The sequence below is a fragment of the Carettochelys insculpta genome, chromosome 14, assembly GCF_033958435.1.
Source record: "Carettochelys insculpta isolate YL-2023 chromosome 14, ASM3395843v1, whole genome shotgun sequence".
Taxonomy (NCBI): domain Eukaryota; kingdom Metazoa; phylum Chordata; order Testudines; family Carettochelyidae; genus Carettochelys; species Carettochelys insculpta.
The window spans coordinates 40282913-40355001 of NC_134150.1; the positions used below are offsets into that span (position 1 = coordinate 40282913).

Below are 72089 nucleotides of genomic sequence, written 5' to 3' on the forward strand. Positions count from 1 at the left end.
GGGAAATCATGCCTGGGTGTCTCATGCTTCCGGGCACCAGGAATGGGGCTCCTGCCCCCACCAGGGACCTCCCAGGCTACCCCACACCTCAGAGCACTGGCAGTGGGGCTGCCGCTCTACAGGAGAGCTCTGTGGCTGCAGGGGCTCCCTAGCTGCAGCGTTGGCTGCCCCACGGGTTGGGTGGGGGGGGGGCGGCTACAGGGGAGGCTGCCCTGTGACGGAGATTGGGCTACATCCCCGCAGTGGTCTCCCTGGCTGCAGGGGCAGCTGTGCTACAGAGGGGCTACCCACCTCTGCTGCAGCACCAGGTCCCCATTAGAAGAGGGGACAAAACACACTGCTCTGTCCCCCCACCCCAACATACCCCACCTCATCTCCATGGCAGGGCCCCTGGTGCCCTCTCCTGTTGCTGCCTGTACCCGTCATTCAGTATGTGCTGTCTGGTGGGTTCCTGGTTGATATTACTGGCAGCTGCAGCTGCACTGACTTGGGGAAAGGGCAGCTCAGCTCAGCAGGGGGAGTGAATATACAGGACAATTCACGTTCCTGCAAAAAAAATAAAAGGGGGGGGCACTTGCCAAAAATTCAGGACTTTCCTGGTGAAAATGGGACAACTAGTCACACTATGGGTGAAGTAGAACTTTCCATGACAACAGCACCAGATGCAAACATCCCCTCCACAGTGCCGTGTGGCATTTACCCCCTCGTCCAAAGCGGCAGGGACACAGACCCAGGGCAATGCCTCTCTCCACCTGTAGCCACCAGTACCAAGGCAACCCCTTTCCTTTGTAGCCGTCTCCCCTCAGAAGAGCAGCAGAGGTCTTACTGGAGCACCTGGTAACCATTCATTCCGACTGGCCTCTCAACTGGAGACATGACTGGCAGATGGTAGCCACTGGCAAATGCTTCTGTCTTAACCACTCAGCATGCTGAGGGGATCGTGGTTAGGCCCCAGCATTGAAACACTGGTTCTGTCAGCTTCCCACTGGCAGCGGGTTCAGCTGGATGAACACGCTCCCTTTCTGGGCGTAGCATTTACTCCCACCTCATGAGCGAGTTACCCAGGCTTATTGCAGTGTAGCACCATGCTTTGAAGCAGGTTGCTGTAAACTGAGTCCTGGTTCCCACCCAAGCTGGCTAAATCCAGCATTTGCCCTTCAGATCACCTCTAATGTGCAGCTCCTCAGAGATACCAGTGGCTGTCGCTCACCTCAAGCAGTGTAAGTTTGGAGCCTAAATACTTCGGAGGACCTGGCCCTCAGCTATGCACAGCTGCTGTGTTGAGCAAGCCAATGTGAGCCACTGAATTCCTGCAGCATGTTAGAAGCGGCAGAGGACTCCACACCTCTGGTCAGGCACCCAATCCTGCCTCAGGCATTCCTGTGAAGGGATCTGCAGGTTGGCCAGCTTGTGAGGACACATGCTACTCGTAGACATAAAGACTAGGAGGGACAATGAAGAGGATCTACCTTGACCAGCTGCATAACGCAGGCCATATAATCTCCACCCACATATAACTTTGCCTTCACACCCAGAATTAGACTCAGGATTGGATCCCCACCCAGGGGCCATCCCTAGGCATACATGAAATATGTGGCTGCATAGGGTAGTGATTTTCAACAAGGGGGACCATCTGTCCTGTATTAGGAAGGACGGTCCCGTATTTGGGATGCCAAAAAGGCATCCCAACTTATTTTTTAAAAGGGATGTATTTTCCCGTATTTGCTCCCCACCCCGCCGCCTCCCAGACCTTTTCCACCAGCAGCTGCATAGGAACAGCTGCTGGTGGAAGTCACTTCCCCGAGCCTCAGGGAAGCGGGGGTAGCATGGATAGCTACCACGTCCCCGGGCTTGCAGAGCAGGGCCGGAGCAGGGCCAGGGGCTGCGGCTTCCCTGGGTCTCTGGGGCAGGGCCAGCAGCTGCTGTTTCCCCAGGGCTCCCAGGGAACGGCCACCTCCTTCCCATCTCCCCAGGGCTTGACAGAGCTGAGAGGAGCCACCCCTCCCTGCATAGCTCCCTGTCCCGTATTTGGGACAGGGAGATAGGGTCGCCCAGTTTTCAGCATGTGCCATGACACACTGATGTGCTGTGAGAACTGTCCAAGCGTGCCGTGAAATGTTGCAAATTTCCCCCTCACCACAACTCTTTGCAGAGCTACAGCGGGGGCAGAAAACTGCTGCCTGAGTCGCAGCTACCATAGGGCTGGTCAAATGCCCCCCACAGAGGTTCTTCGCTGAGCCACCCTCTGAGGGGAAATGCTGACCACACAGGAGCTCGTTCACACTGGGAGGCAGCTAAAACGCTGCTTCCTGGCCAAAAAGGGCTGGCTGGGATCTTCCCCCCCGACGCTGTGGCACGAGTGAGGGAGGGCCGGTGCTGGCTGAAGCTGGCACGTGGTTTAAATAGTCGCATTAAGCAGATTTTGAAAATGCACATAGTCTATAATAGATTTAAAACATTAATGCATTTGATCCTTGTTTAGCTTGTCACATGCACTAGTATGTCGCAGACCTTTCTAGTAAGACCGTAACCATCGTAAGTGTAAATAAATGCGACGTTTATGAGCAATCGATTCAGCTGAAAAAAGGGGGTGGTGCTGTGGAATTGTCTCACTGAAGTGTGCTGTGTGACTGAAAAGGTCAGGAACCACTGCGATAGGTACCCATCAAGGAGCAGGTGAAGGATCTCACTTCAGAAAGCCTCCCAGGGATGTTGGACATTATTATGTTGATATTTCTGAATTAAAATAAAACCTTCCGAAATGGAAGCAAACACAGCAGCTGGAGAGACGTACTTAGGAATAAATGTATGCAAGAGAGGGGCCCTGGAAAATATGGCTCCCTGTTTTGTGCTGTTTTATTTATAATCTACTGTCCCTTGAGAGCCAAATATCTTCTGGAAATAGATTCTGAGAAAAAAAAATTAAACACAGCTAGGTGAGGCTGCAGCCCAGCAGGAAAATAGGCTGCACAATAAAGATAAACTGATCACAGCAGGACTCTGCAAAAATAATAGTCAGGCACAGGAAGAAAGGAAGTGCGGGGTGTGCCTTCCTGAGAGGATCCCACCAAGAAATTGTAGGCTCATAAAACTACCACTCCTGTCTTCAATCCACTTGGTCAGCTCTTACTGACACCAGGAGAACTGTCCACCCAGGACAGGAACTATTAGCACTTGCTTATCTTCTGCCAACAGTTCTGCCAGGAGAGGTTTTCCCAACATTTGGCCCTTCCAGTTGGGGCCAAATATTGGGAAAACCCCCTCTGCTGACACGTCTCTTCTTCCTTGTGGAATGAGGATGACTGGGATGTCAGCAGAAGGCTCCCGGAGTGCCAGACTTCTGCTGGGAGACCTCCGGGCTCCCGACAGAAGCCTGCAATCTAGACATCTGCTTAGTGGCTAAGCAGTCTGACCATCATTTCCCAGGAGGCTATCCACGTCAATTTGTTTGAGCATCTGTGGACAGCAAACCTGCACCAGGACAGAGATCCTCAGTTAAAACTGAAGGTGAGTGCATTTGCCAGGGTCCTAAATGGGACCGCTGTGAATGTGAGCCTTAAAAGGATCCACAGTCTATTTTGCCAGTAAGAAAAACGAACATCAGTGGCGTGATTAACGGGATTCTGGTGGATCTGAAGAAGTCTCCAGCTCCAAATTTCTTTTGCAAGTCAAGTGCAGAGAAATTAGAAATTAAAAGGGCTAATTAAGGGGGAAAAAACCAAAATGACTCAACCAAACAACTTTATTAGGAAAGAATTCAGAAAAAAATCATACCCCAGCCCCGATCAGATGAGGGATATCGGCAGGGCTAGGAACCACAAGTGATGTTCCAATTCTATTAAGCAGTCTGTCTTCACCCAACTTAAACAGCTGTCCACAAATTTACAATATGTATTCAAGTCTCAGCAGAACACGTTCCCGGCCAGCAGTCCTGTTTACTAAGGCCCGAGAATGGCAGAAATACACCATTAACAGATAGGCACGCCAAGCTTGGGCAGCCCACAACATTCTTGTGTAGCAGCCAGGAGCCCTTGAAACCTAGAGGACATACCAAGTAAGCAGTATATCAGGTTGAAATGGCTGCTTTAATTGGCCGTTGTCCCAGTAATGTGTCTGCACCCACAGACACGTAAACAGGCACATCTACACTGACCCGTCATAAAAAGTCTTTGCCATTGCGTGTGCTAATTTCACCACCTTCTTCTCCTTTGCCTCAGCACCCATATTGCGGCGGGCTAGTTTCATCCAGTATTGCTCTGTCCTCGGCAGATAGTCTGTGTATTTCTCATCCAGCTGAACAGATGGGTGCTGCTCCTCTTCTAGCACATGACAGGAGGGAAACGAAGAGGAAGAGAGAAGTCACAGTCAGCTGATAAAAGCAATCTGGTTGCCCATGTGCTGGCCAGTTGAGAGGACACTGCTGCTAACATATGTAAATGCAATGGCTTAACGACTATCGAAAGCCAGGGAAAATTATTTTTCTCCTCAGGACACAGGCAAATGTGGACAGAATGTATTATGGAAGTAAAAATATTTTTTTGAAAGCTCAAACTGCTGTTTTGCAGTGCTGGTTGGGCAGGCACACAGCATATCTATCCTGTGCATACATCTATCTCCAGTACCTCAGTCCAGATCTGAAACATGCCCTCTCCCCACTCCATATCCCCATTCTGTGCCTACATGTACCTCTACCCTGACCTGCACAATTCCCTGCATCTTCTGAGACAGAGATAGAATGTAGTGGTCTGAACACGGGACTGCAAAGAAGTGAGACTGATCCCTGACACACTTCCCTCTCCAAGGGTTTAGTGAAGACCGGCACTTGTAAAAATGCCCTGAAGGTGAAAAACTGCCATTGCCTGTTCCTAAACTCCCCGTAGCTTCTTATTGCTGGAAAATCCCAGTGAGCTCAGGGTGCTGTTAAAAGCTGGCTTCAATCGCTAATAAAGCACAGCCGTGTCAAGTTCTGAAGCATCAGAGGGGTCTCCGTGTTACTCTGTATCCTCAAAAACAATGAGAAGTCCTGTGGCACCTTATAGACTAACAGATTTATTGTAGCATCTGAAGACACATCATAAAATCAGGGGCAAGGCGGAAACCTCTAGAACGTTGCAAACTGGAACAACGGCTGCCAAAATTGCAGATGTGGGACAAAAACCACCCCAAACAACTACAAATCCACGCGCATTTCTCACTCCTTTTAGCGTAATTACCTTCCTCGTCTTCACTCTCTTCATCCGAGCTCTCCTCCTCCTCCTCACCGCCTTCTGCACCTTCCACATCATCCCCCTCTTCGTCCGACTCTGATTCTTCCAACCACTCTTGTGTTTCTTCAACAGCAAAACAAACATGCACAATGAATAAACCACACACAATAAACCTCTTGTTTCAGGGAGAACAAAAGAGGAAGACAGGTGTCCACCTTTCAGACCCTGGCAGTCATCACGCAGCTCTTCTGCAGCTCAGCCACCATGAGAGATCGAGTTCGGAACTGCCGATGAAGGTTTATAAGCATGCATGAAGCTGAGAAGGGAAATCCCAGTTTTACAAGAAACACACTCAGGAAACAATGCGGGACCATTAGGAAAGGACATAAATGTTCTTTATAATTGGGGAGCAAGGGAAGAATTTGTGATCCCACCATAAATAAGCCCGGCCAACTGGAGTTCATGAGGTGAGGGAAGGTTCTTGTATGGAGTCATCTAGTCCGTATTTAGTTCTGTTCTGCACAGAAGCAGCTCACTGCCAGCAGTCTGACGAATACAGCCCTGACTGAAATCTGCTCTGCCATGATTCACCTGTTGCCATGTTGCACTAAAGAGACCACTGCTGCAAAACTGTCAGCTTAGGTGAGATTTGTCCCCACTTAGCATTAGTACTGGAATAAGACTGTGATTGCCCGTAGCGTATCAGGTGCACTGCCAATGAATTCTAGGAACTTTAGGCTGAGAATGAAAGCAGGCAGGACATTGGCTGCAGAGACTCCCGTTGCGGCTCTGAGAACAGGATTTTATGTCAGAACTTCTCTAGTCTTCCCGCCTGAGGGAAAGAAAACAAACCTGCTCCGTTAATGATTATTGCACTGACTTGCTGCTGGAGCACAGGAGAGGCAGACAGACACCCCTGAGTTCTAAACCCCACCTCTGCCACAGACTGTCCCTGTGGACTTGGGCAAACCCCTTAACCTCAACTGGCTTAATTTCTTCATTTATGATGGGAGGGTGTGGTTTCTTCTCTCACTCCCCGTCTGGCAAAGATGCAGTTCCCTCCACAGACAGGAACGACAAAATCCCTAGTTTGGAGACAGCACATGAATACACAATGATGAGAGGAAAGATCATGTCCTTGGCTCCACCACAGACTTCCTGTGTGATCTTGGGCAAGTCACTTAGTCTCTGTGGGCACATTTCTGCTGCAATTAAAAGCCTTCCTGCTGTTTAACTGCAGCACAGATATTCAGGCACAGACAGGACTCTGGGCTCAAGCGCCCGCTGAGGTGGGACGATCCTAGGACATGAGCTGCCACCTCTACACCACAATCAAGCCAAGATCTGACCCCAGAGCCAGCTAGCATGGGCCACCTTTGGATGTGTAACTGCAGCACAGACGTGCCCTCAGGGTACATCTTCACAGACAAAATCTCCCACAGCAGTGATTCCATAGCTGGGACTACAGACTCAGGCTCACAAGCCCCAAGCCCTGGTGGATGTTCTGGCTCAGGCTGGACCAGGAGGCTCTGAAGAAAGTGGGGTGGGGTTTCAAATCGCAAGGGAGAACATCTAGTAGCAGTTTTTAGCACAGCGCTGCGAGTCCCGGAAGCCCAAACGCAGATTTGGGTTCTGAGACTCGTGGCCTTGGGGTTCTTAGCTGCGTAGGCATACCCTCTGTGCCCTGCTAACCCAGCGATACAATGGAGACGGGAGCCCGGCTCTGCCTCAGAGCTGCTCTGCAGATAAATACAGTAAAAGCCTGTGAGGCTCTCAGACACTACAGTCTTGGGAGCCTGGTGTGATAACTGGGCCAAAAAACTGACCCAGACCGTTGGCTCAGCAGTAAAACGTACGTGAAAATCCATCAGATGAAGTCACAACGACCTCTAATGACAGATATTGATGGGCAAAGGCATGACGAGGAGACAGAAGAACTGCCCGTGTCCAAACAAAAAGGCCACCAGGGCTGTGTTAAGATCATGCCTCGTCAACAAGGGACACGAGAGATTGGAAATTGGAGAACCAAAACTGGTATTTTGGAAATTAGGCATAATTAGCAGACAACATGACGAGGGGTGGACAACTTCACCCACCACTCCTTTTCGGGCCCCTGAAAGAGACTTTGGGAGGAAAACTGACTACTAGAGCGAGACTCACCATTAGGGCTGCTACCTCCACCAACCACTGGGTCTCCCATCTCCCTCATCCTAATCCTGAGAGAGGCCTTGCCCACTACAGGCCAGAGAGAGACACCCAGGTGACACTGTCAATTTTTCTAGCTCCAGCTGATCCCAAACACCACTTGGGACAAAACACGGCACTTTCACAGCAGCAGCAGCAAGCGCTCCCGCGCCACGTTATTAACTTTTCTTTCGCCCCACAGGACAATTACAGGTTGAACCTCTCTTGTCACCTGCTGGTGCCAGGTGAGAGAATCTGCCAGACCACCAGAGGGCAGTGTTGTCTAGCAGTATTGCTGACACTTCCACTGCTTACTGGGCTCTTAGAAGACATTCAGGGGTAAATTACAGCCAAACAACAGTACAGAACACTGAGAACCAGGACTGGCGGCTGGAAACAAAATTTATGGGACCACAGAAAACTTGGCCACACCCATGAAAAGTGGTTATCCGGCTAACTAAAATCATGCAGGATTACGAATTTTGCAGGAAAAGAGAGTCCCAGATTAGAGAGGTTCACCTTCCATTACTATCTTTGATCAGACAAGGGTCTTCTTTTAAAATTCTCTCCAACGCAAAGCAAAAGAAACAAGAGATGCTGTTAAAATGAATGTCTTAGTGAATACTTTACATTTTAAAGGATTTAACTATTTTTTTCCATCTTTTCTGTATCTTTAATAAGAGTTACAGGGATATTAATGATGTGTTTGCTGTGGTGCTAAGCAAGCTGAAGTCGCTGTATAGAAAACCCTGAATCTTGTGTAAGAAGGTTTAATATTGGGCAGTGATGATGTTATGTCAACACTTCAGGAATTTTTATTCTATCTACATTAATACAATAGGTTGTATAAGTACACCCTCCTCTGCGCGCACACACACCCCTTGGCAAAGAAACCCCTACACTACATATCACCATGCAGTCTGTTCGTATCACAATTATTTAACTGAACTACAGTGACGTCAAGAATCTGAGCACTTTTTTTTAACTGACATTATTTGTGGCCCTCCAAAGACCAGCTCCTTAACTCCAGGAGTCTAGCTGTCCATCCCACGAGGGGAGAGAAAAAACATGACACCAACCAGCTTAGAAAACTCTACAACATTATCTAAACCAGGATGAATTTGCACATGATAATGCTCTGATTTTAAGGTGTGATATCCTATTGTCCACCAGCATCGGGGAGATTATTCTCAGTTCCTTCTTTTTTCCTTCTGATGTTAAACCAGCCACTAGTCCAGGAATGAGTTTTGCCCATCCAGCACCTTCAAACACCTCATCTTAGCGAGGGAGACCGAAAAAAGAAATGTTCTGTGGTAAGTAGTTTTAAAAAATGACAGCTATCTGAAAACTGCTCAGAGGTTTATGACTTTCGACTACATCTTGGGCGAGATGAAGTAAGGCACAGACTGCGGGTGCAATTAAAGGAGCAAGGCAAATGCAGTTAGTCTCCTAGCTGTCACTCCACCTACCTTCTGGGGTATAAATACTGTAATTAACTGGCATGTGTGCACACTTATGCTTGTGTAAGCGATCCACTACCCTAGGCTGGATGGAACCAGAACTACGCCTCTGTGCACCACAGGACTTCTACTGCTCTCAGCTAAGAGAGATTCTCCTGCAGCTTAGGCCAGGTCTACACTAGGATGAAAAAGATACACAAGTCCAGCCACATGAATTGTGTGGAAATCAACTTGTTGTGTCGTCCCCACAGCAGGAGGTTGATGGGAGAAAGTCTCCCATTGACTTCCCTCACTCCTTGCGACAGAGAGGCATAGCGGGGTCGACGGTGGAGCCCTGATGGTTTGATTAGCATGGTCCCACTAGCTGCGCTAAATCGAATCCCTGCAGATCGACCACCAACGTGTTGATCTTCCGTTAAGTGTAGATGTACCCTTAAACTTCATGGGCGTGTGTTTTCAAAGCAGGAGAAACTGAGGTTTGTCCCTACAGTCACCAGGAAGTCCACTGTCTACTGCATGGTGATAACTGTGAAGCACCTTGGTGCCTGTGGATTTGTAATGACATTCATACATGCGCCACCTTCTCCAGCTACTGCTTCTCTGCAAAAGGCCAGTGTTCTAAGGGTTAATTTCAGCGATGGAGAAAACCGCGCCATTTTTCACGGCACTGCTGAAAACCCCACCTCCCTAAGAGCCCTTCTGGGAAGTGCAGGTGCCAGATTTGCTGGAGATGGTGCTTGCAGGGCTGGCATGAGCAGGCTGGATGGATGCCGGCACTGGGTATTCTAATTGCCCGAAATGCACAGGAAAGGGTTAACCCGCAGCCATAACTTACTTGGATCCATCTCCACCAGGACCTTCCATTCCTCCATCTTGTGGAGGTCGATGCTATAGAGGTCATTGAGGGTGAATTGGCGGTCCCTGACCTCAAACATCCCGCCGTAGACATAGAGAACCCCATGCTTCACAGCCAGCATAGCGTTTGAACGTGGGCACGGCTCCACCTGCTGGCCGGAGGCTTGATCCCCAGCCTCCTCTTCATCTTCGGATTCAGACCTCTCCGGCTCCACTTCAGGGGCAGAGACCACCTGCTTGATGGTCATGACAGTCCCATCCTCCGCCACCACCTCTTTCACGATCTCCACTGGGCCCTGACGGGGCTGGCTCTCCGCCTCTGGTTCCCCGTCACCCTCTCCCTCGGCTGTTTTGCCCCGCCTACGTTTCTTCTTCTCAGATTTAGGACCCTATTGACAGGAAAAGCACAGAATACTGAATGCAACCATGAATCTGAACAACGCTGACGTAGAGCGTGGCTAATGCTCTGCACAGGGCTGAAGACAATGCACTGAGATGCGATCTGGGGATTCAGTTAAGGTTTGTTAGTGCCACATCTCTCAGAAGATGGGCACACACTCCATCAAAGCCATGACAGCTCTACTAGCTGTGAAGGGAATAATAGGAAAATCTGTGGTGGGCACGTGTTGCTTCTTTAATACGGCCAAGTGTGCTGGGGATAGAGAAACCCAGTGCAGTCTCTCACTCACATGTACACAGAGATCTCACCAGTTTGCAGCTTGCGCAAAAAGACAACGACCCTCCATTTTGAGATGCTTAATGAGTTCTCAATTAGTAGGAAAAACTCTGGGCAGGACCATCCCTAGATGCCCCCCCCCCACACACACACAGTGCCCCAGATACAGGGCCCTTGACATGCCTCTTCATGCCCTTGCTCCGCCCCCTTAGCGTTTCCCCCAGCAATGCGAGCCAGCGGGGGCCTGGCCTGGCGTGGGAGCAGGAGTCACCCTGCCACTCTCTGCACTCACTATAGCAGTAGGAGCCTGCTTTGCTCTGTCTCACCACGCTCTAGCAGCCTGCTGCGCTTGGCTTCTCTGTGGAAGTGGGAAATGGGGCATCCTGAGGCCCAGACACTCTGTTTCTTGCTGCTGCGGAGAAGATGAGTGCAGCAGGCTGGGAGATGGTGGTGTCAGGGCAGAGCGGAGTCAGGTGCTGGGTTGCTCCAGTTCCTGTAATGGTGATGACTGGTGGGGGGCTGACTCCTGCATCTGCCCTGCACCAGATCCCTCCCCCCAGGTAGTTCCCTGGGACTCATCTGTAGGATAGTTAAGGCCACAACCACAGACCCTTCAAACCACACCTGGGGCAGCAGCCCTGAACCACCCTCAGGATGGGATGGCTCTGCCTCCAGGTCCACAGAGTGCTGTATGAAAGGGCTGCAAGGCAGTTTGCCCGGAAATCAGAAGCAAACTTGCTCATAAAGCTTTGCTTATTGTTACGTGGTGGATTTTCCCTCTTTGAGAACAGATTGAGGTTGGGAGGAAGGAAGTTGAGTCCAGTCACCTGCACCTCATTTACTCCTTGAAAACAAGAAGCAATGCCAAAAATCTGGGGCAACAGCTCTAAAGGTTTCACATTCTATTCCCCCCCGCCTCCATCCCCACTTACGGGCCAGGTTTTCACTTCAGAAAGAGGCATGTTTTTAGAACAGGTTAGCAATCTCACTGTACAATCTGTCGTGGTGCTTTTTACTTCAGCGCAACTAGTCCAGCTTAACTTCACCTCCCTATGTCCAGGGATTCACCTTGGCTAGCTACACTGAGGTAAAAGCTACAGTGCTTTGCTTTCACAATGATTTTGCAATGAGATAGCTACCTTAGTATAACAAATACACCTTTAATTTGCAAAAAAGTTGTGACTTGTAACTATACACGGAACAGAATTAGATCTAAAACCATAAGCAAGTCATATGCCAGGGAAGGTTCAGAATCCATGGCTAAGATAAACACGGAGAGTTTATTGTATATATTTTTCTAATACCTTTAGCTGTCCAGGAAACCAACGATTCTTTCCCATATCATAGAAATAAATATCGCTGAAGAAGTCTCCTTCGATGCTCTCTTCCTCTTCTTCATCATGCACCCCCCCGAAGAGAAGGGACCGATTATTGGGGGCTATTGCCACAGAGAAGCCAGACCTGGGAGTGGGTTTCACACCTGATGGGCTAAGCCGACTCCATACCCACTTGTCTGATAATGGGCAAAGAGAAGGAAAACAGGAAAGTCAATTAACACGGGGTGGATGAAACTTCCAGTCGCTTCAAAACTTCAAAAGCCCTTTAATTCTACAGCAATAGCAGCAGATATCTCACTGACCCATCTTGGTTGCCTTAGCTATTGTACAGTGTCTTCAGCAATTTCTTTAAATAATGTTAATCACAATGATTTGCATTTGCCAGTTTAATCACCCAGCTACTCGATATGTTTCACTGTCCATTCTTTATTCTCCGAAAGCAACTGCATATTCAATTAAAAATTGTACATCTGCTCTTGAATACACAAAACCGTCTTCAAGATAGGCTTTTCGGAATGGGGGTAGGGAAAAGGTGGAAATAATAAAAAGCATGCATGCATTTAAGGAAAGGAGGAGTCCATATTTCTGTTCAGAACATGGGTAATATGCTAGCAAGATAGGATATAATTCCTCTGTTTTTGCGCCTAGAATGCCATATTGCAATATAATGCCATATTGGCTGCAATGTGACCTTCAACTGCAGAGCACATGGCAAGTGGGTTATTGGCTCCGGAATACAAAAAAGTTGTGTCTTGAGGGGTGATTGGGAATCATGCTTCATACTCATATCTATCCAGGGCTCTTCTAGCAGCAGAAAACAGCCTGTGTTGCTAATGTCTACACAGCCTTTCAAGTGCTCTAAACTCCAGGAAAACATACCAGGTTGACTCAAGAGAGCCTTCACCCTTCAGGTCACACTTAAAACCAGGACCCAAGGGTGGAAAATAGCCTGTATTTCAAGCCCCCTTCCTCCAAACCTAACCCAAATTTTTAGCAGTTCCATTCCAGCATTGAAATGCTAGATACAAATATATAATAACCTATACAGAACTGAGTGGGCTTTAGCAGTAATGCAACACAGAATCCTCTAAGATCCCAGCAATTGGTCACTGAAGAGAAACATGCCTAACCTGTATGTTTCGGGAGAGGACTGAGTTTAGATTGGGACCATCCAGGTGAGAATTGCTGAAAGGTGCACAGAGAAAGGATTAAGCCTTTACTTGTGAATCTGACAACCCTATCCAGCTTACTCATTCAGTTATAAAGACAGTGATTAGTGCATAGTAAGCAGGAAAGATCATAATAGCAAGAGATGGAGAAACACCTACGAGATATATGAGTCGTTCATCCTGTAGGCACAGGATATAGATCTTGTACTGACAAAAAAGCAAGCAAGGGCCTGGTTTTCAGAGTGGTACATCCTGTTCTGGGGAACAGATAGCCCACATCTTTGTCAGGGGAAAAAAAAATCCAAAACAGCATTTTGTTTTCACTTTTACAAAACTTTTCCAAGGCTCTGAGTCACCCCAAGCCCCAGCAGCCTGTAAGGTAGGGAGCCTACTAACGCAGTTCTAACTTATAACACAGCCCTTCCTATCCCCTCAACTAGCTGGGCCCAGGCCTCCCCATGGACAGAGAATGTCAACTGAGAAAAACAGCATGGGGGGTTTAACTGCATGCGCAAATGAAGACTCAGATGATCAGTCACCACACCTAACAATACGAGGGCGAGAGCCAGCCTCTTACACTTTGGTCTCTAGGGCTTGAAAGTGAGGTTTAACCATGGCCAGCTTGACCCAGAGTAATGGACCGCCCCACCCCATTGTGATGAGGTGACACATGCAGAAACACACACTGCTACCTGGGGCTGAGTCAGGATAAAATCTGGGCACCACTAAACACTGGAGCACTTGGAATTCAGTCCTAAACTGTGCTCTGAGGTTGGTAACCCAAACTCAGCCCTACTCCTATCCCGCTGGACTTGCTAGCTTGCTCGCCCTACACACCTGTCATGGCTGGTACTAATGACAACTCCAAAACCTGCATCAGCACTTGGCGTGGGCTGTACACAAAGGCAGCGCAGCAAAGAGTAGCCATGACACACCCTACCGCATTCCCCTTCTCATCCCCTGGCATGTGGGGCAGCAGGCTAGGAGAAAGGCCGGCACGTGCTCAACCCCTTATGGAGAGGGGCTTCTGATGTTCTAAAATCTAGTGCAGCTCTGGAGCATGGTAACGGATGCTGTATAGCCATGGGTGCCTAGGGAGTCCTCCCCCATTGTCCTCTACAAAGCTGCCTGCGTGCAGGGATGAGGAAAGGTTTGTCCCTTAACACCCCATATATTGCTCAAGGGGGGAGCAATTTATCTCATCCTCCCCTCCAACTTGTCTTCTCCTTTTCTTTTTAAAACAAGAATCTGGGTAGAAAATCTCCATCTGCTCCCAGAAACAACAGACATTTGAATCAATCTGTCCGGGGGAAATGGTCCACTGGGTTTGCTTCGCACCCAAGCGGACTCAGCGATGTGGCGGTTTTCCTCATTCTCTTTTTAGGATGATAACGATTATATTACTATGCAGAGGGAAAGAAGGGGTTGGCATATCAAAGAGCACCAGCATCAACCACAAGACGCCCTGCTGTGTCTTCCAGCTGCTGGGTGGCAATCTACCTTCTCCCTTACCTAGGCCTTCAGCTTTCAGCAGGAACATGTCGGTGTGCAGGGTGCCTTTGTCAACATCTTTCTTAATTCTCTGCAAAGAAGTGAAGGATAAATAAACAAAATGAAACACACTGTAATGGCCCAACATGCCTGCTTCTCTGTGGCCTTGTACCGGGCAGGCAGAGCACTTTACATCCAGCTTGTACACTTGCAAATCACAACACCAAGGGCAAGGCAGTAGCCAGTCAGTGACCCCCAGCCTTTAACTAACTTGCGCAATGACTTCTTCTCCAAGGAGGCAGTGGCCATTCAAGATGGAGCTGACAAGAAGGAAGTAGCCAGAAGGGGTAGTGACAAATTTTATAAACAGAGAAGGAAAAGCATCACTGTGGCATCAAGAAACCTGAGATCTATTCCCCCCAATGCCACAAACTTCCCTTGAGACCTTCAGGCAAGCAACAAACACTGTGCCTCAGTTTCCGCATCTGCGAAATGGGGTGATGATACAGGGGAGTTATGGCCCTCAATTCACTAGCATTGGTAAAGGCCTTTGGGATTCCAAGTCAGAAGGCACAGCAGCAGCTGAGAGTGTCATCCCTTAGAGGTATCAGACAGGTGTCTGTGTATCTTCAAAAACAACAAGAAGTCCTGTGGCACCTTATAGACTAACAGATACTTTGGAGCATAAGCTTTCCTAGGCACTTCTGTGATTGTTCTCTCAAGTCATGTTCAATTACACTCGCCACAGTTCCCACATGATCACTCAGCTCCCTACATGGCCCTGGACAGCTATATCAGGCACCAGCGTGAGGGCAGCTTTCTGCACCCCACACCTTGACTATGTCCGTCACTGCAAATGTTCAGTCATTCCGAGAGCCTTCACCATCAACTTTCTCTGCTGAATCGCATAAATCCAGGGGCCCAACCCCATTATTATGGAACGCAGCAGCAAACTCCCACTGACTACAGTGGGAAAAGAACCGGATCTCAGCAAATGTAATTAGCCGCATGTTTTAAATGCCATTCTTCTCCTCCACTTTTGTTCCGTAGACTTTCAATTCCTGCAGTCCTGTGCTCATAGCAACGTGTATGATTTGAAGGCAGGAGTAAGCAATGCCACCCTGGGAGGTCTCTTAATAATGTCATTTGCCACCCATCCTTCAGTCTGAGCTCCTATTTCTCATCCCCCCCCCACCCCGAGTGGTGGCATTCAACACGCCGTGTGCTCCACATTCACTCTGCAAACAAGCCAGGGAGAGCAGTGGGAAGTGGGCCCAAGCCAGGGTGGTCTGGCTGAAAATTCAGTAGTCTTCAGATTCAGGAGACTGACTCAGGCCTATAGAATCACAGAACACTAGAACTGGAACTGGAAGGGACCTCAAGAAGTCACAAGTCCAGTCCCCCATTCTCTCAGCAGGTCCAAGCACCATCTAGACCATCCCTGATAGGTGTCTGTCTAACCTGCTCTTAAATATCTCCAGTAGTAACAGAGAGGTAGTGGTGTAAGTCTGTATTCGAACAAAACAAAACAGCAGTCACACAGCAGTTTAAAAACTACCAAAATAATTTATTAGGTGATGAGCTTTCCTGGGATAGACCCTCTTCTCCAAAACCTCGTGCAGAGCCTCAGGAAAGACTTGAGCCTCAGTTCCAGTTGCTAATTAGCAAATACTTTGTTTTCTACAACATCCCCTGTTCCTACAGAACATTGCGAGATCAAATAAATTTGTTTCTCTCAGAGGTTTAGTTCTTGCCCCAGAAATGTACTATGCTCTGGATTCAGCAGGCCTGAATAATCCCCCTACCTCGAATGTACAGAATCATAGAATCCTAAGGCTGGAAGAAACCTCAGGAGGTCGTTGAGTCCAGCCCACTGGCCAAAGCAGGACCAACCCTAACTAAATCACCCCAGTCAGGGCTTCGTCAAGCCAGGACTTAAAAACCTCTAGAGACAGAGATTCCACCACCTCTCTAGGTAACCCATCCCAGTGCTTCAGCACCCTCCTGGTGAAATAGATTTTCCTAATCTCCAACCTAGACCTCCTGCACTGTAACTGGAGACCACTGCTCCTTGTTCTGTAATCCGTCACTACTGAGAACAGCCTTCTTCCACTCTCTTTAGAGCCCCTCTCCAGGAAGTTGAAAGCTGCTATCAAATTGTCCCTCACTCTTCACTTCGGCAAACTAAATAAACCCAAATCCCTCAGTCTCTCCTCGTAGGTCATATACTTCAGCCCCCTCATCATTCTGGTTGCCCTCCACTGGATTATGTGTTCCAAGCGCTGTCTGCTCGGATGTCATAAGGCCTATGATAAAGTATTGCATTATTTCTCATCTGAAAACCGTGTGGCTCCCTGTAGTAAACACACTGTCTATGAAACATGGTAATGCTTCATGGACTGGAAAAGATCAGTGAGGTGGAGTGGGAGTTACTAGCTCTTGTTTTTCAAAGACATGCCCTTCCCTTTCAAATCACTCTTTCAACGACAATACCAAGCAAGCACTGTTATTCTACTGAAATCTATTCGAATAAGGGGACTTCGAAGTAGGTGGGGTCCTTTCGAAAAGGAGCCCCGTCGGGACGAGCCGCGCGGCGGCGAGGCGCGTCAATTTCGAAGTGCCGCGGCCGCCCGCATGCTAATGAAGCGCTGAATATGCACTTCAGCGCTTCATTAGTAAACTTCGAAATGGCCATTTGCGTGGCCATTTCGAAGTTTGGGGCTAGTGTAGACGTAGCCAGTATGTTACATCTCAACATTATGTTTGCATCCACAGCTCATACATAATATGAGATCTTTCCAGATCCCAAGCTTTTCGCAAACATTCACTAATGAATACTCACCTCCATCTTTGCAAGGGACAGTGTTCCGGATTTTCATCTCCCTTTGGCAGAAGGAGAAACTGAGGCACAGAGTAGTGAAGTGACTTGGTCACAGAGGGGAGCCAGCGTTTACAAATGGGATAAGAATTCACAACATCAGATGGCTAAGTCACTGAAACTCTTCTGTCTTCCCTGATTTGAACTGCAAAATCAGAGACCCTGGCTGAAAGTTTAACTCACAGGAGTCTAGGCCAGGATGTGGAGAGAACCTTTCGAAATTTGCCAGATTCTGTAACTGATGACAATCGCATTTCATACCTGTGAACCTTTCAATGAGAGCCCCATCTAACCTGCTTCTTATGGACATACGAAAACTACCCCTTAAAATGCACTACACTAAGGCGTACTCTGGTGCATTCAAAACAATCTCTCCCCCACAAGGTGCCCTAGTGTGGTTTCTAGCCGATATTCACTGGCGAGGTGTAGCAATATTAGCTTCCTGACGTCTCCCAGCTGCATTCAGAGTTCTAGTCAGACACACTAAGGTTGCCTAGCAATAGCACACACTCTCATTACTTTAAAACAGCCTGAGAAGCGGTAGCTGCAGTGCTCTTTCTCTGACACACAAAAAAAGAAAGCCAAAAAATATATATATATAATGGGGGGGGGGCAGGGGAATGACTTACAACTAAGATCAGTGGGTGAAGAATGAATATAAATTATCCAGCAGGATTTTTGTGTACTTAGAGACAACTGATAGGACCCCCATAAGTTACTTTTCAAGGCATGAAGATGACAGGGGCCAGAGAAGTATTCTCTGCAATTTTTAGTCTGCACGATAATGAAAGAGAACATTTGCCAGAATACACTTAAGTAGAGGGACGCTGCAATAGTTAGGGTTCCACCAAATTCATGGTCCATTTTGGTCAATGTCACAGACACGGGATGTTAAAAGATGGTACACTTCATGATTTCATGTCTTGAAATCTGACAATTCAGGGTATTGCTAATTGTAGAGGCCCTGCCCCAAAACAGATTTGCTGCAGGTTGGGGTCACAGTACTGTTACTCTGACGTCTGCATAGCTGCTGGTAGCTTCAGCGCTGGGTTCTGAGCACCAGCCACTCGCTGGCCACCAGCTCTGAAAGCAGCAGTGCAGAAGTAAAGGCAACGTGGGTGTGGTATTGCCACCCTTATTTCTGTATGGCTCCTGCGGGGTGCTGTTTTCAGAGCTGGGCACCCGGCCAACATTACAACCAGCGCTCTCCAGGTTCCTGGCTCTGGAGGCCGTGCAGAAGTATGGGTGGCAATGCCGTGACCCTGGTAAAATAACCTCATAATCCCCCTGCAACTCCCACGTGGACCTTGGGCCCCCCCAGGCTGAAAAATGCTCACCTCCCAACACTATTCACTTCCCAAATTCCTAAAGGAATAGTAACCCGGCAACATTGCAATGCAGCTCAGCATGGCACAGTAGCCGATGTTAACACAACAAAACACAAGCTTTCATTTCCCTGGGTTGCTCCACGCAACCCAACCCCAGCTGCCTTCAGGAGCCTGCAGGACCACATCTGGCAAGCAGGTTCTGCTGCTCCCCAGTCTTTGGAGCAATAGGGGAGGAAAAGAAGGAGCAGGACAAAGCCTGTGCAGGCAGAAAAATCCTCCTTTTTGCTACTACTACTAAAACAAATGTGCAGCCAAAAAGAGGCAGCCACGAGTGCGGGGCCAGGAGGAGGCACAAATGTTTCTAAATATAAAGCTGGAATATTTTTCCTCTGTTCTTCGCTCATTTATTCAGATCGGAAGAACAGTGAGTGCACCCTCCTCCCCCGATGCCGCACTGCTGGAAGAGATGCCTTTCTGCTGAGATGTAAAACCCAGCCCCTGCTGCTTCCGTCTGCATTATAAAGATTAAAAGCATTGGCAGAAGCCTTTTGCTCAATGCGACCAATGAAATATTTACTTCCTGCCGCCCAGCATGGAGACAGGGCCACTTGGTCAGTGAAGACATATGGCCCAAAGGACTGGCCCTGTATAAATTACCTTGATTAACGAGACAAGAAGCAGGTGCAAAGCAAGACTGGGGCCAATCAAAGGTCTCCTTTTGGCTGATTGAGTTTGCAAACTAGCCGTGCTCCATGCCATCAGCATTATGCACATCCCAGGGACTACAGCCTGATGGCCACGACGGCCACAATGTAGCTGTCTTAGTGGCAATGGGGCTGAGCAGAAACATCTTCCTAGCTGGCTTCAGAAGCATGAGACAGGCGTGGGCACAGTCTGGGCATTTGTGTTGTACTGACATGGCATGACATGGCCAGAGGGTATTAGCAAGGAAGGATATCCTGTGACCCACAAGCTGAACAATAATGGGAAATACTGATACTGGCTGAACCCCTCTGATAGGTTAAACTCCATAATCCAGCAGGGTTTTACTTAGCTGGACGACCACTTACTGGGCGTGTGGCCATTTCCCGTGGTCCCATAAAGTTTGTTTGCAGTCACCAGTCCTGGCTCGCAGTGTTCTGTGCTGTTACTTGGCTGTAATTTACCCCTAAATGTCTTCTGAGAGCCCCGTAAGCAGCGGGAGTGCTGGTAATGCTGCTAGACAATACTGACCTCCCGTGGTCTGGAAAATTCTCTCACCTGGCACCGTTCAGGTGCGATGGTGCCAAACAAGAGAGGCTCATCCTTTACTGATGCCTCTTAAGTTTCAGGCCACAGGGCAGCTCAAAGTCCTCCCAACTCCAGTTTTGGCAGCTGTGGTCTCTAGCCTGGGTATCAAATAGCTTGAGCCCTAACCGCTTCAAGGCCATGACCTCCCAGATGCTGCTTGTTCCTGGCCGCACACTGCACCCGGAAGCAGTGGCTACACTCTCTGCAGCCTTGGGAAAGGCAGCTGAGACATTGCCCCCGTCCCCAGCACACTCCATACAGCTCCCCTGCCCCTCCTCGCCCCCAGAGGACACACACAGAGTGTGCCAGCATCCAGTCAGCTTGCATTTCCAGGAGCAGCAGCTTGTCTGAGCCCTGCTGTGCATCCCCCAGCCACAGCCTACACGCCTACCCCTGTGCCAGCACTGAGCCAGCACCCAAACTCCCTTCCAGGGCAGATACTCCTCACCCCCTCCTGCACCCAACATCCTGTCCCAGTCTGGACCACCACTGCACCCACACTCCTTCTCACAGCCTGCACCTCTCACCCACTCCTGCCCCTCACCCCCCTCTGCCCCAGCCTGGACCCCCCTCCTGGACCCAAACTCCCTCCCACAACCTGCAGCGCTCAACCCCTCCTGCACCCCCACACGTTACTCCAGCCAAAGGAAAGAGAGTGAGGATGGGGGTGAGTGAGTGAGGAGGGGTGGAGTGGATGGAGGCTGGGGGAAGGAGAGTGATAGATCTCCGGATGCCCTTAAATTCAGTAAGTCATTTTGGGTGTGAAAAGGTTGGAGACCGCTCCTATCCAGACAGGGAACTCTCACACACAGAGTCTAATTAGCTGAAGGCTACAGAGGCAGATCAAAGAATGAACTCAGGCCTTCCAAGTTCTAGGCTAGGGGTCCATAACAAGGGGGCTATCCTCCTTCTGACTGCCCCAGGTCACCAAGAGGGGCCTCTTACCTGTTTGGAGTAGCCACCATAGATAATTATATTGCCCTCTGGAGTGGTAGCCATTTGGCAGCCAGACCTTGGAGTGGGGCCAGTCCCTGATGGAGACAGCTTGGTCCACGTGAAAGTGTCCAGGTTGAAGGAATAAACATCATTGTAATAGACATAATCTCTGGGGAAAGCACACAAAGACAGCCATTTAGCACGGGGTAGATGTTACCTCAGGGACGCAAGATGGATGCACTGAAGAGGGAGGACAAGAAATTTAACCCCTCGTGTGTCACACCTTTCAAAACCAGATCCATTTCCTCTAGCGCAGTGAAAGAATGGCACGATGTACAGGACCAAATTTAAATTTGCTAGAACAAAAATTATACTGCTGCTGACAAAGCTAAGTTAACAAGAGGGGAAAAAAACCCTCTTCCAGATTCTCTGCTCCGTATTTAACCATTACTTCCAAAGTAGTCACAGTGACTCCACGCCAAGAGTAGAATCCCAGTGATTTAAACCAGAAACAGGGTGAGCAACAACAACAAAATTAGCACACACTAAGATTAACTACTGTTTGAGATCATCAGAAACAACGAGAGAGAGAGAGAGAGAGAGAGATACCCTTCAAACTCCCTATCCTTCATATAATTTATCTTGCCAATCAAAAGGGGAGATTGCTCATCTGCTATATACACCAAACTCTTCCATATCCAGCATTCTGTCATCCATAACTCTCAAACAACCAGCACCGGAACCGTAAGTAAATTTTAGTTACATTTTCCACAAGTACAGTACAGTGAAATATAAATAAATACAGCAAATACAGTATAAGTTTACAGAGTAAAATACTCCTGTTGTTGATAAATAAAGTACTCGGCACACATTTTGTTTGTTTCTTCATAGCTAATCTTGTTTTTCTTTAGTGTTCTGCATTGCGAGGTATACCTCTCTGTTATCCAGAATATTTGAATATCTGTCAACCTCCAGGTTCCGGGACTGCCGGATATGATATGTATTTGAGAGTTTGCTTGTCTGTGAGATCATCTGTTCAAGACCTAATAATAAGAGTCAGGACCACCAAATTTGGCAGGCAACTTCCTCTTACCATAACTTAGAGCAAGGTCAGTGTTTGGTTGTGCCAGGACAATGGGATGTGCCTGGAATTGGACTGATTCTCATAAAACCATACCGAAAAGAGACAGAAACACCAGGCATGCGAAAGGGGCTGGCTGGGAGCAGACCTTTCTGCTCCAGCCTAGGACTGCCTCCCTCACCCTAAGTACTGTCTGATTGTTCCCTTTCGTCACAGAGTGAGGGGAAGTGCACATTTTACTGCCTTCCTCACTCCGGCTGAGGGGCGCAAGGGACAAATGAACCTGGACCTGCCCCAGCTGGGGGCCACGCACCCTCCCTCACACACACACCCTCCTCCCTGCTGTGCCTGCTAAAGCTGCAGTGGCCCTGGAGAGGTGCGTCTCATCTGGTCCCAAGCCACTGCAGTGAGAGAGGGCTGAGACGGCCCTCTCCCACCAGCGTAACCTGTGTACTGAACCTCTCGTCCCTGCCCTCACGCCAGAGCAATGATTTCAATGAAGCACAGACATTTTCATTTTCCAAAAAACAAACACGAATTGAGTTAAGGACCCGAGCAACGCTGGGGAAATCCCCTAGTAGTCTATGCATGCCTGCTTAACGAGAAGATATCTCATAGTAAAGGGCTCTTTAACCAAGCAGGCAAAGGCATAACAAGATCCAGTGGCTGAAAGGTGAATCTTGGCACATGGAAACATGGTCTTAATCTTTAACAGTGATGGCAGTTAACCATTGAAAACTTTCTGCAGAATGCGGTGTACACTTGAGACCTTTAAAACTGGACAGGGTAACTAAAGATAAGTTCTAGCTCAACTATAAACTACCGAGGTCGATACAGGAATGAACAGGTGAAATTCTCTGGCCTCAGTTCTGATGGAGAACAGCCTATGGGACTGTCATGCTGCTTTCAGATATAAAATAAAAATCTGTAAATTCTGCAGCAACCAACCTTGCGCTTTCGTGGAATCCACCAAAGACAATTAACTGTCTCTTGCAGGTTACCATTCGATGTCCACTCCTTCCCGACGGCCCGCCTGTGACCCTGAAATGTAAGCGTTGCACTGATCAGTTCCTTTAACTGCTTTCAGAGTTCATTTTTATTGAAAGACATTGGCAGCAGTTGGCTGAGGGCGCTCAGCTCCTCTTCCAACAGCAAGGAGAGCCAGGAAAATTTCGCTACCTTAATAAAATACAAGTTTTCTTGCAAATATGTGTGTTTTTGCACTATTCAGTGTTTGCATAATAGGTGGTTTGCAGTAATCGTTTCATTCCTCATGATTAAGTCATCTAGCTTCTGTGCTACCCAAGATCTAGAAGCCTTCTGAGTTATGACTCAGGAAGCTAATTTTCCGGGAGAGTTTAATGAATAGCAGGTAACTCCCACGACTGAGAAAAAGATGGAGAAGACAGCATGGTTGAAGAGTCTCAGGGCAGGGCTAGAAACCAGGAACTCCTGAATTCTAATCCCGGCTCTGACACTGGCTCCTCACTGGGGCCTTGGTCAAGTCATGTATCCTCTCTGCCACAGTTTATCAACCTGTACTAAGGGTGTAATAATTAACAGGAAAAATCGAGATGCTTTCATAGTGTTTTCGTAAATCACTTTCAATTTCTAAGATTGAAGACACCTAGAAGTGCAAAGAGTTCATAACAGTTTTAGACATTAAATAAACAGATTGATAAAGATGTTCTGTTCTTTTCAAGCCTTCATGACCTTCCTACAGCTTCTGCTTCCTGGATCCCCAAGTCCCCATCTGTCAGCCCCAAAAGCTACAGGAAGAATCCAGCCACAGGAAAGCAACATTTTCTGAAAAGCAATGTTACCCTGTAAGATAAGGGCTTGGTCAGCCACCCAAGAGAGATTCAGGTGCTGCCCAGATGATTGGCAGAGTGCTCACAGCCACCAGCATGTGTTTCTATGGGTGGTTCATATCTGTGCATGCCTCAGTGCACATAACAAAATGTATTCCACACATGGATGGAAAAAATTAGAGCAGTAAAAATATCCTACATTAACAAAAGCGAGCCCTTCCTTGACAGGCTAGTCACATTAGAAATAAGCGCAAACCAACACCCCCAAACTCTAGGAACTCTAGACACACCTCTGTGCTTCAGGCCCAGCACTATTTCTTACCGAAACTTCTGGTTTTGTTTCTTGTTTGTTCTTTGCCTCCATAGAGAAAACCTATGCATATTAAACCCTGCTAAGGCATGAGACCTGCAAACATGCCTGTGAAGAGCACTACTGAATGCACTAGGACTCCTTAAATAAAGTTCACTTAACGAGCCTCTTTGTAGGATTGGAGCCTAAAGGAATACAGAACTGCAAGCCACTTGCTTTTCAAGGGTCCGTTGCGATCCTTTAATTGGTATTATATAGCTATAAACAGCCAAGGTAGATTTCCGCAGATAACAGCGAATAAGAAAACCCAATCAGGGGAGTAGCAGGTGGGTAAAAGTGAATTAAAATTGCTCTCATGTATATTTTATTCTAGCAGTAGGAGGTGCAGTTTTCTCAGCTTTTGTTGTTAAAGGCATTCTCCATTTGAGCAGGCATTAAAATCGCTATATCCCTTCTCTCTGATAAAGAAATTGCCAATAGATTTTCCCAGAGCAAGGTGCCTTTTTCTTTTATTAACGGGGAGTTTAAAAATCAATGTTTACAATAAGCTAAAACCCTGCTTTCCAGGCAATTCTAGTCCTTTAGATCATCTCTGTTTCTAAAGTCAGTGTCCTTGCTGCAGCCAATTGCCATGTCTGAATGGTAAAAAACTCATTTATTGATTTTTATGACTGTTCTTAATAAATAAGCACACACAACTGTGCAAACAACTCCATGGTTTCCAAACAATTAATATTTTTGATTCCTGGGGCCTGAGCCAAAACCCAGTGAAGTCAACTGTAAGTCCCAGTGACTTCACTGCACTTCAAGAGATTTTAGTTCTTCCCTAAAAGCTGCCCTTTAGATTGCAAAACAGATGCTAAAAAGAAGTTACTGGAATTAACAGGCACCTCATTGGAACGAGCCTTAAATGACTGTCGACAACATTTGATTTAAAACTGAAATCCTCCCAAGACACAAGAATTGTTTTTTAAAATACTTTCATACACATACTTCATGTTGGATTCCAACCCCACCTTCTCCACCTCAAAACATGGCACTGGAGAAAGTGAAGGATGAAATAAAAACCTCATAAAACCCAAACCAACCATTCCCTTCCATTTATAGTGCAAAGTAAATCTGCAAAATCAGACACAGATTCCCCCGAGAGATACTGAGAACAGCACTGCAGAGAGATTTTTCAACTAAATTGGTCCCCAAATGGATTTCTGCATTTAGGAGCCAAGATCTCTCTGAGCTGAAAATCTCATCCATACTCAGCAAGAGACAATATGATTTAACAAAAACTGCAGGATTTAACCCCCTTGCAGCAGAATGTGTTGGTTTAAATTGAAAATTTCACCCACCTTTTATATTTTGTAAGTGTTTATTAACACTTTCTGCTCATTCAAACACCTCTCTAAACCAAAGACCAGTAAAATTTATATCAAGCTCAATAACGTTCTATAAACATCAAAGAAACAGGATCTCTCTATGATTTCTTTTTTTTTTAAACTTCAGTTTCCCACCATGGCTAACACCAGTGCAACTCCAACTTGGAGTATGGGTGTAGACAAGCCAACCCTGCTCAGAACAGATCTATACAGGGAAATGTTTAAAAACCATGAGTGGCTATAGATGTCTTGGCTACACTAGTGCTACCATCGTTGGTAGCAGTATTTTTTTTTCTTTTAAACTAGAAGATCTTAATGCAGCATGGTACGAAAACTCCTCTTGCCTGAAGAGCTTATAATCTAAATAAGGCCATATGCAACTAAAGATGTAAAAACTATTTGCCAACATCAGAATCCCATTCAGCTCTTTGAGCATCATCTACTTTCACTTTTTAACCCCTTTTGAGCATTATTTTCCAATAAAGCCATGAAGAGATTAAAAACAAAAAGCTTCAAATGCCTAAAGGTGCAACTGTTCATAGAGACAGAAGGTTTAACAGTACCCACATCACCAAGCAGAAACCCACACGATCTGTCCCAGTAGCACTGGCAAAAGCATAAGAGGCCTATGCTATTTACTCTCTGTTTCAGAATGTGCATGGTGTAAATCCTAAATCACATATTCCCAGTGCCTGCCTATGCCGTACCTGATTTGTGGTCCAGAAACACATTTCAGAGACAGGATGAGCAGATCTATGATTAATGCTTTGCTTCCTGTGGATTGATATCACAAAGCAGCCAGGTGGGAGAGAGCTGTAAATTCTCAATACCTTTATCAGAGCAAGACCTAACCTAGACACGGAGAGTAGGATTTTAATTGAATTACACTAGAGCAAATTCATTATAACATCATTGAGGTCTGTGGAGTTACTTGTGTTTACGCAGATGTAACTGAGATCAGAATTCAGTCCCTGGGCTCAACAATCCATTAACCACTTGGCTAATTCTACTTCTCCCCTCAGAAAGGGAAATCTTGCACCATGTTTCCATTATATTAATGACGATGACCTCTAGGGATGTCTAAACTCCTGCCATCCGGAGGATCTCAAAGAAATTTCACATACTAATGAACCTAGTTTCACAACTACCCTATGAAGCAAAGATATTTACCTTAATTTGCAGAAGAGGAAACTGAGGCACAGCTATTCAGGGCTCAGTTTATGAAGGACTACAGTGAAAATTCATGTATAAAAGGCTTGCTAATTTGCACAAAAATACCATAAGTGTATTCATATTCATAGCTACTGAGTGCACAGGTAATCTGTTGTGCATCCAATTTATAATTTGCACATGCAATTGCCACACTGATGTACAAAATCACATTTGAATGCTCAAATTAGGTATATATTTGTCTGCTTAATTTATTGAAAATCAGCCCTTCAAATGATGTGCTCATGCTCATTAAAGATAACTGTACCCATGCAGAGACAGCCTGGCTTCCTGTCTATGCCATTAAAACACAAGACCGCCCTTCCACCTCTCCTTACATCAGCTGAGCCTTCTGGCTGCAACACTGACAAGTGGTGCTTGAGCGGGGAAGGCTGTCATGCAGAGAACGCCATGCTGAAACATACCCGGAACTCCAACGACTGCTTCACAGATCACAAGGCCAGAAGAGACCCTCTTGATCATCTCATCAGTCCTCTTGCACATCACAGGGCAGAGAACTTCCCCAAAACAATTTGCAGAGCAGAGCATTTAGGGAAAAGCAAAAACCAAAAAAACCTTCCATATCTTGATTTTTAAACAGTCTGTGCTAGAGAATCCAAAGCAACCCTGGGTAAATTGTCCCGGCAGTTAATTACTTTCATCGTTAAAAATTTACACCTTATTTCCCGCCCGAATGTGTCTAGCTTCATTGGCTCATGCTAGACATTTCTCCCTGTAAGTTTCTCTTTGTTAAGCTAAAAAGGTGGAGCGCTTTGAGTCTACCACTGTGGCTGGGTCTACATGAGCCCCTTCCTTTCGAAAGGGGCATGTTAATGAGCGGGTTCAAAAGATGCTAATGAGGTGCTGCAATGAATATGCAGCGCCTCATTACCATAATGGCAGCCACGGCAATTCGAAAGTGCAGCTTTTCGAATCGCGCGCCACCCGTGGAGACAGGACTTTCCAAAAGGACATCCCCCAGTTTTCGAAAGCCCTTCTTCCTATCCGGTGTTAGGAAGAATGGGCTTTCAAAAACTGGTGGGGGGGGCGGTCCTTTCAAAAGGTCCCGCCTCCACGGGCAGCACGCGATTCGAAAAGCCACACTTTCGAATTGCCACGGCCGCCATTATGCTAATGAGACGCTGCACATTCATTGCAGCACCTCATTAGCATCTTTCGAACCCGCTCATTAACGTGTCCCTTTCGAAAGGAAGGGGCTTGTGTAGATACAGCCTCTAAGGTATTTCTCTAATCCTTCCAACATCCTTATGGCTTTTCTCCATCCCCTCTTCAATGTACAGTAAATTCTTTCATATCCAGCAGCCCTGGGACCAGGAGGTTACCAGATAGTGAAATATTCCGGATAAGAGAGAGGTATACCTAGCAATGCATACCACTAAAGAAAAAACAAGATCAGATATTAAGAAACAGACACAAATGTATGCAAATCACTTACCAGTAACAGCAGTATTGTACACTGTAAGACTATGTCCACACTTGCACTCCTCTTTCGAAATTGTATGTGACAATGAGGGAAATTGAATATGCAAATGAAATGCTGATTTACATATCTCGCTTCATTTGCGTAATCTCTTTCTGCAAGAGATTCTTTCTAACGACAGAAAGCAGCGTAGATGGGTCTCTTTCAGAAATAAACCCCCTCTTCGAAAGAACCCTGCTTCCTATTTTGTTTCAGAAGGAAAGGGTTCTTTCGAAGACAGGATTTATGTTCCAAAGAGCCCCATCTACATTTGCATTTTCGATTTCCTTCATTTGCATGCCTCTTCTGAAAGAGGAATGCAGCTGTACAGACGTAGCCTAAATGTGCTGTATTGGCTGTATTTATTTGTCTTTACTTTTACTATATTGTATTTATGGAGAACATAACTAAAATTTACCTCTGGTTCAAATGCCAGTTATCTGAGCGTCCCGGATGATAGAATGCCAGATATGAAAGAGTTTACTGTATCAACATGTGTGGATTGCAGAGCCCAGAATTAAACCCCACATGACAGCAACCCTGCATCACTAGAGACCGCTCCAGCTTGCTTTAGTAAACCATGCTAAGCAATCGCTCCTAAAATGTGGTCCTGAAATATTTATAGCATCACCATCCCAGATGGAACACGGTGTTTGTTAGCGCTCAGATACTCCAGTGGGTAGGTTAGGCAGACATCTATATAGAGAAGTATCAACCCAGCTTTTGGGAGTTCTGCCTAGAATGGAATGTTCTCTCCAGGAAGAAGAAAGAAGTGTAAATTGGTTAAAACTGTGTTCTGCCGCAGAGTGGGCAAGGAAGAAGTCTAGTTTGTGATCTATGGTCCCTGCCATCACACAAATAAGGTGATTTTAGCATAGCTATTGGAATTGTAAAATCTAAATGCAAAATGCAAACCAAAGCGGTTGCAATAATTACACTTTGTCAGACAGCTGTAGGGCTCCAGTAGTGACTGTCACTGCTTAGATCTGCACAAGCACATAGACACGCTAATGGCCTTAGGACCATGGGATGCACTTACCCCTCAGCCTTTGCAAAGTAGTGAGGCTCTGTGTCTTATGTTAAAACTATTAGTGTTAATTAGACAGCACGTGTCAAACTTCCTATGACATGGCTAAAGGCCCAGTAGCATGAAGGCTTTAAATCACTAAGCCATCCTTTCCGGCCAAAGTACCAGGATGGAAATAAATAGATTTCCTAGAAGTAGATGTTCAAATCTCAGGAGGATCATCTCAACTCTTCACCCTACTCAGGTTCACACATTCAAAATCTTATAGTTCTTTCAATGGGTCCTTAAAGACTAATAACTTGTCTGCTTTGCCTCTATGTTAGATTCCCAAATATGTCTTATAATATCTCATTCTTATCTAGAACTTTTCATCCATAGAACGCAAAGTGTATTATAAAGAAGAGCAGTTTATCATTATTCCCATTTTGCTGATGGGGAAACAGAGGCACAGAAGAGCTGATAATGGTGTTACCTTACGACCTAGGCTAAAATTTCATCTCCCTCACCACTGATGCCTTATTTACCAGGCATCAGTCTCCACCCTAGAGGTAGCTTCATTTCTATAGTCCTGCATGTATATTGTGGTGTGCTGAAGGAACTGGGATTAAAGGTTGAACATCTCTAATCAGATAGTCTCTCATCCAGCAACATCTGTAGTCTGGCATGATGTTAGCTATCCAGAGGACCATTTAGCATGGGTGTGGCCAAGTTTCCCATGGATCTTTAAAGTTTGTTTACAGCCACTACTCCTGGCTCTCAGTGTTCTGTGCTATCATTTAGCTGTAATTTACCCCTAAAAGTATTCTAAGAGCCCAGTAAGCAGTGGAAGTGTTTGTAATGCTGCTAGACAATACTGGCCTCCCATGGCTTGGCAAATTCTCTGGTTTGGCGCTGGTCAGGTTCTGAGGGTGCTGGACTAGAGAGGATCAACCTGTATTCATGATTTATATTTCAGTAGCACCTAGAACACTAGATTAGAGAACGGGGCCCCACTGTGCAATGGAGATAGAGTCTCTGCCTCAGAAAGTTTGTAACCCAAACAGACAACACAGACAAAGAGTGGGAGACAGGCAGTATTATCCACATTTTCCATGTGAGAAACTGAAACACACATTGAGACTTACCCCAAGTCACCAACGGCATCTGTAAATACTTCAGTTTGGCATTTCAAAGATACTTTGAAATAATAAACATCCATAAGAAATTCGTAGGACTCTAAACACAAATCCCACACAAGCTCTTACTATTATTGCATGACCATTGCTATTAGAGACCTGCAGCATATTCAAGGCCTCATTGTGCCAGGCACAGTCCCTGTCCCAAAGACAGGAAGAAAACACTGCTGCCTCATTTCACAGCTGGGGAACTGAAATACAAAGAGACTGAGTGACAGGCCCATGGTCGGGTAGGAATGTGGGGTGTAGCCAGGAATGGAACTGAGGACACTTGAGCCCCTTATACACAAGACCATCACTGGGGAGGATGGAAGGGGTGGAAACTGGTTGCTCTAGGAAGCAAGACAAACACTGAGTGCACCTCACCGATGATAGCCTGAACTGTTAGTGTGAACTTGGGTCATGTAAAACCGCTCAAAGCCATCTCAATAAATCAATTTTTCTCACAATTTGGAATGCCTCTTCCATTTTTCCAGCCATCTCTGCTTTTCGCTTTAAGATGACTACATGGAAAGAGTGGAGAAACAGCTGTTTACAACAGGGGCTGTCTGTTGCTCAACCCTTTCACACAGCAGTCCTCCTGCAATCCCAGCTGCTATTCCAGTGCCATTAGTTAATCAAATCAAAAATGTCAAGGTTCTGGCAGAAGGCAAATTTGTCATCTCCTGTTTCCCTGGACAAAGTTGCCCCCTGCATTTATTCATCTCCATGCATTCACTCATGGTTATACAGTGTGTGTGCGTGTCTTAAACGGATGTTGCACCTGCTAACTAAAGCATCCTAACATGGAAGAAGATAATGCAACAGGATTCCAATGTTACAGCACTGGTCCAGCAACTCCCCAATCTTAATTGGAGATACACATCTCCTAGAACTGGAAGGGACCTTGGTAAGTCATCAAGTCCAGTCCCCTGCCCTCTTGGCAGGACCAAACACCATCCCTGACATCTATTTGCCCCAATCCCTAAATGGCCTCCTCAAGGATTGAACTCACAACCCTGGGTTTAGCAGGCCAATACTCAAATCACTCAACACACTCATTCATGTTCTTGAGATGCAACTCCAGCAGGTATTCTGGTATTCTGCAAATACACAGAGATTCCAACAGGTACTGGCTTTTAGTAACAATGGATTGATTATGCCTGGTATCACCCATCCCCACAGGAGCAATAATCCTAACAAGTTAATGGATAGCCAGCATCTAGACTCCATCTGGCATCCTCTTTCGCAGGCGTGTAACTACTCATACCAGCATTCTCATTGGAAACACTCTCTAGAATAAAGCTACTCCCATGCAGGATTGGGGACCTAAAGAGCAGATAAAAGAACTGTACTAAAGAAAGCAAGTGAAACCATGTTTCACGCCTCTGACAAAAACCTAACACAGTAAATTTGATCAGTCTGGTCTGCCCTTCCCCTGCAGACGGTAATCAAGTTGCCACAACACAAAGACAGCAGAAGCTTGATTTTCACAGCCAGGTTACCATTAAAACAAAAATGTCTCCTCTCTTCTCCCTAGCCTTCTTTGCTAAGCCTCTCATTAACACAGATCTTAGACCTTTTCCCAAAGAGGAGGCAGAGACGCACTTTGTTTTTATTTTAACATTGGGAACCTAGCACATGGGCCAGCATGAAATGCAGACCAGACTGAAAGATTGGCTTCCAGCAAACAAGTCATCTGCAAAAGAAGGGGACAAATAGATACAGAGTTATGTTGCCAGAGCCACATGGTTTACAAGATCCCAGGGAGAAGGTATTGTGAATGGTAAAGTTGTCATGGCTTGTTAAATGTTAATAAGATGCAATGATTATCCACTTGCATAGAAACAGGAACAACACTGATTTAATTATGAAATATTTACATCTCTAATTAGAATCATATATTTGAGGGCAAAGAAAATGTCATCACAACCAAGTGAATCACAGCAAGGCATCACCACAAGCAACAGGCAAGAGAAGTACTTTTTTCACACAACGCACATCTAATCTGTGGAACTCATCACCGCAGGATAGTGTGATGGCCCAAAGTACAAGTAGGTTCAAAAGAGAACTGGATAAGTTCATGGAGGACAGGTCCATCAATGGCCATTAGCCATGATGGTCAGAGCTGCCAGCCCATACTTGAAGTGGCCTTAACCTTCTGACTAACAGAAGCTCTCAGTGGAAGACGGGGTGGATCACTCCAAATCAACCTGATCTGTATAATCCCCCAGAAGCCCTCGTATCAGTTGAACTTCTTTAGTCTGGCACCCTCTGGACCTGACCAGTGCCAGAAGAGGGAATTGCCAGACTACAGGAGGTCAATATTATCAAGCAGCATTACTAACACTTCCACTGCTTAGTGGGCTCTTAAAAGACATTTAGGAGTAAATTATAGCTCGTTAACAGCACAGAACACAGAGCCAGGAATAGTAGCTTGAAACAAACTTTATGGGCCCACGGGAAACTTGGCCACACCCATGATAAGTGGTCATCCAGCTAACTAAAATCATGCCACATTACAGAGGTTGCCAGATGAGACAGTGCCGGATTAGAAAGGTTCAACTTGTATAGGCCACAGAAGCTGGAAACATGGTTTCAAATTTCCAGGGCATTAGTTCTAGTCAATATATAATGGCAGAGTTGGGGATGTATTTTTTGCATGATAATAAATATACTTCCCTTCAAGTCAATGAGTACTAGGTACCTGTTCTTCGTGGGCAAAACAGTGTCACACAGGAAAAGAACAGCTGGTCAGACCATGGTCTGTATTGCCCAGTTCTCTTTCTGTCCTACAATGCACATGGGTTTGTCACTGCAGTGCTGCAATTTCTAACAAACCCCATGGCACCTCAAGAGCTAAGCATCAAAGGTCACGTGTCAAGGTCAAATAACTAACGGAGGCTATGACCTTGCAAGGTGCTAAGCAGCTCCTGATCTCAATGAGAACTGAGGGCGTATTCTGTCTGGCAGGTCTGGGTCCCTAATGAAATGCTAACTTTAATTTCATTTTAGCAGTGTGCAAAGCTCATGCTAGGTGCTTCTTCTTGCAGAGTCAGGTACACTTAGAGGATACAGCAGGCTTGCCCCAGGGCCGCCCACAGAAGTTACCTAAGACCCTCAGGCTCCTGCCATTTATTGCATTTTATTAGGATAATAACTCACAGAAGCACCTATTTTGTGGGGCAAGGGGAGAAGGCTGAGCGGGGGAGTTACCTGAGGAGCAATGCACAGGCATGGATTTTCCAAATTCACCTGAGTGGACAGATCAGTTTGCAGAGACCCCAGTGGCCATGACAACTGGCTTTTTAGGCTTTCCCCGGAGGAGCCAGCATCATTTTTGAGGATTTAGCTCAATGACTCCAGCGACTTAAGGAAGTAATTCACTGGAGTAAACTGCTCTTTTCCTTCACATGATAAACTCTGTTTGTTATTAGACTAACACCTCCAGGTCAACAGCTAATTAGAGCGAGGCTGGCATTCAGGTGCCAGAAGTCTGAAAGATAAATAACTCCCTCTGAGACTCCTAGGGGCTGCTGAAAATGAGACTCGTTCGGACGTTGACTGAGTGGTCAAATGTTTCAAGCCCCTGCCAGGAAGCATCCCCACAAAGGTTTCTTTGTGTTGTCAGCAGCAGCCTCTGCATGCTACATACCTTCCATGCCTGGGTTTCTAAGAGCTGCATTGCTACTATAGATTGAACCTCTTTAGTCCGGCATTCTCTCGTCTGGCAAAATCCATAATCTGGCATGCTTTTAGTTAGCTGGATGACCACTTATTGTTGTGGCCAAGTTCCCCGAGGGCCCATAAAGTCTGTTTACTGCCACCAGTCCTGGCTCTCAGTGTTCTGTGCTGTTATTTATCTGTATTTTACCCCTAAATGTCTTCTGAGAGCCCAGTAAGCAATGAAAGTGTTAGTAATGTGCTAGACAATATTGATGTCCTGTGGTTTGGCAAAGTCTTGCATTTGGCACTAGTCAGGTCCAAAGGGCACTGGATCAAGAGGTTCAACCTGTAGCAGCCTAGGCCTCCAACATCCTCTTGGGGAGCAGGGAATAATTATTACTCCCATTTTACAGAAGGAAAAATCATGGATGGTCACCCACCAAGTCAGCAGCAAAAGTGCAGTGGCTTAACCCCTCGACTGCTGTCTTCCCCTACATGGAAGGATACAGTAAAAGACTTGCTTTAAGAATCTCACACTCCAAGTAGTCAGACAGTATGGATGATATTCCCCATGTTGCAGATGTGAACTGACACACAAAGTAATTAAGTGACTTGCCAAGGGCCACAGAGAGGGTCACTAGGGCTACGTCTACATGTGAAGCCAACATCGAAATAGGCTATTTCGATGAATAACGTCTACACGTCCTCCAGGGCTGGCAACGTCGACGTTCAACATCGACATTGCACGGCACCACATTGAAATAGGTGTTGCGAGGGAACGTCTACACACCAAAGTAGCACACATCGAAATAAGGGTGCCAGGCACAGCTGCAGACAGGGTCACAGGGCGGACTCAACAGCAAGCCACTCCCTTAAAGGGCCCCTCCCAGACACAGTTGCACTAAACAACATGAGATCCACAGAGCCGACAACTGGTTGCAGACCCTGTGCCTGCAGCATGGATCCCCAGCTGCAGCAGCAGCAGCCAGAAGCCCTGGGCTAAGGGCTGCTGCCCACGGTGATCATAGAGCCCCACAGGGGCTGGAGAGAGAGCGTCTCTCAACCCCTAAGCTGATGGCTGCCATGGCGGACCCCACTATTTCGAAGTTGCAGGACGCGCAACGACTACACGGTCCCTACTTCGACGTTGAACGTCGAAGTAGGGCGCTATTCCTATCCCCTCATGGGGTTAGCGACTTCAACGTCTCGCCGCCTAACGTCGAAGTTAACTTCGAAATAGCGCCTGGCGCGTGTAGCCGTGACGGGCGCTATTTCGAAGTTAGTGCCGCTACTTCGAAGTAGCGTGCACGTGTAGACACGGCTTAGTAGAGCCAAGAATTGAACCGGGGCTGCTGTATCTCAGGCCCAGGCTTTATCCACCAGACTACTCTCAGTCTCTCTTGTGAAAGCATAAAAGCTGACACAAAAGCTAGCCGCTGAAGTGTAGGGAGGGGCTGGTATGCAAAATACCTCAGCCATTCTACCAGTGGGGGCAGTGATGACTAACTGTGCAGAAGAGCTCCGCTCTGCAGCCAGAATCTTTAAACTTTTGTAAACTCAGACTAAAGTGATACACAGGAGACCCTTCATTCCTCTCTGGCTTAGTCACATGGCTAAGCAAGGATGCCAGCTCCTCCCAGGACTGCAACATTTCTCCTTGGGTTACAGCTTCATTACAAGCAAACTCAAAACAAAGGCAAAGCCTCTCCAAGACTCTAGGCAGATGGAGCAATGAAAGGAAATTGCATTAAAATCTGATGGCTATTGCTGTCCTGGATGGCAGGGGAGAATAAACCATGGGACACAGAGTTAGTGATGGAGCAAAACAACAATGCACCAAACCAGCTCTGCTGCAGAACTTGTTTGATTAAAAAACAGGACTACAGTTTTGCCCACAGAATACGTCTCTTATTTTCTGTTTATTCCTGGACACATGGTCCCTGGGAATCACAGAGCATCTCCACCTTTTCTAGCACACACACCATGAGAAACAACCAGAGCCCACAGAGACAGACCCAAAGACTGCTGAGAAATCATGCACCCACACAAAGGACCAAACTAGGCCTGAGCAAATACAGCTCCCACTAAAGTCAATGGGGTTAATTTCAGAACATCTCACTTACTTGATTTGCTCCCATGCCTTGGTGGCCAAATGCAGGACCCAGAGATCCTTGTAGTGATAAAACTGTTCTCCATCAGGAGAAGCAAATTCTCCACCAAATATCCATAGCTGCCCGCCGCCCTGGGACACCACCGCTGCCTGCCGAGAGAGAGAAAGGACATGGGCATACAGCCTTTAAAAACAAAGGTATTGATAATTTGGTCAGTCCCACATGCAGCTGCTTCTGGAATATGACACAGCAGACAAGAAGCAGCAATTGTGGTGCATTGCTTGGCTAAAGTAGCTCTGAAGGGCTGGAAAGAAAGCTGGTGTTTAAATTCAAGGTTGCTCAGTCGATGGTGCATTTCTGGTGTAGCCTTTGCTTCAGTGCTGCACCCCACATCTGTTGATCTGGCTCACAGTGGGAAAAGTCATTGAGATTTCTCCTTCAAAAGAAAGGTTTAAAATCTCTCCCACCCTGAAGAGGGGAAACTCCCCAGAATATCATGCCAAAGACTGGTGTTTGGCAGTAACTCTGCAATCGTTCAAGCCTCAGCCAGGCAATCCATGGGCAAGACACTGAGCATCTAGACAAAACAGCTGCCTTCTTAGCAGTACATAACATACCACAAAAGGGCAGGCAAGCTCATGAGAGGCACAACGCTGCCAGGAAAGATGGTTCAGTTGCCTGAGACATAGCCTAAGACTTAGGGGAGCCAGGTTCAATACCTTGGCCTACGACAGATTGCTCATGTGACCTTGGGCACTTTACTTATCGTCTTTGAGCCTCGGTTCCCCAGCTGTAAAATGGATATGGTAGAAATGCCCTACCTTTACAGGGGTGTGTGATAAATACATTATAGACTATGAGGTGGCTCAGATACCATTGTGATGAAGCCCAGACAAGACGACAGACTGAACTTACTATTAATCTGACCCTTATACAGAACCTTTTTAAGCAATCACCAACAGGTTATAATCTGTTTTCATTACCGACAAATTGGGGCCCAGCCCAAAAACCCAAACCTGAACCTTCCCCAAATCCGCTGGCTTAAGAAATAAAACTTTCATTCTAGCACGTACAGAAGGAATGGACAGCACTTGCTCTCAGCACGAATTTCAATGGCTGGCAGTATGAAACAAGAGATGGCACAAGAGGATTTAGGGGGTTAAGAAAAAAATCAGGAGGCGCTCACAATACAGGAATGGGGCGTGAAGAGACGGACTCCCTAGGGCTCAGTGACTGAAGGAGGAGGGCAGGGAGACAGACAGACAGAAAAAGAAACACAAAGTATGGAATGAAACCTGACTGACTGTGTACCTTAAACCATCCCCTAAGATGGCTGGGATCCCCAGAAACAGACATATTAAAAACAAACACCTCTGTGCATTTCTAGCACTTTGATCCCTGTATCCAGACAAGATACAAAAGTAGGAAAATGACATCTCTCCCCAATACCCATCTTTGCCGCTTCCCACAAAAAGCCCAGTTACCATCTTAGGAACAGATTTTTAAACGTCAGGTCCGTGTGATCGTGCACCTCCACTTTCATGAGCCTAATTTATAAATCAGGGAGATAATGCATGGGAAAATCATGAATTTGCAGGCAAATACGTTCTAACATATAGAAACCTAACTGGCTACATGCTTGTTTAAAACACATTATTTCCACAGGGGTCTGTGGAGTTAGGGGCATACAAAAGCATGCATAGCACTATGTGTGCCACTTTGATGATAGGCTACAGATCAATTACAAACCCCAAACTGCAGCTTCCTAAATACCAGCTAGCACTTGTTTGTGGCCACTCTCACCCAAGGTCTACTGGCTGTAAGGGGGAAACAGCAGGCTGCCATGCCAAGGGGAGAATTTGTGTCAGAGGCTACACCTGATCAAGGAAGCCGCAGATGTGCACTTCTGTTTAACTCCTAGCTCATGAGGGACGTGCTTTACAAAGTTGCAGGGAAGGCATCCAACTAGTCAGCTAACAGGACTGAGTTTTCTCCCCTGTAACAGTAATTAAAGATCAAACCTACAATATAGCACAAAGTTCTGCAGGTAAAATTAAAACCAAAAAATTGACAAACGCAGTTGTTTATTGCAATTCCCCTGTTGGTAGTAAGATTTAACTGAGACAGTGCCACCTGCTGGAAAAGATCTTTCCCCACAGAATTAGCAGTGCTTGTGGCAGGAAGGATCCCCCTTTTTCACAAAAGACATCTCTAACTTCTGGCAGTTTAATGCATTTGTTCTAGGGCCTCATCTTCTGTGTCTATTTAAAAACATTTTTAAAGTTACTTTCCTAAATTTATCTCCTGGCTTATCAAAAACACAGCAACTAGTAAGGATGATAAATGTTAAACACATGAATGAGGCATTAATTTAGCTCCAAGCCCCTTAGGAAACATAAATGCTTTCCCTACCTGTGTCTGATTAACAATCTTGTGTACTCATTAGTTAATACTTGTCACTGCTACCATCTGGAATATACAACCTTAAACATTCCAATATTTTACCTATAGGTTTCACTCAACGATATCTATTTTAATGTTTTCTTAGGAGACTTTGAAGTTGTTGTAAACATAATTTGCCACTTATTTCTGCTTGATGTTAAGATTTTGGGAAAATAAAAATGCTCAATCCTGCAAGTACTTACTCCCGGGTGTGAGTGAATTTAATGGGACAACTTACCAGAGTAAGTTCTAATGTTAGGAGTGAGTATTTGCAACTGGGACTCTTAGTTGTGAAAGGAAACTTCCATGAAACATAAAGGTTTTACTATGAATCTTCCTTTTAGGGTCACACAACCTTGATAATTCTGCCTACAGAAGATGTTGTGGTACTCACCATAGTGCTAAATGGGAAATGAATCAGTGTTGCAGAAGCCTGTTTCTCTGCAACTCTTTCACCTGGGGTTGTAATTTCATCCCAAACTCTTGAGAAAAGGCACAAGTCTACCTTTATAATAGTATTGAATCCAGCACAAAGGGATCTAATTCTCATTGGCGCATTTGGGCAATACAGTAAAGTAATTAATAAGAATTCTGCAAACTATGCAAAGCTTGACTCTGTGAAGACCTGAATAAGGAACCCATGTGCTGCGAGAAAAGGAGGTGCCAATTCAGCAGCTCGTACTGTGCCTTCAGAATCAGTAGCTGAGTCTGCTGTAAATCCTACCAAAAATGTGACAATAGCTTAGGCTGCAGGCACACTGAGATGACGGCCTGGCATGCTGACCCATATTGCCTCCTAGTTTCCTTGTACTATCCCCTAGGTCAGTCTGTCACCATCTGCGGTCTGTCACCTATGCTCAGATTCTAAGCGCTTTGGGCCAGGAGCTAACTTTGTGTTCTTTGTTTGCACAGTGCCTAGCATCAAAAACGCTGGTCCATGACTCCTAGATGCTCCAGTCACACAAACAATACCTGATCCCTCATGCCAGCATGATGCCAGTGGCACTCTGCTGCTGTCTCTGAGATAAGACACAAAGCCCAGGTCCTGCCCTCTAGAGGCAATCAGAGATCCTTGTTTAACAAGTATCAGAGAGGTAGCCGAGTTAGTCTGTATCTTCAAAAACAAGAAGTCCTGTGGCACCTTATAGACTAACAGATATTTTGGAGCATAAGCTTCTGTGGGCAAAGACCCTCATTGTCAGATGCACGAGTGTGGGCATTCCACAGGAGGGTTTAAAGAGGGAGTCTCAGTCAAGGGGAGGGCCAGAGTTGACAAGGTCACCCTCCATGACTGAACAGACCTTGTCAACTCTGGCCCTCCCGTTGACTGAGACCCTCTCCTTAAATCCTCCTCTGAAGCCCACCCCCCACCCACTCATGCATCTGATGAAGCTGGTCTTTTCCCTCAAAAGCTTATGCTCCTATCAGTGTACAAGGTGTCACAGGACTTCTTCTTGTTTGTTTGAGTTTATTTTGGTAAATTAGGTTTTCACTCTGGTCCACATTTCACACAGAGCAGTAATACTGCTCCTGGCTCTTTTACATTGCTTTCTACCTCCTGTCCAAACTGCTCTGGGCCTGCAAAAGCTGTGTTCCCCGCACCCCAACAGCAGTGGGTGCTTTTCTGTGACATTGCAGACCCTTTACATTGTTTGTAAAACACTGAGATCCAAATGATGGGTGCTACGGCACTTTATGAAGCAGTTTTGGTGACTTCAAACTAACCAAGTAGTATTCATTTAAAAAGGACCTCCCTTAAAACCACTTCTGCTGTATCGGAGTGTAAGGGTGATTTTGTTTTTACCAACAGGAGAAGAACATCAGGAGAGAGAACAGATTTCCTTCTCTATCACGATAAAAAAAAATCCAACCCAGGTTCATGGTCCCACACCTACACCCCCAGTCCTGCACTGTGAAGCACTCCTGTGGACTCCATTAGTGGGACTCTGTGAAGGTTACTCAGGCAGCAGAGGGAGAGGATTGGGGCTTTAGTCAGCATTGCCATGTTTAACTGGCAGAATGTAAAGTACCAGAGAAGAGAGGTGCACAATGTGGATCAAGTCTGGCATTTAGGTTTGCTGTCACAAGGGTAAATGAATGGTGGCTCCCTACCCCGCAGCACACACTTCACTGGACAGCCATCTCTGTATGTTGCTGCAGCATGAGGAAACAACGTTTTGATCCTGTGTGACCGGATGACCGCAAGGCAACTTTCTGAAGGTACTGAGCCAGATTACCACCTGCACCAAGATCCACTCTCTGCAGAAGACAGACACTACAGATGGCCTGTGTGAAAAGAATTAGGAGAGGCCCCAACCTGTTATGCACAGGTGTTTGCACAATGAAAATTGCCTCCAATTGGCTGGCTCTATCAGGCAATCATATTGGCAAATGCACCAAAGGAGAGAGATTGAATTGCTCCTTCACCTCACTTAAACTGTACACTCAGGGATAAAAGGGCTGCACAGCCTCAAAAGAACAACAGAAGCCTGCTGAGCGGAGTATCACGGAAATTACAGACTAATGTCCTCTGCATCGGCATGGTTTGTCTCTGAGGAATATAGGGAAATTGCTGGTGACAGACAAGGCAGCTTCCTGACGTACCGAGGTAAGATGTTAATGAATGAAATATCTCGGGGATCCACTGTAGTCCTTGCACAGTTTATGCATGACTGTCCCCTACTCCACTGGGGAGAGCTGCCACAGCTCCTCTAGGAACCAAAACAGTGGGGTGTGCTGGAGGCAAATCATGCAGATTGTAACACCCGCTGAGAGGTACCACCTTCGGGGAAGGTTTACATGTACTCGTTGCAACTGGACTCCCCACAGACCCAGAGACAAAGACAGGTTTTTGGTTTGAACAGCCTGAGCTAAAACTGACTCTGGTGCTTCTTCCAGATCCAGCAAACGCACAGGACTCTCATTTGGTTTCTTAGTCATGGTCAAATTTTTCTGGTTGTCTTACCCCTTTTTTGTTGGTTTGTTTGTTTTTCACCTGGAATATACACATAACGCGAGTCTCTGTTACGTTGTTTTTAAGCAGTTTCCATGCAGTTTGCATGCATTTCTCTCTTGTGACTGTTCCTTTTTAAATTTCTGCTTAACTAGCGTCCTCAGGGCTTGTCTGCACTACCCACAGAACTGATGGGCTGCGATCATTTCGGAGGAAGTTGATGTACTGTGTTTAGTATAGACACGATAAACCAACTGCCAAGCGCTCTCCTGTCGATTCCAGTAGTCCACTGCAATGAGAAGTGCAGGCAGAGTCAGCAGGAGAGCATCAGCGTTGACTTAACGCAGTGAAGTAAGTAGACCTAAGGCTGTTGACTTCAGCTACATTATTCACACAGCTGAAGTTACGTAACTTAAATCGATGGCCCCCTACTGGTACTATAGACCAAGCCACGTTTTTGTGTCACTTTTCCCTACATTTCATTCTGAGGTGACATACACGCAATCAATAAGGGATAGGTGAAATCCCCCATTATTATTGGGTTTTTGGAGCCTCTTTCATCACCCTGAGCACATCACAGTCTTTATCACCATGCTGGTCAGGAGATCTGCAATACAGTTCTACTTCTATACTCTTAACATTGGAGCATGGAATTGTTATCTACAGTTTCAGTCATTTAAGTCACAATGAAGGATCAACTCTCTTAATTTCTCAGCACAACAGGTCACAGCTCCATCACAATGTTGGCCTCTCATGGTGACATGAGAAGCCATAACCCCTTGGAAACTGTCATGAATGAATGCTTGTCAAGGGTTAAGCCCAGAAAGAGTGGGGTTTTCTATTGGCAAACAGCCAGGTAAGCCAACAGAAAGAGAGAGGCATCTTTTGAACTGAAGCAGTTACCTGCTGAAGGGGCTTTTCTTCTGCCTGGCCAGAGAAGAGAGACACAAAGCTGTTTAAACCTGAGCAGGGCTTAATGAATTCATGAAATATCAGGGCCAGAAGGAGACCTGGGCATACAAATATGAAAGTAAAAAGGAAATGTTTAATAAGACATGATCATGTTATTGTTCATTTTGGGTTTGGTGCAGGACTTCTCAGGCTGCCTGATGTACTCCCCTGTACACGGTAACTTTTAAACTGAATCTCAGGTAAGTAATTCTCTGTGCTCTGTAACACCTAGCAACCAAGTATGTTTATCATGTAATTCTTTTGTTAATAAATCACCTCTTTTGTTTAAAGGCAATGATTTGACTCCTGTGTCCTCGAGAAGAGTCTGTGTATATGCAAGCCTAAAAATAAAGCTCAGCTACCAAACTGCAGCTTAATTTCTTCCTTTTTGTTTTCATCCTGTCACCTGAAGGTTAAGAGCCTGCAGTTACCCCGCTGGGAGACATCCCAAGTGTGTCTTCCTGGGCTTTAAAAAGGAGTTCTCTCACTTGGGTACTGGCAGCTCCCTCCCAGCGTCAGGGAATCTGTGACCTTGGGAAGTTTTTAAAGCAGAAGCCTATAGAAGAAGCAAGGTATTTTTAAGGTCTTTTGCAAGCCCTCACCTTCTGCACTCACAGAGCCAGAGTGGGGAACAGCCTTGACAGAAACACAGATGTCCACAATAGTACCATAGCATCTTGAAATACAACCATTAGAATAATTCTGAGTGCTGCCCTGTTGCCTGGGAGGCCAAATACTTCACCTGATGTGCACAGCGCCTGGGAGGAGGATTTGGGATGTCCACTTTACTCCAGCTGCTCTTCCGGATGTGGTAAATGCACAACTCATTATACAGGAATGTCTGTGGGAGGGAAAAGGAGAATCGGTATCACCAGAGCCCACCATTTAATTTTACTCCACAGTAGTGCATCAAATTCTTAACTAGCACAGGCCACTTCAGGGAGATCGTTATCTAGCTGTTAAACAGAGAGGGAAAAGTATACACAAAGGGAAGGCTGACCTGCCTCCACTAGACGCTGTAAAAATTCAACAGTCCTCTTCTGCTAAGCATGAACAAGACGAGGCCAGCCTGCTCAGTCCATGGCGTTACTCTGCTCTCATTTTTTTGCAGAATTTTGGTACTGGTAGTGCACCAGCTCTGGGCCCCCAACAGGCGGGATCTCAGGCAGAAGGGGTGGGGCCAGGGACTATAAAGAGAGACAGAGGGTGTACGAAAGAGAAACACTGTGTGAGAGAGATAGACCTTGTGACACAGACCGAGTGTGTGTTGCAGTATATGCGAAAGTGACCATAAGGCTGTGTCTATACTGGCACAAATCTTTGAAATAGCCACGCTACTGGCCATTTCGAAGATTACTAACGAGCCTCATTAGCATTAGGATGCTTCCAGGTGTGGCGCTTCGAAAGTGCTGCTTTCAAACGCATGTGGCTCAGCGCAGCTACACGGGAGCCTTTTCGAAATATGCGGGGTCCTTTAGAAAAGGACCCCCGCGTAGCCGTGCCGAGCTGCACACGTTCGAAAGTGGTGCTTTCGAAGCGCTGCGGCCGGAAGCGTCCTAATGCTAATGCTCAATTCAGCGCCTCATCAGTAATCTTTGAAATGGCCATTAGCATGGCTATTTTGAAGATTTGTACCAGTGTAGACAGGGCCTGTGTGTGGCACAGACTGGATATGAGTGACAGTGACAGCTGGCTGCAGCTGGGTAAGTTTCTGAGAGAAGCCACCTCTGTCTGTTTAATGGAAATCTGCCCTGTTCTGTTGTCTCCCCTGCTCTGCACTCTTGAGTCACTTACCATCCATGCTTCAGACTGGAGCAGCGCCACAATGTGTCTCAACGCTCCACTATCCCTGCTCTGCAGAGATGGTGTACAGGGGAACACCCTGATTTCAGCACTACCCTCTCTCCTTCACCTCCTCCCCCTTTGCACAGCTAGCAGGAGAATCCCAGGAACAGCCCAGCAGCAGATGGAGCAAGGTGGGGGGAGGGCAGCTAAACGCACACTGCTGGCTGTAAGTATGCACGCAATGTTAATCAGCTTCAGGGGACAGAGAGAAATGCTTGGCAGGTTGGATTTGGCCTCCAAGGCTGATTTGCCCACCCCTGTGCTAGGGGATCAGAATGCCACAGGCAGGATCGGGTTGTGGGGCCCTATGCAAAATAACACACATATTAAACAATCCTATTCCCACCCCATTTATGAGATGGTTCACTGCCATCTCCCTGCCTGCAATCACCTGAGGTGCCAATGAGCCTCCACTAGCTGTCTGAGGCTCTGTCATCTCGGTTGGCTTACATGGGCCAAGAAGCCAGGGGGCGCGGATGAGGAACAGCTTCTAAATCAAGGATACTGATTTGGAAAGTCAGCGGGCAGGGCAACCCCTGGTGCCTGAATCACATGGTACCAATCAGGGACAGCTCTCTGGCTGATGGACTTGCTCTATGTTTGAGATGTGATGCTCCTGAAAGAGGCGACCAACACTGCTTAAGTCTGCCCATGATAAGAGCATCAACAAACACGGGATTTTCAGAAGCCTTTGACAAGGTGCCTCACCAAAGGCTCCTATGGAAAGTAAGCAGTCCTGGGATAAAAGAGAAATCTTTTTATGGATCAGTAACCAGTAAAAGGAGGAATACATGGTCAGTTTTCAGAATGCAGAGAGGGTAGTAGTGGTACCCCGCAGAGGCCTGTACTGGGACCAGCGCTGTTCAACTTATTCATAAATGATCTGGAAAATGGGATAAATAGTGAGATGGCATAATTTGGAGATGATACAGAATTAGTCAAGATAGTTAAGGCCAAAGCAGACTGTGAAGAGTTACAAAGGGATCTCACATTACTGGGTGACCAGGCAACAAAATGGCAGATGAAATTTAATGTAGATAAATGCAAGGTAATGCTTTCTGGAAAACATAATCCCAGCTATGTGCACAAAAAGATGGCATCTAAATTAGCTGTTACTGCTCACAAAAAGAGATCTTGGAGTCATCGTGGACAGTTCTCTGAAAACACCCATTCAGTGTGTAGTGGCAGTCGAAAAAAAGCAAACCAAATGTGAAGAACCATTAGAAAAGGGATAACGAGTAAGAAAAAAACCATCCTAATGCCTCTGTATAAATCCTCAGTATGCCTGCATCTTGAATGCCGTGTGGAGACTTGGACGCTCTATCTCAAAAAAGACATATTAGAAAAGGTACAGAGAAGGGCAACAAAAATTATTAGAGATACAGAACAGCTTGCATGTGAGGAGAGATTTACAAAACTGTGAATTTTCAGTTTGGGAAAGAGAGATGACTAAGAGAAGATATGACAGAGGTCTACAAAACATTAACTAGTCCAGAGAAAACAAACAGGGGAATGTTGTTTACTTCTTCCCAGAACACAAGCACTAGGGGTCACCAATTAAATTATGAGGCAGATATAAAATAAAGATAAGGAAGTACTTCTTCACACAACAGTCAACCTGTGGAACTCCCTGTCAGAGGAAGCTAAGAAGGCCGAGACCAACAGGGTTCAAAAAAGAACTAGGTAAATTCCAAGAGGCAATTAGCCAGGATGGGCGGGGATGGAACACCATGATTTGGGTGTCCCTGGGGCTCTATATGCCAGAAGCTGGGAGTGGATGACAAGGGATGGATCACTCAGGTCTTGCCTGTTCTGTTCACTCCCCGTGAAGCACCTGGCACTGGCCACTGTTGGAAGACCAGATACTCTGCTGGAGGGACCACTGGTCTCACACAAGACAGTTGTTCTTATGAGTACTACACAGGTGGTACTTAGCTATGAAAGACTGAAAGCAAGGGGAAATGACTAAAGGGAATGGAGTTTGTTAACAGGCAGTGCAGGCTAGGGTAGTGTTGAATCAAAGCCAAAGACCACACATTAACAGGAGTGCGGTGAGCAAGACACGAGAAGTGATTCTTCCGCCCTACTCTGCGCTCATTAGCCCTCAATTGGAGTACTGTGTCCACTTTGGGGCACCACATTTCAAGAAAGACGTGGAGAAATGGGAGAAGGTCCAGAGAAGAGCAACAAGAAGGATTAAAGAGAACATGAGCCATGAGCGAAAACTGAAAGAATGGGGCTTGTTTAGTTTAGAAAAGAGAAGACTGAGAGGGGACACGATAGCAGTTTTCACGTACTTCAAAGAGGGTTACAAGGAGGAAGGAGAAAAATTGTTCTCCTTGGCTTCTGAGGATAGCACAAGAAGCAATGGGCTTAAACTGCAACAAGAAAGGTTTAGGTTGAACATTAGGAAAAACTTCCTAACTGCCAGGGTGGTCAAACACTGGAATAAATTGTCTAGGGAGGTTGTGGAATCTGCACCACTGGGGATACTTAAGAGCAGTTTAGATAAACATCCATCAGGGATGGTCTAGAGATTCTGAATGGTGCTTGGTCCTGCTGTGAGGGCAGGGAGCTGGACCTGATGACCTCTTGAAGTCCCTTCCAGTTGTAGTGTTCAATGAGTCTATGCAGACTTGCATTTCCAGGCCCAAGCACACAAAGCCAGTGCCAGCCTGGAAGGACAAGGAGCTTCCTGCCTCCAGAAATACAGTAAATAATTGCTATGTGCAGGATTTGCAGGCAGAAGCTCTTGAGCAGTTGCAAGTACTCACCCCACCTGAGCTGAAAGAATCATTTCATTTTCAGAGTGGGGCAAATGGGGCAAACACATAGTATAACAGAAATCAAAGATGCTGGGCTAATGTGGTCCATGTCAATTCTAGAGAAACTATGACATCCTGCAAAGTTAATTCTTCTGCAACCACTATGACTCCTTAATGGACACCAATGCACGTCAATCCGGAACAACACTCAGCTCAGGCATGAAACAGTATTAGGCTGGAATTAAAGATTATTTTGCATATTTTTACCACCTCATCTTAACATTTTTGCTGCAAATGAAACTCTCACAAATTACACTCAAGGCAACGGGGGAGGGAGGGGAAGGAGAGATAAAAGGAAGAATACTTTACTTTTTGGCCATTGAAATATTCACCTCCAAAAAGGATCAATTCGTCTCTCTCAGGATGAGCAGACAAGGAGGCATTCAGCCTGCATCAGACAGATTGAGAGAGAGAGAGAGAGAGAGAGATGGGCAGACATCAGCATGTAACAGAATCATTTGTCATTCATCTCAGAGGCTATGCACGGCAGTCTGAGATATATAATTCAACAAGTGCTAGCACTTCTGCCCTCCGGACCAAAGTTCCTGTCCATTACTTACGCCACTAAGAGTTTGATTTTTTTTTTTTTAAATCTCCAAGCCAAAAACTTCCCAAAAGAAATTAACTTTGTAGACACTTCCAGAAAGGCTCATCTGAAGTCTTCCCCTATTTTAGGCACACATTACATTGTCATTTACCACAGCTTCTGACAAGATTTTAATTTTAATGCTGATGGATAAGGAGCAAAAATTAGCTTCATGATGGCAGATGGCTAGGTCTCTAATTGGTCTGTCTCATTTTAAGGTTCTCTGCATCCTTCTTCCATCAATACTGCTGTTCGCTTAGGCCCCCAATATCTCCATACGTAACTGCAGTTGACAGGATCAGGCCTTCAAAGCATCCTCTTGTTAACTGAGCCTCCCAACAACTTTGTGAGGTAAGCGACTCTCATACCCCTCCTTGCAGGGGGGGGAACAAATCCACTAAGGCTGGGTCTACGCTACAGAGTTTTGTCGACAGAAGGGGCCTTCTAGCACCATAACTGAGGGAGCGTCCACACACTTAAAGCATTCTGTCGACAAAGTCTCTTGACAGAACTCTGCATTTCCCTCGACAGTGTTATCCCTCAAATATTTGAGACATAGCAATCTCTGGACAGAGTACTGCCGACACAAGTGCAGTGTAGACACTTCCACTGACAGAGACGGTTGTCGGGCGGCCCAGTTTGGAGAGCTGCCATTCTGCTTTCTGGCACCAGAGGGCAGTGCAGTCTGGCAGTTGTCTGTTGACAGGGCAAGCTGTGTGTAGATGCAATCCGTCAACAGAGTGCTCTCGAGAGTGCCTTGCCGACAGTAACTTCTGCCGACAGATGTTTCTCGTGCAGACATAGCCTAAGTGTTTTTCAAGGCATTGAATCACTGGCAGCTCCAGGACTAGAGCCTTGCAGTGCCGGGATACCAGTCCTCTGCTCCAGGCGCTAGCCTGCTGTATCTTGTACCTCACAGTGCAGTCTCATAACAATTTTACTGGTGCCCTCAATTTTCCAGCCCGAGTCACAAGGCTCCCCTACACTAATCTGTGTTACATGGTCCAAAGCCCTCTGATCTCACCACCAGCTTAGAAAGGTTTCCCCACTTTGGCTCTTTTGAGCCGGCTAAAGGGAAAATGAAAAGAATTTGTTGGGAGGGAGGTAGCTGGTCCCTCTGACACCCTGAGGGCTGAATACCTTATACATTTCTATCCCTCCATGAAAGCATTTTAGCTGATGCTACATCCCCCATTCTCAGGATAGTACCTAAAGAGGTGTTATTAGCACCACCACTTACTGGATAATACCAGGCCAGGTTCCAGGTGATCACTTACCTTGGGGAGGGCGGAGGGCAGGCCGTCTCAATTATCTGGGTCTTTTTAGCATCTAATGTCTGGAATTCTGCTATCAGGGCTTCAAGATCCTCCTGAAAGCAAACAGCCAGTTAGGCATGAGCATCTTGGCACCCATCATCATCCACATGTGACAGACACTGGCCACTCCTTTGATTTTCCACTTTTCCTTTCATTCGACTGGATTCGCCTAATTAAACTGTCAAGTGTCAATTGGGGGTGGGGGGGTGACAGAATTTCCAGGCCCCTGGGCAAGGTGGTGGCTGGCTCCAATGCTCCTGGAAGGGGTGGGTCCTCAGGCACTGCACCCCTCCCCATTGCCAGCCCTTAGCACTGCCTGAAGCCCAGAGCACAATGCCCAGGGCTCCGGTCCTCACTGCTGTCACTGTAGCGATGGCAGCAGCAGCGAATCCAGGCCCTTTTGAATCACCCGGACAAGGTGTTCCTCTTGCACCCCCTGCCCCAGGTATCAAGTTACATATTGTTTCCATCCTGTACTAAAGGCAGGTTTCAACTACTGTATGCTCCTGAATTCGAAAGCAGGTTGTAACAGTCAGTGCATCGCGGAGGCACCTTGTTTCACCTTTGCTGGTGAGTAGTTCTGCAGCTCAACTGGGAGTTAAAGCCTATCTATTAACAAGCAGAGGGCAGCTGTTTCAGTGTTTGTGAAACTGAGGTGCAGATAGAATCAGACAGATTCTAAAGCCCACGGTTGTGCTTTCTTGGCCTGATTTCTGTGCAAGCAGAAAGACAAATGTGTTTTCTATTTCTAAGTTATACTTTGTCTAGGGAGACAGCTTCATGTGCTATCTGTTTTTCCCCTTCAGTTTCCATAAACCCTAAAGCCCCCCAGATTATGAAAAAGCCAGGAACTGGGGCTGCTCTGGTTGGGCTGGAGCCCCCCTGCCTGCGGCACACCAGGGCTGCTCTGACTGCACTGAAGCACCTCTCACCCATAGCAGTGCTATAGGCAGGGAACCTCCAATTGGGCCAGAGTAGTCCAGGTCCTACCACACTGCAGCCAGGGGTGCTCCAGCATGCTGCAGGCAGGTGGGGAAGCTACTCCAGCCCAGATGGGCTGGAATCATACCAGTTAGAGATGGGGAAAATGAAAGATTGTTCCTTATAGTGCATTTTCTAGCTTTCAGCCCACTCAGTTTAAATGTTCAAGGCAGTGGGTTTACACCGCTTTCCTTGAGAAGGCAGCCCATACGCTAATAGATCTGTCAGGTTGTTCTTCCAAATGCCCAGCCTAATGTTGTCACACTACTTAGTTTGCCCCACCCTGGTGCAGGGCTCAATCCTCAAGCCCAGTCCAGTCTATAAAATTTAGTTGATTACTACAGTATCTTAAAGATTAACAATTACATGCAACAGAATAGCTACACATTTTCAAACTGTCACAGTATGGAAGACACAATCAACCTTTTCATATCCGGCAGCCCCAGGACCAGGAGGTTGACGGATATGCAAATATTTTGGATAAAAGAGAGGTAAACTTAATGCATAACAAAGAAAATAATAATAATGCATAATAAAGAAAAACAAGATGAGATATTAAGAATAAAAATGTACACAAGTACTTCATTTACCAACAATAGTATTGTACACTGTAAACTGATACTGTATTTGCTGTATTTATTTGTATTTACTTTCACTATACTGTATTTATGGAAAACATAACCACTCCACAGAGAATGGATAGATGATGTAGTAGACTGGCGCGGAGCCAGTCTACAGAAACTAAGCCACTCTGCACAGGACAGGGGAAGATGGAAGGAAATAGTGAGAGAGGCATCAGACACCAACGGGCGCTGAGCCCACGGTTATTGATGATGATGATGATGATGATGATAAAATGCCGCTTATTTGAGAGTTCCGGATGATAGAATGCTGGATATGAACGAGTTTTCTATAATTTTGTATCATGCATTCAACAGGCCAACTGCTTTGTTTGAAAAGGCAGTGCTGTAAGACGCTGAGCATTATAGACTATCCTAATAAAACATTTAGACATATGCTATTGTCTTCATTAAGACTGTCCACTTGCTTCGCTTTAAGTACAGGCTTACATCTTTCATTGGATCAGACAAGAGCGTACAATACTTTGCAAGACTGAGCCCATAACGCTTCTCTCTGATTGGGGTTTACACCCTTCAAATATTGTAGAGAGTTACACCTCTTCCTTACTGGTGACTTAGCCAAGTTATACTTATTTAGGCCTGGATAAGCTCTTCCATAAATCAAACTCTAGGCATCTGTCTATGTAACTCAGCCTGACACTAGCTGTTTTTATTTTTTACTATTCTTTTGTGTTCCCTCTAGTTAGTTCAAATTGAAACATTTTAATAAAACTCAAAGGCAAAATTTCCCCACAGCACTTGCAGCTCAGTCCTTCCAGCACTGCCACAAGAACCTGCAGGTAGTAATCTGCTTTTATTGTCTACATTGAGAGCAATGCAGAGAGCAAACAAACAGCCAGGCTGGTGGCCCAGCTCCTGCAATTCACTGAGTGCCAGCTGCTGGCTGACCCTCCACATAGGTACAAGAAAACAGTGGGAAGAGCATACGGACAGCTGTTCATCTGTACAGTGAATTGCTAGACCAGGACCTCAGATTTGCAGGATTCTTTCAGACCTTAAGGGATCCAGATTGGTCTTTGTAACACCCCCTAAAGGAAAATGCTCCATTTCTCAATACCATTTTTAACCCTGCCATGTCTTTTAAACGCATGGTGGGGTTTTTTTGCATCATCGCTGCCCTTGGAATTTAACTTTAAGAGCTCTGTTAGTTCTTCTGTCAAGAGAGCTACAGCTTTCAAGAAGAGTTTTTAAGAAACTACTGGCAGCTTAACATCCACAACTTGCTTTATCAAACACAGGGCACTGCCTGGAAGGATGCACTCTAGGAATTCAGTGATAACGTGAACAAGAGCCCCTTTGCTTGCAAGAGAAACTTGGGAAGCTCACCTCATACAGAACAGAGCCCGGGGAGGGCGAAAATAAATGCAACAGCTGCTCTGAATTGCTCTTCTGAGATGTGCTGGGTGTTGCTTTGTTAGGTCCTGTACCGCTCAGAGAACCCCCTGGGGAGGATGATTCCCCATTGCATCTGACAGCTGAGAGTCAGGAGTCACCCACCCTGGCGGGCGATTTGCAAGAGTGAGCTCATCAGAGCAAGGCAGCTCTAACAAAGCACCCCAGGGGGCGGGGAGATTTTTAATCAGGCAAGACCAGGGGCGCTGACGCCGCGTGCTTTTGTCTGCTTGCTGCGTTAGCTGTCTGGAGAAGGAGTCAGCCCCCTGCTACCCGACCTGCTCCCGCACCTCCACTCACCTCCTCCTTCTTAGCTCTCTTGGAGACTTTTTTCTCCATCTTAGCCGCTGTTTTCTCTGCCCCTTTCACCTTCTTCTCCTTCTTGCCTTTCTTACCCATGCTTGCAGCCTGGCTTCCTGCCCGCCACCGAGCCCCTCTGCTCCTGCAGAGAGAGCGCGAGCTCACTCACATGGCAGTACACCCTGGCTGTAAAGCAATTGCTTCCTAGGCAGTCAGAGGTGATTTCCTGCCTGGGCTGAAAGGGAAGGAGCTGGGATTGTGAATGCCATCTGCTGGCCTGGAAGGCTTCGCACACCAGTTTCCTGCCTTGCACGGGTAGCTGACCAAGGCCGTGGTGCAGCTGTGCTAGGAACAAGCAAGATACAGCACCCCATATTTGCAGTGCATTGCCAGACTGGGACCCAGATTTGCAGGATTCAGTAGAGAGGTGGCAGAACAAGGAGCAATGGTCTGAAGTTGGAGTGGGAGAGGTCTAGGTTGGATATTAGGAAAAACTACTTCACCAGAAGGCTTGCTTGTGGCGATAGGTTGCTCTTCCAGGCAGGCAGCCTCAGTTTCCCCTAACAGACTACTCAGAAACTTTAACTTCAGGCTTTTTCTTAGTCTAAAATCCCTTCCCCCTTGGGCTTATTACTACAAAATAAACTGCAGATAAAATCAATCATAAAACAAAGTCCATTCCTAAGTCCCTGCAATCTACTCATTCTCTTTTTCCTCCCAGGCCTCATGCCTGGGACCTCTGCACTCTCCCTTGCTTAAACACAGTCTCTCTCAGGCTTCCCTTGGCCTCAGCGCAAAGCGAGTAAGGTAGTTGCCTTGGGACTTTCTCCTTCAGAGCCCTGTGCTCCCACCGGCTAGGCCTCGCTGTCAGTGTCCTGCCTTGGGCCTCTCTCCTCCAACCATGCGGGCCCCACTATCAGCATGCTGCCTTTGGCCCCATGAATTCTTAGGCCCAATCTGCTTTCCTGCTTGCAGATCTCTGATCATTCTTGCCTTCTTATTGAGCTCGTTTCCCCCTTTTCAGAGCCTCCTTATAATATCTGCAGCCATTGCTGAAATTCCCTGGGCTTCTCCCTAGCACCCCAATTGTATTGGGATCCAGTATTCACTGGTCATTTGAAGTTAGCCATCCCAGATAGACTGTAGTGGGTAGAACATTCAAGGTGCAAACTCTCCCATGTCCGATTTTACCTAGGACAAGGGTTTATGTTTTTTACAAAAATCTTACTGTTCTTTTAAAATATAAAGAGCTCCTTAAGAGCTAAATAGTTTTATCAGTCATCATACGTCAAAGCATAAACTGATTGTGATCTGGGATGAAGGAGAAATCTCCCCTTTCTCCCTTTATGTTATTATTACCCGCAAAAGTCCTAGTGCAGTAATGACGGTGGCAGTTTGGGATTTGCCTTCCAGAAAAAGTGGAGACAGGAAACGAGAGTGAGACTAGCTGTTCTAGTACAGGAATTTCAATGTTCTTCTGCTGGGATCTCAGGATCTCTTAGGAGGAGATACATGCTTGGCAAAAACAGGTCCTCTGTCATGCACCTCCTACCACATCTAAACACACACACAACTGCCAGCATTCACCTAAACATATACACACAGAGAGATGGCAGCCAGCTGTGCACGCACAAACACTGCCAGACACAGACATGCAAGCGCAAATGTTCTCTTGCATAGATGCCCATCCAATCTCCTTTGTTTGTTTGATAATGTGCTGAGAGCGAACTTTACAGAAGCTTTAGTTTGCCAGTGTTTGCAAATTTCCTTGTATGATGTGAAACTCTCTGTGCTATCATCTTTGGCAGCTTGGTCGAGCCTGGCCTATAGAAAGAGCCTGCACTCTCGCTTTGTTATTTTTTACTGTCTGGAACATGCTCATTCAACGGGCTGGTAAATGCTGTTGCATCAGCAAAGCAAAGAATAACACACATGATGCCTTCATGCTTCCGACACTTCATAACTGCACTGAAGATTGGCTGGGAGCTCAATAGCTTTTATCTACAAGTGACCTTTGTGTGCTAACAAGTGGCTTATTGTTCCTTGCCAATGCTGCCTAAAGCCTGTCAAAGAAGAAATTCAGGTCACACAGGAAGCAGTAGATCTGTTAGTCAGCTAACCCTGACACAAGAGTGGCACAGTGAGAGTAACAAAATACGACAACACATTGCCCCACTAGAATGTGTGGCCAGAAGAGAAATAAATTTGAATCAGGGTTTCCTCTTTATTTTTGGGAAATGAGGGGTAAGTATTTGACCAATGAGCATGGGCAATTTAGAATTCTTGAGGAACAACAATAAGGTGATTTATTTTGGTATAAATATACAATGGGGTCCTTGCAAAACTCAAGAGCCAGTGAATGGAGCTGCAGAGAAATACAAAGTCCCTGCAGTTTAATACCGCAATATACTGATGTGGCTGGAGAAAATCTCCATTGTTCATGTAGCTTAGGGCTGGATACGGCGTTCCAATAAGGGCTCAGATTTAACTATGATTTTTGCATTGTGAAATGTCAGTAAAGTCTTATATTATCCAGGCCTGTGGTGTCCATTACATTTGCCACTCACCACATGTGGTGGATAGGATACTGCATTGTGATGAATACAGGAGTGGCCAACCCATGGCTCTCGAGCCACATGCGGCTCTTGGAGCCTTTAAATGTGGCTTCTCCTGAGAGCTGCACACAGTGGGTACTGTCTGCCCGCTCCACACATGTGCCCTACCACTTGGTAGGAGAACCACGTGGCGGCAGCGGCCCGAGTAGCAGCTCCAGTAGCGGCTCTGGCGGTGGCTCTGGCCACTCTGGTAAATCGCCAGCATTGAATTAAAATGGGGGAACTGGGCGTACCTGGCTGTGGGGGAGGGCATTCAGTTAGAGCCGGGGAGGGAATGGGGTGCATGGCTCTGGGAGAGGGGGAGGGCATTTATTTAGAGTGGGGGGTGGGAGTGCCTGGCTCTGGGGAAGGGCATTTATTTAGAGCGGGGGGGGGCAGGGAAGCTGGGAGTGCCTGGCTTTAGGGGACTTAAGAAATAGTAATTAATAAAAGATAAAGATTGCAAAATGTCACACTGATTTCTAATAAAATTAATAAATGGATCATTTGAAATTTTTTTGTTTGTATTATATAGTATGCAAAACCTACCTATAGTCAGAGTATTTAAGAAAGTTTTGTATAATATAATGGGGCAAATACGGAAAGATGACAACCACCAGTGTAGCCATCTTTGAATTCCTATTGGACACTGCCGGTCTAGGTGCTCTCTTCTAATGTATCAGGTCCCCTGTCCCTGAAGGTGATTAAAGAAGGAGAGAGGGAGTCAGAAGTCAATTCCCAACTCTACCCCAACACATGGTGTAATTCCCCGAAAAGCCTTATAGTCCAATAGGTTACTGCATGCCCTTAGCTTTTAGTGACCACACTTTTCAGAACCAGACTCCTAAGGTAGGCTTTTCAGAAGGGCCTGTGTTAGGAATCCAAGTTCCATTGAAAGTCACCAGAGCGTGCGGTCATTAAGTGCTTTCTAAAAATTCCTTACCTAGGCAAATCTTCCATGGGAGTTTTGCTTACATAAAGACCATGGGATTTGTCCTTATATGCCCACTGTCCAGAAGGGGATCTCCAGCACCAGCTACTGAGGACAGCCAGAATGCAATGGCTTAATTCAACTAGACAACCCACCCCTAATTCAATGAGAGCTGTTTGTTTCATTCAAACTGATTTACACAGTCGGTGGCTGATAACATCTCACATCAACTTTACAGCCACCATTTCATTTGCCTCACAATATCTGTGCTTTGAAATAAAGTTCTAGAAATTTAAAGCAACAAGGACTTTTTCACAGAAACAAAGCAGAAGCTTTTTCACAGACACATGATTTTAATCATGACAGAGACCCCACAAAAAGCACCATTGGGGTCTGTTAGCAAATGTATCAGGGTCTAGGCTGACAAATCCTGTGTAATGAATCAGTAAAAAGTCCCTTAATTATCAGCTTAAAGGTAATTCATTGCTTGCTTATTGCTTTGCCATCTAATTAGACTTCAGAGCAAAGATTGAAACGAGAGAAAAGGAGTCAAAGTGGCTTTAACACACATAGTAGTTATGGTGTCTGACAATGTTGCAGAAATTTTAGTCTTTGGCTGAGTAAGACACCAACATACTTGGGGCTCATCTACATGAGCCCCCTCCTTCGAAAGGGGCATGCTAATCAGCCTGGTCGGCGAATACCATTACTTCGCAGCTGCAGCAAGCAGTGTAGCTGTGGGCAATTTGAAGTACTTGCACAATTTCAAAGTTCCCTTACTCCCAAAATGTTTTGGGAGGGGGCTTCCAGAAGGAGGGTTTCCTGCCAGGGGATCCCTGTGGGCCATACATCTACACAGCTATTCTGGAGTCCGGAAGAGCTTCTTCCTGACTCTGAACCATGTGGCCATATGCTAATGAGGTGCAGGATATTTACATCTGCACCTCATTGGCATTTTCCGGGCTGCTCCGGAGGAAGGGGCATGTATAGAAGCCACCTTGGTGTTTAGATGCCCCCAAAAAGGAATGTGTCTTTTGGCATAAAAATTTGAAAACTGAGCCTCTAATTTCTGTAATTCTGAAAAGAAAAAAACAATCCACTGAGGCCTCAAAATGGCCATATTGTGTTATTTTTCAAATTAATTTATTGTGTGCTAGGTGCTGGAGGCTGAACTGTTTTCTTTATCCAAACCACATTCTGCATGGACATTGATTAGGGTGAGCATCTTTCCCTGTGATGAATAGAGGACACTTAGTAAAACTGCTCAGATTCAATGGCAGTCAGTCAGAGCTATGCAGTGCCTTCCCCCAACCAGGGCCAATAAGGGGGACGGAGCAGCATTTGACCTTAACCTCAAGCTCAAAGGGGGCCTCAGATTTAGATGGAGCCAGCTGGGCATTCAGCTCTGCAGTTCTCAGCTTCAATGGGAGCGGGGGGTGCCAGGAATCGGGGCATCAGCCACACATCCTGAAAGGGATGGCAGACTCCTCCTTGTTGAGGGATGCTGCTTTAGGTTGCACATGGGGTAACACTAGGGTGACCATATTTCCCTATCGACTAACAGGTATTTTGGAGCATAAGCTTTCGTGGGCAAAGACCCGCTTCATCAGATGCATGAATCAGGTCTTTGCCCATGAAAGCTTATGGTCCAAAATATCTGTTAGTCAATAAGGTGCCACAGGACTTCTTGTTGTTCTCGAAGATACAGACTGAGATGGCTACCTCTCTGATACATATTTCCCTATGCTAACTAGGGCCACCTGGTAAAACTGTTCAAACTCAAGTGAGTTCAATGGCAGTCCACCAGAACTATGTGGTACCCTCCTGCAATGAGGGCCAGTATGCAGGGAGCAGAGAAGCACCATTTAACCTTAACCTCAAACTCAAAGAGAGCCCTAGATTTAGACACTTGTTGATGTTTTTGACATTTGATAGGCCAGAAAAAAGCATTTGTTAAATAAAAAAAGAAAACAAACAAACAAAAAAAAGACTATTCCAGTTCTGTCTCACTCTTTTTGGGAACCTTAATTTGTTTTTACATATCATCGCTTTTAAAAATTTGTATTATGAAGAGGGCCCTCAAAAGCTGGGGGTGGCCCAGGCCTCTCTGGATAGGGCAACCACATCTCCCTCTTCCAAATACAGGACAGGAAGATATGGAGGGGAGGGGCAGCTCCTCCGAGCTCCACCAAGTGCCGGGAAGCCGGGAAGGAGGCGACAGCCGCCAGCGCCCCCTGGGTGTCCTGAGAAGCAGCAGCCGCCAGCCCTCCCAAGGAACCCCAGGAAAGCAGCAGCCACCGGCCCTCCCCTGGAGCCCTGGGAAAATGGCAGCCATCGGCTCTCCCCCAGAACCACAGGGAAGCCACAGCTGCCAGTGCTCCCTGGGAGCCCTGGAGAAGCGGCAGCCACTGGTCCTCCCTGGGAACCCTGGGGAAGCTGCAGGGACACGGCAGCCAATCATGCTCCCCCTGCTTCCCCGAGGCTCAGGGAAGTGACTCTGGCCAGCAGCTGTGCCTGCGCAGCTGCTGGTGGAAAAGGTCAGCAGGGGAATGGCCCAAATACGGGACAATTTGTCCTTTTTAAAAAATAAGTCAGGACGCCTTTTTGGCATCCCAACTTGGGGACCATCCCACCCAATAGGGGACGGATGGTCACCTTACCTCTGGACCTGTGAGAAACCCTGCTCCCAACATGCTTTAGAAGCGAGGGGCCATGAGGGTCTGGGCTGAGGGGAGTCTCAGGTACAGATGTAGTATGACTTCTGTTTTGGGGCAGGGCACAGCGGGCTCAAGCCAGCTCCTTATGGCAGGACCAGGGAGGCAGCTCCACCTGTACCCCGTTCATGCCAGCAACCACCTAGCCTGGCTTGGCTGTGGGGGCGGGGGAGGCTCGCCTCAAAAAGCTTGAAAACAGCTCAGGGTGCAGGGAGAGGTAGCTCATTGTGTGGCAAGAGGAGTGACCAGGGGCTGTGTGTAGGCAGGGGCTAGCTAGGGGGCTGTGCAAGGAAGGATATCTAGGGGCTGTGTGCGTCTAGGCAGCTACCTCAGGTTGCAGGCAGGAATAGCTTAGAATGTAGCCAGCAGACAGCTTAGGGGACAGGCAGAGGGTAGCTTGAGGCTATATGTGGCCGGGGGATAGATCAGGGGTTAGGGAGAGGGTAGTTTAGAAGCAATGTGTGGACAAGAGGTAGCTCAGGGTGCAGGGAGGGGAAAACTAGCATCTGTTGGCAGGCAGGGAGTAGCTCAGGGCACAGGCGGGGAGTAGCTAGGGGGTGTGGCCAGGCAGGCATAGCTAAAGCTTGCATGTGGGCAGGGGATAGCTTGGGCGCAGGGATGGGGTAACTAGAGTCTGTGTGCCAGGAGGGCTCCCCTGCAACCCCTGCTTTCTGAGGGCTCTGACAGCTATAGAGTTGGGTCCCCCACTCCTGCAGCTCTTACTGGCTATGTGAGAAAAGAGGGCTGGGAGCTGGCCAGAGGCAGGGAGAGAGGAGTCTGTGGGACTGTCCTGCAATTTTACTTCAGGTTTTTTTGGGGGGTGGGGGGCACATGGGGTCTGTGGGGCTCAGGCATTCAATCCTGCAGCTTCATTGGCAGGAGAGGGCGGGACAGCAGGGATCAGGGCTTCAGCCTAGAGGGAGGCGTATGCTGGGGATTGGGGAGGTGGGGAAATGGTGCACTGGGGAGCAGGTCTTCAGCCCTCAGTTCCTGTTCTCAGCCTCATGGGGTCGCCAAACTGGGCTCTTCAGCTCTCTGCTTCCACTGGGGGCAGAGGGGTGCCAGGGATGGGGGCTTCAGCCCCACAGCCTGAAAGAGCTGGGAGGCGCCACCCCCACATACGGTGACCACCTGTCCCACTTTGGCTGGGACAGACCCGTATTTAAGGCCACTGTCCCAAGAGTCTTTTTAAAAAAAAGCCAATTGGCCCTTATTTTCAGCTTCCATCAGTGGAGCTGCAGCAGTCCCCTGTAGTGGCTGGCTGAAGCATGCTGAGCAGGCAGCAGGTGGTGCTGTCAGGCCGGGCTCAGAGGCCCCCGTCCGACGAAGTCAGTCTGAGGAGAGGAGTGTGTTTGTCACCCTGTCCCATGTGTACCCGACGGCAGCATTTCTCAATAGAGATGGGGTTTGTGCGGTGTTGGTTACCATATTTGATCTTTCAAAAATAGCACACCCCTGAGAGGGAGTGTATCTGTATCAGGCTCTACCAACTCGTGTAGTATTAATGTACTATAGATGCTATACACTGCAGTATATATTAATACATCTATACGGGGTATTAATGTACTATATATGTAACCCTTCTATTAATGCCAGGTGCCTGCCAGAAGGGCCGGATTCAGCTCCTAGGGGGTTTCCTGTCAAGGATACAACCCACTGGCTCGAGCCCCCACCGAATGGCCTGGGACAATCTCACCCCACTTGCTGGGTGCCTGTAAGGCAGTTCTCCCCCACCCTCGCAAGCACAGAGTGTAAAATAGAAACAGCTTATTTAAGGACAATAACCAACCCCAAGTTTACTGTGACAGCTGCAGTATATCTAAGCAAAGGAGAGACAAACCCCTTTAACAAGATACCATCCCCATACGCTATAGAACCAAGTCTCTTGCTGCGGCTCTTGGCCTCTCCCCCACACACAGTTACAGGGTGTACCTCTCGTGGTGCAGTCCCGAACCCAGAGCCCACAGATACATCACCAGGGCAGTACTAGCTGTCCATTTGTCTGCAGCATCCCACTGGCTGCCACCTGCTGGCCGCTGGCTACTCCTCCTACCAGCCGCCAGTCGCCGTCATCCGCCACTCCTCCTACTGGCTGCCCGCCACTCGCGTTGTCTGCTGCACCTCCTACCGGCCGCCCACCGGTTGCCGTCATCTGCCGCACCTCCCAATGGCCACCCGCCAGTCGCCGTCGTCCACCGCACCTCCCAATGGCCGCCCGCCAGTCACCGTCGTCCACCGCACCTCCCAACGGCCGCCTGTCGGTCGCCATCATCCGCCACTGCTCCTACCGGCCGCCGTCGTCCGCCGCTCCTCCTACCAGCCGCCCACCGGTCGCCGTCGTCCGCCGCTCCTCCTACCGGCCTCCCACCAGTCGCCATCGTCCGCCGCTCCTCCTAGCAGCTGCCCGCCGGTCGCCGTCGTCCGCCGCTCCTCCTACCGGCCTCCCACCGGTCGCCGTCGTCCGCCGCTCCTCCTACCGGCCTCCCTCCGGTCGCCATCGTCCGCCGCTCCTCCTACCGGCCGCCCGCCAGTCGCCGTCATCCGCCACTCCTCCTACCGGCCGCCCACCGGTCGCCGTCGTCCGCCACTCCTCCTACCGGCCTCCCGCCGGTCGCCGTCGTCCGCCGCTCCTCCTACCGGCCTCCTGCTGGTTGTGTCATTCACTGCTCCTCCTACCAGCTGCCTGCCAGTCGTGTCGTCCGCTGCTCCTCCTTCCGACTGACCTCTGGTCGCCGTTGTCCACCGCACCTCCTACTGGCCACCCACCGGTCACCATCATCACTCCCTTACCAATCACACTGCTGGGGGATTGCCCTGAAGCAGGGCCCTGTGATTTCAGATCTGTGTGGCCTTAGCTGCCACTCTGTGATTTCAGTTCTTAATATCTCTAGTGTGGAGTATCATGAAAACCCTAGTATCCCCCTCTATCTTTCAACAGGTAGGAAGGGCTAATCAAACCAGGATCAGAGCTGCAGGCCAAAGGCAGTCAGCAAACCAGCTCAACTAGTATTCCTCCCCTGTTACTTTACAATGCTTTAAACCAGGGAGCCCTGTGTAATAAATGTCTTACACAGCTATGGTGACTGCCCTGTCCCCCACAACAATACAGAGCATTGGTGAGATCCCACAACTCCCACACTGAGTGCCAGCATAAATTGTGATTTTACAACAATGTGTTTACAATACACCAAATCTCATGGCTTACTTGCTACCCATTAGGCTTTGCCTAAAAGGTATCATACATGCACCCCTTTGCATTCTCATGCAAATGATCTGTGGAAGACACATTCCTCCCAGCCTTGTGTTCCTGCTGCCACATTCCTTACATATATACTATAACAAGACAAAGCAGCAGAAAGGTAGCACTTCAGATGTAGAAGTGGGTCTGGTCCACAAAAGCTCATCACCGAATAAATCATTTTGTTAGTCTTTAATGTGCTACCTTTCTGCTGCTTTGTTTTGTTGGAGTACAGACTAACAGGGCTACCTCTCTGTTACTATACATACTACAGTACATTAATACAAGTTGAGATGGTAGATACTGATAAGGATACACTCCCTCTCAGGGATGTCCTCTTTTTTGAAAGTTCAATATGGTAACCCTCTTTTAACTAGAACGGACCAAATAGTTTAGAGAAAATATGTACACATAAAATGAATTCAATTTAACATTTCTTTCATTTTTATTGTTGTTGTTTTAAAGTCACCTAAATTTCTAAGCCAAACACCATTTTGAAAAGGCTGAAAGAGAAATGCTTTTGAGCTTGCACCTGAAGAAGAGTTCTAGGTAACCTTAAAACCTTCTCTTTTTTGTTTCGCCAAGAGAAATTGGTCCAATAAAAGACAATACCCTCACTCACCTTGTCTCCCTAATATCCTGGGACCACCTTGGTTACAATGACAATGGCGCTCTTGACATCATGAATAGGACAGACTACCAAAAGGAGGTTGCCAGGCAACTGTCCGATACCACATTCTACAAGCCTCTGTCCGAGGATCCCACTGAGGAATACACAAAGAAACTACAGCATCTGCTCAAGACCCTCCCTATAAAAACACAGGAGGAGATTTACACAGACACACCCCTTGAACCCAAACCAGGTTTATTTTACCTGCTACCCAAGATCCATAAACCTGGGAATCCGGAACGCCCCATCATCTCAGGCATTGGCACCCTCACCACAGGACTGTCTGGATATGTGGACTCTCTACTTAGACCCTATGCTACCAGCACCCCCAGCTTTCTTTGAGATACTACCAACTTCCTCAGGAAACTACAATCCATTGGTGACCTTCCTGAAAACACCATCCTGGCCACCATGGATGTAGAGGCCCTTTACACCAATATCCCGCATGAAGATGCACTCCAAGCTGTTAAGAACATTATCCTTGATGAGACCAAGGCACAAATGGTGGCAGAGTTTTGTGACTTTTTCCTCACCCACAACTATTTCAGATTTGAGGACAAATTATACCTTCAAAACAGTGGCACTGCTATGGGCACCCGCATGGCCCCACAGTATGCCAACATTTTTATGGCTGACCTGGAACAACGCTTTCTCTGTTCTCGTCCCCTAGCGCCCCTCCTCTACCTGTGCTACATTGATGACATCTTCATCATCTGGACCCATGGGAAGGAGGCTCTTGAAGAGTTCCACTGTGATTTCAACAGTTTCCACCCCACCATCAACCTTAGCCTGGACCAGTCCACACAAGAAATTCACTTCCTGGACACTACTGTGCAGATAAGCAATGGTCAAATAAATACTACCCTATACTGAAAACCCACAGACCCCTATGCTTATCTACACGCCTCCAGCTTCCGTCCAGGGCATACTACACAATCCATTGTTTACAGCCAGGCACTAAGGTACAACCGTATTTGCTCTGATCCACCAAACAGAGACAAACATCTACAAGACCTTTACCAGGCTTTCCTCAAACTACAATACCCACCTAAGGAAGTGAGGAAAGAGATTGACAGAGCCAGATGGGTACCCAGAAGCCACCTGCTACAAGACAGGCCTTGCAAGGAAAACAAGAGAACACCACTGACCATCACATACAGCCCCCACCTAAGGTCTCTCCAATGCATCATCAGTGATCTGTAACCCATCCTGAACAATGATCTTTCATTCTCACAGACCCTGGGAGGCAGGCCTGTCCTCGCATACAGACAGCCTGCCAACCTTAAACAGATCTTCACCAGCCACTACAAATCACAAACCAGTGGCTCTAGGCCTGGAACCAGCCCCTGCAACAGTCCTCCCTGCCAACTCTGTTCACATATCTACACCAGTGACATCATCACAGGACCTAACATCAACCATACCATCGGGGATCCTTTACCTGCACATCTACTAATACAATATATGCCATCATGTGCCAGCAATGCCCCACTGCAATTTACACTGGCCAAACTGGACAGTCTCTACGTAAAAGAATAAATGGACATAAATCAGACATCAGGAATGGTAATGTACAGAAGCCTGTGGGGGAACACTTCAATCTCCCTGGACACTCAGTAGCAGATTTAAGGGTGGCAGTCCTGAAACAAAGAAATTTCAAAAGTCAAATGGAGAGAGAAATCTCTGAGCTGCAATTTATTTGCAAATTTGACTCCATTAACCAAGGATTAAACAGAGACTGGGAGTGGCTCGCACTTTATAAAGGCAGCTTCTCTGCCCTGAGTGTTAAGATCTCCCCATTAGACTCTGACAATGGCTCATATCCCCCTGTCTGATCTGACTTGTTTTTTCCTCTTTTGATACCTACTATTGATAATGGGCCATTTCCACCTTGCTGAATAGACCTTGTCTGCTCTGGCCCTCCCTTTTTCTGGGACCCCACTCTTTAAACACCCCCCTGGAACCACCCCCCCCCCACTCATGCATCTGATGAAGTGGGTCTTTGCCCACCAAAGCTTACGCTCCAAAATATCTGTTAGTCTATAAGGTGCCACAAGACTTCTTGTTGTTCTCAATGACACTGCAAACTGCTAAAATGATGGCACTTACAAGCAGGAATGTTTCTATTTGTATTGCCTTAGCATATGAAACAACAGCCCATAAAAGGAGCCATTTGCAGAGACCTGGAGTGGCAAATTCCCCACAGGCCTTTAGAAGATGGAAGTGTCTTGATCTTGTTGCTAGTGGAAACCATTAACATTAGTGGTGCCTCACCCTGTAGAATCATCTGAAGACCTCTCCTTTCACTGCTCTAAAGAGCAGCAGGGACGTACATCAATCACCATCCTGTTGCATCAGCCCAGCTGACTCAATTAATTCAGGGCTGCAAAATGGTAGGATAAAATTCTTGCTTCCACCAGAAGCAGGCTGTCTTGCCACATGTGAATGCAGACTATGTAGGTGCAGACTATGTGGGGCTTCACCAATGGGTTCTGTACCCCATATCTGGGGACTGGGGGTCCAGCTGTGCAGAAGGCCAGAAATTCAGTGTACCATACTTCTTAGAGGTGAAATATCTTCTTTCTGACTCTTGCCCTCAGCCCTGTGACGAGTAAAGTTAAAACCCTGTGATTTCTCTTGCCAGGTTATAAGATAAAATAAAGACAAGCAAGACCCTGATCGAAACTCTCTAACAAGAACCAGGTTTAAGCATGGGCTTTACCTGCACCATTCTACCACTGTGTGAATAGGGCCTTGTGTAATGACGTAAGCAAGCTACTGCCTTCTTTCCCCTTTTGTTAGTCTTGAGGTCACCTCATTCTGCCTTTCAGTCCCACCCTATATGTACATTTTGGCAAAGTCATTTCATGAGCTATCTTTGGCTATCTGAACAGGGAGAAAACTCACAACATGGAAAGTTTCAAAAGCAGGAGGCATTCAAACCACATGTGTCTGGGCAACGTGTGGTAACACTGGCAACAATACAATCAGATTGAATGAGCTTTTCTGTATTAACAGGAGTGTTTGCAACTGGCTTCCTAGGATTCCAGTAATTTATTAAAACCCAGGGACAGGCAGTATGGGGGAGACTTGCAAATTTCTCTGCTAGGAAACATTACACAACACACAGATTCCTGAATGTGCAAAGCCACTGCTCTGCCTGTTAGGTAACGTTGACACCATGCATCTCTGCAGAACGGTTTGGGAAACTCAGGAATTTCTAGTGCATGAAATGCTTATAATGGGGACACCAGAAGCTTAGTAAGCTGCTTGTTTTTGTTCGAGATGGCCCTGCCTGCAGCATAATACCTCTCATATTCTGGAGACTTTCAGATCTGGAGTTTCACTTGACGTCCAAGTCACATCCCTACAATCCACAAGACAAAACTCTTGAAGCCGAACTTTGTAGCTGAGATCTGGATTCAAACTCAGGGGTGTAGGCCCATTTCTAATTTAAACCCTGCATTCGAATCCACTTTTTCATTCAAAAATAAAACTGCAAACATGTAGGTACACTAATTAAAAAATAACCCTCAATGTCGAGGCTGACTGAAGGGAGAACTACACAGGAAATGACTAAGTGAAAGAAAAGGACATATTGCTCATAAGGACACAGCAGCCAGAGGTACCTAATGCAACTCAAACAGATTTCTCCTTACTATTCAGGTTCTTGGGCTGATGCAATCAAGACTGGAATTTAGTGAGACACAATAATCTGCAGCGGCCCTGGCAGCCCACCAGGTGTCAGCACTTCAGCAGAGAATACCCACAAACCGCATCCGCATCCTCTTTACAACCCCAAGCACATGGTGTAACCAATGCTGAAGTATTGCATCATTGTACTGCAAAGTGGGGGCATTGTATTCTTCCTCCCTGTTAACGGATCAGGAGCAGGATTGTGAGTGAAAGTGAAGAAGAGATTGCGTAGGTTAAAAAGAGTCCGGTTCTCCAAACTTCATTGGCTCCCAGTCAGTGCCTCCTCTCCCTAGTGCCATGCATCCTCCAAAGGATATGGTTCCAGCCAGGACAAAAATACAGGTTGGACTTTCCTGGTCCTGCCCCCTTGGGATCTGACTGTTTCCGAACAAAGGGTTTTGCTGGACCAGGAGAGGTGCCCTACCACCGGCCCCCCCAGCCCACTACCAGCTGCAATTCCAGCCTGGCTGGCTCCCCTGCCATCACCTGTGGCCTCATTGCCACTAACACAGCCTCATGCCACTGGCTGTGGACATGGCTCTGTTACAGCATGCCAGCCCCACTGCTGAAGGCTTTCGCCCTAGCCCTCTTTGGGTCACTAGATATAGGCCTGGCCCCACTGTCACCAGCATCCATGGTCATAGAATCACAGAGCTGGAAGGGACCTCAAGAGGTCATTGAGTCCAGCCCCCTGCCACAAGCAGGACCAACCCCAACTAAGTCATCCCAGCCATGACTATTAGGAAAAGCTATTTTGCCAGAAGTGGGGTGAAGCACTGGAATGTGTTACCTAGAGGGGTGGTGGAATTGCCATCCATAGAGGTTTTTAGGTCCCAGCTTGACAAAGTCCCTCCTGGCTGGGATGATTCAGTTAGGGTTGATCCTGCTTTAGGCCAGAGGCTGGACTAGATGACCTCCTGAGGTCCTTTCCATCCCTAGGATTCTATGACTTAATACAGATGTTCTATGAAGAGGATCTAAACTCATATGAAAATGATTATACCGAGATGTATCTGCATCATAAAATGATTAATACAGAAATGCATCTACAAGTGGAAATACAAAGGCAGGTAAACATGTAAGAAAATCACTGCACTAGAAAGAAGTTACTATCCATTGTAAGTTAGGGTGATCAGTCATGGGGATTGTGGCAGTTTATTGTAGCTAATGGAGAGATATGGATATCTGTAGTGCTAGGAAAATACTGACATTTTTAATTTTCAATGAAAAATCAAAATCAGTTTTTGCAAAAAAGTTAGTCTTCCAGCCAGCTCTGCTCCAAGCCAACTATCTATCTCTCTGATGCAGGAGACGTCTCATTCACAAGCTAATTAACAGCTACACAAAACCATAGCAAGAATGTCCATTAGAGAATAGCTTTTGGAATTGTAAGTAACCAGTGTTTTTTCATCCACAGACGAGGGACCAGCTGGGCAGGCTAGCCCCACATGAAAGCCCATTACCGTGCCCTGTGGCAACTGACAATAAGGGCATCCGCCAGCACCAGCTGTCAAGGTGAGTTTGTAATTTCCATACTTGCACAGTGGAAAATGGACAGAATCCATGAACTTACATCAGCTAAGCTACCAAACAGCCATCAGCTGAAAATAGATTTTGGTCACTATCCATGTGGGACTAATCTGAACTGGTGACCTAAAAAAGGGAAGCTTAATCCTATTACCAGTCTCTGAGCTGCCAAGGCCTAATTTATTGGGTATTTAAATAATTTAACAGATACCTTAGCTTTGCAAACCCATCATGAACAGTTACTAGCCCATGTGCAAAATCACCTTGCCCACCTTTTGGTATAAGCAGCGTAGGGCAGAGTGTGTCTTCACATTTGGTTGTGTACAGCTGATTGCTGCCACAATAAAAATAGCAATAACTACTACATGAGGTAGTAATACTGGCCTCAAAAGAGCAGGGTGAATTACTCCCATTTTTCCTGGGGACAGGCCCATGGATGGTGGGAGGGAAAAGGGGGCAATTTCCCTGGGCCCCCATGAAGTGCCATGGCAGCACTGCTACGCAACTCTGTGCAACTGGGGGTGGGGCCCAGCACCACAGTCCAGGCAGCGCTAGGGGCTGACTGCCCTATGCCCAGCCTCTTCTGCCCTTGGCCCCGGCCCTTCTGGAATGTGGAGACAGTCCCCCTACCACCTTGTCCCTGGGGTGGCTGTTGGCTGGGGAGTAATAATGTGACCAATATCATAGAATCATAGAACACTAGGACTGGAAGGGACCTCGAGAGGCCATCGAGTCCAGCCCCCTGCCCCAATGGCAGGACCAAGTACCATGTAAACCATCCCTGATAGACATGTATCTAACCTGTTCTTAAATATCTCCAGTGATGGAGATTCCACAACCTCCCTTGGCAATTTATTCCACTGTTTGACCACCCTGACAGTTAGGAACTTTTTCCTAATGTCCAGCCTAAACCTCCCTTGCTGCAGTTTAAGTCCATTGCCTCTTGTTCTATCCTCACAGTCCAAAAAGAATAAGTTTTCTCCCTCCTCCTTATGACACCCTTTCAGATAGCTGAAAACCACTATCATGTCGCCCCTCAATCTTCTCTTTTCCAAACTAAACAAGCCCAGTTCTTTCAGCCTTTCTTCATAGGTCACAATCGCTAGACCCTTTATCATTCTTGTCGCTCTTTTCTGGACCCTCTCTAATTTCTCCACATCTTTCTTGAACTGTGGTGCCCAGAACTGGACACAATACTCCAGCTGAGGCCTAACCAGCGCAGAGTAGAGCTGAAGAATGACTTCTCGTGTCTTGTTCACAACACACCTGTTAATCAGTGTAAGGTCACCTGGTTAATGCCTTCTTTGCTTCAGTCAGCATGGCCTGAGCAAAGTTTACTAGTCTGTGCAATAAATTACGGAGGGATTTAGTCTGTTGTCACATACAAATTCAAACTGGTTCTGTAAAAACATTATGATAACCCCCCACCATACATCCTCTTACCATGCTGCAAAGCATAAGTCTGTATTCCCAGTGAAATGATTCACCCTGGATGATTTCTTGGTTCTTTGCGCAAGAAACATGACTGACTTAGTATCAGAGAGGTAGCCATGTTAGTCTGTATGTTCCTGCTTGAAGCAGGGGGCTACACTAGATGACCTCCTGAAGTCCCTTCCAGCCCTATGAGTCTATGATCATTAGTAATTGGGTTACTTTTGCATAGATGGTATCTCTATTTCTAGCTAAAGGATATTTCCTATTGGTTGTTAACAACACAAGAGTCTGGCGGGTCTGCAGCTGGCGCCTCTGAAACATTTTCCCAAACTCACATGGCGCTACCTGTGAGTTGTCCCCTTGGACAGTTTGTGTTGAAGAAGGTGGAGTGGCCCCAGCTGGCCCCTGAATTCTCTTCTCCCCTCTGGTGCCGCAGTCCTTGCTTTGGTAGCTTCTGCCCAGAGTGGCTGGCATATAACTACTTACTACTTTAACACATCTCTAAAATTACATGGCTGAGCCCATGGTTGTTGATGATGATGAAATGGACAGCATCACATTTCTAGCACACTCTGCTTTTTTAATCTGTCTCAGGGTGTTTGTACAGAGATGAACAACAAGAAGTCCTGTGGCACCTTACAGACTAAAAGATATTTTGGAGCATAAGCTTTTGTGGGCAAAGACCCACTTCATCAGATGCATGAGTGTGGGGGAGTGAATTCAGAGGGGTATTTAAAGAGTGGGGTCCCAGTAAGAGGGAGAGCCAGAGCTGACAAGGTCTATTCAGCAAGGTGGAAATGGCCCAGTATCAACAGTACTTATCAAAAGAGGGAAAAACAAGTCAGATCAGACAGGGGATGTGAGCCTTTGTCAGAGTCTAATGGGGAGATATTAACACCCAGAGCAGACAAACTGTCTTCGTAAACAGCAACAAAGAGTCCTGTGGCACCTTATAGACTAACAGAAAAGTTTTGAGCATGAGCTTTTGTGAGCACAGATTCACTTCATCAGATGCTGGTCTTGGAAATCTGCAGGGCCAGGTATTAATAAGCCAGAGCAAGGGTGGGGATAACAAGGTTAGCTCAGTCAGCAAGGGTGAGGCTTACTACCAGCAGTTGATCTGGAGGTGTGAACACCAAGGGAGGGGAAGCTGCTTCTGTATTTAGCCAGCGATTCGCAGTCTTTGTTTAAGCCAGAGCTGAGGGCGTCACAACACTGACCAGCACACAGTTACACAGACACCCTCCCAGTAGCACAAGAAGAATAACTCCACGACGACTCCTCCTGAGGGTAGAAATAACAGTCTGGACCTATATATAGAATGCTTTCGCCAACGCGCACAGGCAGAAATTGTGGAGAGACAGCATCGTTTGCCTCACAACCTCAGTCGTGCGGAACGCAATGCCATCCATAGCCTCAGAAACAACCCTGACATTATAATCAAAGAGGCAGATAAAGGAGGAGCTACTGTCATCATGAACAGGTCTGACTACCAGAAGGAGGCTTCCAGACAACTCTCCAATACCAAATTTCACAGGCTACTTTCCTCAGATCCCACCGAGGAATACACTAAGAAACTACACCATCTGCTCAGGACACTCCCTACACAAGCACAAGAACAGATTTATACCAACACACCTCTAGAGCCCCGTCCGGGGCTATTCTACCTACTACCCAAGATCCACAAACCTGGAAATCCTGGACGCCCCATCATCTCGGGCATTGGCACTCTCACTGAAGGACTGTCTGGTTATGTGGACACTCTCCTTAGACCCTATGCCACCAGCACTCCCAGCTATCTCCGAGACACCACTGACTTCCTGAGAAAACTGCAAGACATTGATGACCTACCAGAAAACACTATCCTAGCCACCATGGATGTAGAGGCTCTCTATACCAACATCCCACACAAAGATGGAATAAATGCTGTCCGGAACAGTATCCCTGATGATGCTACAGCACATCTGATGGCTGAGCTCTGTAACTTTATCCTTACACACAACTATTTCAGCTTTGGCAACGACATACACCTTCAAATCAGCGGCACAGCTATGGGTACCCGCATGGCCCCTCAATATGCCAATATTTTCATGGCTGATCTGGAACAGCGCTTCCTTAGCTCTTGTCCACTAACACCCTGTCTCTACTTATGCTACACTGATGACGTCTTCATCATCTGGACCCATGGGAAGGAAACTCTGCAGGAATTCCACCGGGACTTCAACAACTTTCACCGCAACATCAACCTCAGCCTGGAACAGTCCACACAGGAGATCCACTTCCTGGACACCACGGTGCTAATACACGATGGCCACATCAATACCACCCTGTACCGTAAACCTACTGACCGCTACGCCTACCTTCATGCCTCCAGCTTCCATCCCAGACACACCACATGATCCATTGTCTACAGCCAAGCACTAAGATATAACAGCATTTGCTCCGACCCCTCCGACAGAGACAAACACCTACAGGATCTCTACCAAGCATTCTTGAAACTGCAATACCCATCTGAGGAAGTGAAAAAACAGATCAACAGATTGAGATGTGTGCCACGAAGCCTCGTACTACAGGACAAGCCCAAGAGAGAAACCAACAGAACACCACTAGCCATCACCTACAGTCCTCAGCTAAAACCTCTACAGCGCATCATCAGGGATTTACAACCCATCCTGGACAATGATCCCCCACTTTCACTGGCCTTGGGAGGCAGACCAGTCCTTGCCCACAGACAACCTGCCAACCTGAAGCAAATCCTAACCAGAAACTATACACCACACCACAGTCACTCTAACTCAGGGACCCATCCATGCAACAAACCTCGTTGCCAGCTCTGCCCACATAGCTACACCAGCAACACCATTACAGGACCTAACCAGATCAGCCACACCATTGTGGGTTCATTCAGCTGCACAGCTACCAATATAATTTATGCCATCATGTGCCAGCAATGCCCCTCTGCTATATACATCGGACAAACTGGACAGTCTCTATGTAAAAGAATAAACGCACACAAATCA

General features: G+C 46.9%; 1 protein-coding gene across 3 annotated transcripts; it reads right to left on the reverse strand.

Annotated features, from left to right (window-relative positions):
* Positions 1-3730: 3730 nt before the first annotated feature.
* KLHDC4 (kelch domain containing 4) lies at positions 3731-52426 on the reverse strand. Of its 3 annotated transcripts, none has more exons than XM_075008627.1 (12): positions 52361-52426; positions 48913-49004; positions 47359-47437; positions 43122-43220; positions 36046-36182; positions 22841-22933; positions 20821-20980; positions 14401-14470; positions 11687-11895; positions 9687-10095; positions 5214-5330; positions 3731-4319 (listed from the first exon to the last, which is right to left on the reverse strand). In XM_075008627.1, the coding sequence occupies exons 6-12, from the start codon at positions 22894-22896 to the stop codon at positions 4144-4146; spliced, it is 1197 nt and encodes a 398-aa protein (XP_074864728.1). In that variant the 5' UTR covers positions 22897-22933; positions 36046-36182; positions 43122-43220; positions 47359-47437; positions 48913-49004; positions 52361-52426; the 3' UTR covers positions 3731-4143. The 3 variants fall into 3 exon arrangements, with proteins under 3 accessions (XP_074864728.1, XP_074864726.1, XP_074864727.1); XM_075008625.1 differs by having other exon boundaries at positions 52266-52426; XM_075008626.1 differs by lacking the exons at positions 43122-43220; positions 47359-47437; positions 48913-49004; positions 52361-52426 and adding an exon at positions 42332-42410.
* Positions 52427-72089: the final 19663 nt, after the last annotated feature.

What these genes read in the sequence shown, in the direction of transcription:
- KLHDC4 (XM_075008625.1), bottom strand. Translation starts at nt 52,364, where the DNA reads ATGGGTAAGAAAGGCAAGAAGGAGAAGAAGGTGAAAGGGGCAGAGAAA. An exon ending in TGCCCTCCGCCCTCCCCAAG is followed by an intron (nt 47,438 to 48,912) that starts GTAAGTGATCAC and finishes TGTCTGATGCAG; the next exon opens with GCTGAATGCCTCCTTGTCTG. An exon ending in CCAGGCGCTGTGCACATCAG is followed by an intron (nt 36,183 to 43,121) that starts GTGAAGTATTTG and finishes CTCTCTCGGCAG; the next exon opens with GCAGCGGTGGTGTCCCAGGG.